General features: G+C 43.8%; 2 protein-coding genes across 2 annotated transcripts; both read right to left on the reverse strand.

Annotated features, from left to right (window-relative positions):
- Positions 1 to 3,469: 3,469 nt before the first annotated feature.
- LOC146782705 (vomeronasal type-2 receptor 26-like) lies at positions 3,470 to 4,399 on the reverse strand. Its single transcript, XM_085637194.1, has one exon. It carries the CDS (start codon positions 4,397 to 4,399, stop codon positions 3,470 to 3,472), a length of 930 nt encoding a protein of 309 aa, XP_085493320.1.
- Positions 4,400 to 8,747: 4,348 nt separating this feature from the next.
- On the reverse strand, positions 8,748 to 28,944 carry LOC146782706 (extracellular calcium-sensing receptor-like). The gene is made up of 6 exons (XM_085637195.1): positions 28,687 to 28,944; positions 16,811 to 17,629; positions 14,718 to 14,945; positions 12,021 to 12,046; positions 9,280 to 9,403; positions 8,748 to 8,945 (listed from the first exon to the last, which is right to left on the reverse strand). Exons 1-6 carry the CDS (start codon positions 28,942 to 28,944, stop codon positions 8,748 to 8,750), a joined length of 1,653 nt encoding a protein of 550 aa, XP_085493321.1.
- Positions 28,945 to 72,089: the final 43,145 nt, after the last annotated feature.

A 72,089-nucleotide genomic window follows, 5' to 3' on the forward strand; every position in this document is an offset into this window, starting at 1 on the left:
AGTTGTTCTTTAAGCATACCGAGATCATGCTCAATAACATCTGGGTATGTGCTCAAAGCTTGATCGGTCAGTTGCTGAGGAAATGCTTGATGGCATTTCGGCCATCTTCATGTCTGATGCTGGTGTACAATGTGGTCGCGCCAATTGTTACCAACAATAAATCATGCTCCCATGGGATATCATATATTTTTTTCAGAAAATCCCCTGTGTCCTGTATGTAGGAAGGGAGGGTTTTTTTGACTAGGGGACACAAAAAGGAATCTACAAATTGTGAGGTGTTCTCAAATGCTCCTTCAATGGCAGAGATAATTGGGCGCCCTGGTGGGTTTTCTAGACTTTTATGTACTTTTGGAATAAGGTGAAAGACTGGAACCACCGGCTTGTCTATTTTTAAGAACAAACGTTCTTCAGATGTAAGTAATCATTGGTTGTACCAGTCTTTTAACTGCTCATTGTACCTTGTAAAACTTGTTTGCATAATAGTCTCAGTAACCTTTGCGTAGTTGTTGCAGTTATTTAGTTGCTTATAAGCCTCATTCAAGTACCCTGTTCTGTCCCACAACACCACATTCCCACCCTTGTCAGCGTTGCGTACAATACAATTTCCCTGGAAGTAACTAATGCAGAGTACTCTTTTTCATGCTGTGAATATATTTTATGTTTCACACTTGTACATTTTGCTAAGTTTTTCAAATCATTAACCACTAATTCATTAAATATATCAACAGAATCTTTAGCGGTCATCAGAGTAAATCCGGAGGCTGGTCTGAAATTTGTCGGTGCACTTCCGCTAATGTCCACTTCCTGTTCCCTAGCAGCTTCAAGAGCTTGACTCATAGAGGTTTGGGGATTGTCTGCTTGATTAATTTGAAATGAGGTATTAGCATCATCCTGATTCAACATTGATGCATTTTGCTCGTTGACATTGTCCATTTCCCTCAAACCCAACATTAAATCCATATCGGCCAACAACAAACTCCCTGGATGGTTTATATTGTCCATGCTGACATTGGTTTCTCGTGGTCTTTGCAGCTGATTTTGCGCAAAATGTTTTTTCAATTTTAATGTTCTAACAAATTTAAAAACATCCACTCGCGTTGTTACACAAATCAGCTGGCGGGCAGTATGATCGTCCCAATTTGAGTATACTCTTCTCTTTATCTGATAGTGTGATGTCGGTTAAATTCACGATTGTGCTTTCCTCTTCCTGAGATATCGCTTCAACTACTTTGTCTTTTTGAAACTTGCGGCGTTGGCATTGTTTCGACCCCTTGTGTCTCTGTTGCCTCTGCCTTTTCCTCTTTGCGTTCCTTCGTAATTCACAGGTGGTCTTGGGCAGAGATTGAACATTCTCTCCTGCTCTAAAAAAACAAACTCTTTGAAAGATGGTGCAACTGGCGCTCCTTGTCTGCTGTGCCCTTCCTCTAAATCAGTATCCACTTCTGAACTCTGGATTCTACTCAATTCCGATTACCCATCTGTTCTGTTAGGCCCTTTCTGGTTCAGACGCTGTCTTCTTACACTTTCGAATTTCTTCGCAAAAGTGTAAGTTTGTCCCCGCTCATAGTCGTTTTTGTCTCTTAAGAATTTGTGCGCCTTTCTTTCTTTAATAGTTGCTTCCAATTTCTTCAGGCGTTCAAGCATGCCAGTCGAACTTCTCAATATGCTCTTTATTAGTTTCTTTGTCCAACATCTCTGTTATTTGGGCAATTTCTTCCACTATTTTCTGTCGATCTATCTCTGCGTATTTCACTAGGATTGCTAGCATTCTATGCGATTATTCTTGATTATTTTCTGCCGATTCACAAAGCATGTTTGGATTAGGGTCCTCATAAGTAGGTGCCATAAGAATACGAAGCCCTTGCGGTATTCTTTTCACTTCCAAATATCTCTGAAGGGACTTTGACTGCCACCATTTTGATAACTCACTGCGCTTTAATTTTTCCAAGCGTCTTAAGCGTGCTGTTACATCCGAGACTTTATCAGTACTCGCTGCTGTTCCTGTTGTCCTGCTACGGACAATGGTGTCATCAAAAATAGATAGCAAAAATTCCAAAGCAAAGCTCAGTAGCAAATCTTGAAGTCATCTAAGACTGTGATGTCTCAGTATCCACTCAGGAAAACAAGGACCATGGCCAATGTTAAGATACAAACCCTATAAAAGGAAGCACCAGTCTTCTTTGTTTCACACAAGACTTCTATTAGCTGCACCATCCTTCAGCACGTTAACTATCTCTATGTTGTCCTCCACAAATTGCCCAACGGCCACCTGGGGAAGATGTTGCCTGTGCCATCTTCAACTGATCATGGGAGTACATATGTTCCAGACTTAACTTTCTACACTAGCTTTCCATCAGTAACTTGTCATATTTCAAAATGTATATTTTTGGTGAATAGGCTCATCCATGTATATATCTTTTGCTACCCAACAAGCAGAAGGCTGCTCAACCATTTTAAGTGCACCCACAGGATTCATTTTAGACCAGCGCAAATCGACCATGAAGCTCTGATGTGTTTAAACATGCTCCCTTTAGCCTGTGTGCCATCCTCTGTCAATTTCATTGCGCCACTCACCTCAGTCATTGATTATGAGTACATGTTCAAGTGTGATCTTTCAATATCTATTGACGTTATTAAAATGTTGCTAATTATTAATATGCAAGTCCTGAATAAGCGCAGTCATGTTTTCGTTTTTTGAGAGAAGACCTCAGTCATAGGTTGTCAATCACCTCTATCTTGCCATCCATACATTGCTCAACAACTCCCCAGAGTAATCTACATTTGCTATCTTCAATTGCTATCCTCGATTGACTCAGCTGGGTGTCTTCTGGCTGGGGCCTCATCTATCCACTGCTTTTTCTTCTTCATCTTGCATGAATGCCCTGAACTGCCTTCCAAAGTGCATATTTCCAATACATAAATCCTTGAAACAAATGTATAAATAAATACATACATTAGACAACAAAAATTCGCATTTGGCTCGATTGGATGATGAGAAACATTTTAATCATTATTTATATAATTTTGATTTGTTTATTACTGAGGTTTGTTATTGAAATGGAAGCCTCAGGGTACAACAATTAAAGTTAGTTATTTACATATATTTTCAAAGCTTTATTAGCAGTCTCCTTAACTTGTCCTGTGTTTTACATCTGCCAGCCCTGTATTGAATGTATCAATGTGTTGTCATCATTGTCCAGTCTATTTATTTGCTGTGAATCTAGTGCATGTCTAATGATGCAGCGTACATTGCTTGAGACATTTGATAAGGATTTTCACTCCTACATTCCGATATCAAATAAAGCAATACATGGGAAACAGTCAGATTCTCTGGGGTACGAGCACCAGAATCAGAACAAGGGACATTAAGAGCCAGCACAAGGGCATGCATGACTCTCAGCAGACTGTGTTGGATTGTCTGTTACCACTGGTCAAAGAGTAAATGTTTTGTGAGAGAAAACCGGTCCTACTATCCTCTTCCCTTGACCAGGAGATGCCTTCTGGAATTTTTCTGTGGTTGAAAAAGGATGGTGTAGCACTTTGGCAAAAATATACAAGAGACTAGGGCACAACTAGAGCATAAGATAGAGAAGATTTCCATGGCCACCATGTACTTGCCCTTAGTACTGAGGTACGCTGGAACGAATGAGAGCCAAACGCTGAGGAAGGCAAGCATGCTGAAGGTGATTAACTTAGCTTCATTAAAGGTGTCAGGCAGTTTTCTGGCTAGGAAGGCAACAATGAAACTGATGGAGGCCAGCAGCCAAAGATATCCCAGCATGCACCAGAAAGCAATGTGAGACCCTTCATTACATTCAACTATTATGTATCCAGGCTGAGTGTGAAATATATATTCTGGAAAAGGTGGCATGAAAGCCAACCAAAAGGCACATACAAGTACCTGGATGAGTGTACAGATGCTAATGACACTATAAGAGAGCCCAGGCCCAGCCCATCTTCTTAGTTCACTGTTGGGTTTGGTGGCATTGAAAGCAATGACCACCATAATGGTTTTGGCCAAAATGCAGGAGATACAAAGAGCAAAAGTGATGCCAAAGGCTACCTGGCGCAAGAGGCACTTCTTGGCAGTGGGATAACCAATGAAAGCCAAAGAGGATAGAAAGCACACAGTGATGGACAGTAGCAGAAGGTAGCTCAGGGAGCGATTGTTTGCTTTGACAATGGGAGTCTCCCTGGAATGAACGAAGAGACTTAGTATGACCATTGTTATCAAAGAGAAGGAAACATTAAGAGCTGCCAAGGCGCCCCCTATGGGCTCATCATATGTGAGGAAGTCTATAGTCTTTGGAATGCACTGATCTTTCCAGGTAGTAGGCCAACTCCACACAGGGCACTTCAAGCATTCAATGGAATCTAGACAGGAGATAACATAAAACATATTTCAGATTTGAACACATATATTTTTTGACAACAAACATGGACACTTTAGTAATTCACACACCTCTGAAATGTACGGTGGATCTGTGCATAACACATTCTGACCTCCACTGTCAGAAATTATGTGTTAACTCGGGACCATTTCTTAATATTTTACAGGCAAATGCATGTTCCTGTAGGAAGTCTGGGAGGAATTCACGGGCAGAATATATATGCGAACAAGACTTGTTCACACTCCTTCTACAATACCACTTCCCATCCTATAAATTGCACAGCCCAAACTTACAGTGTATTTGTTTAGGAGATGCAGGAATGCAATATACAAACTAAAGGAGCACAAGGCAATGTAACAAGAACATGAAGACCAAAGCAAGGTTGGGATTCAAAAAGTAAACATCAATTACCGATTATGACAAATAAAAGTTGCAGGACCTTTGGTGTGGGTTGTAACAGAGACTCATGTAAGTCTAAAGAAGGGTGTAAAAATATAACAGTAATATCTGGTAAATATGTCCATCGATCTTTTCACTGGAACTAGAAAAATCCAACTAAATTGACAAGTCCTTGTTTTAGTCATACCTTGGAGTAATTGCTTTTTCATAACCTCTAAATAATACATATATGCAATATTATTCCACCAACATGAGGTAGAATCGTCCCATGATTCATAAGATCGGCATCAGTATAAGGCCCCTAACAGGGATTCAATAGACAATCTAAGTGAATGGCAAAAAGGTTGACAGAAGTGCTTAGATTAAAAGAGAACGGAAATACCCTGAAGGTGGTCAAAGGTACCAGGGCACAGCTTACCCTTGATGGAAGCATTCTATTGCCTTAATTCAGAAGGCTTTATGTCAATCATAAAGCCGAAAATTGATTTCCCTGACTGATGACTAATTAGCATTTTATAGCTACATTTTTGCTTCCCAAAGCTCATACCACACTGCCCTCTAATTGATAAGCAGTGGCAAAGCCAGTAGGTTTCAAATTCAGGCTATTGATGCTTACCTATTAGCTTTGATAATGCCTTTTTTGTCAATTTTGTTTGTTTAGCATTGTCAAAAATAAATGCCTTTTGCTGATGTTGTGTGGCATTGCCTTAAAAAATAAAGAAAAAGAACATAATGACATGGATGCATGCATTCATTTGTGCGCATAATGGTGCTAGGGAGCCACCTTTCATTATTATGTATGTCCGCATCCACCACCACACGTGAATGTGCATGCAGCTAGTCCCAGCCAAAATATTGTCCACATTTTTTATTTACCACTACAAGATGGCGGACACCAGTCTAGAAGCTGTACATAAAATAAATAACTTAATTGTGATTAAAATGGAGTTTGTATAGGCATGACAAGCAAACATAATTATGGAGCAGGTGATGTTACCATCGGGGTGCAAGGAATATCTGTGTGTCGAGATGGGATATTAAAAAGAAAAACAAAATAATAAATAGGCAGGGTGGGGTTTAGGGCAGGAATGTATGAGATAGAGGGTGGGGCTAGAAGCAACACAGAGTTTTTCAGAGAGTATTTGGGGGAGAGTCACACAAGGGTTCAAGCAGGAAAACAAATGCAGTCCCGGGGAGTGCTGAAAGTAGAGGCGAGGAAGTCATCAAACAAGAAGCAGACAATTGATCTAAAAAAAGGCAAACAAATCATAAACAGTGGACCTACCCAGAGCCCACACTAAGTTTTCTGTAGGCCACAAAATTCTCTACCTTGAAATGAATGTAACACTCCTTCCATTGATACTGCTTACCTGCCCACCCAACACTTGAGATGCTGAATAGATCTGCCTCTACACTATGACCCAATCTCCAACTCTTTCTGCCACACTTACTTTGGATTAGCCCTCTATTCACTCTCTCCAGCACACAAGTATCAGAACTGCCCGTGCATTGACAAGGAAACTTACAACATTTCTGATGTTTACAGGAATTTACATTAGATGATGACATTTTGAAGAAATAGGGACCTCTCTTGACGTTATTAAATGCAACAAATAGGAAAGTCATTGAATGGTACTACTTTACTGCTTTATACCTCCAATTCTGTAGACTGGATAATGATTTTCCTACATTGTAAGACTAACTCACATTTTGTTGGCCTAAGTTTGCGCTATAGACACACATGATAAAACTATTTAGAATGTTCAATTTTTTACAGTTTATCTCTGTTGATATTAGATAGGTTTGTTTCACTTACATTGCTAAATCTGTTTGCAAAGTGGTACATACATCTGATTTCTGCTTTTCCTATTTTCCCCTTTTCTTCTTCCCAATTTCCTCCATAGGTTTTGTTAATTATACATAAGATGACATGTATTCTTTGCACACCAATACCTGTAATCAGGCATGTATTTTGAAGTCCTGATAATGATCCTGCATTAATCAAGGATCGAAACACTGTTGACCTTAAACACTCTCACCGTGTAAATTTGTGTATATGACTTTTAGGTGCAGTAGTGTTCTCCTCGATATAAATAAGTAACCCCAATTTTGGATACAACTGATGGTCATTTGATGTCTAATGACTGTTATTTTCATGTTTTTAACACCGATTGAGGAGTATCCCTAAGGGGTTAATCATCCACACAAATATATGTTTGATTAAAAGTATACTACATATACATTTTGTATTACTCCTGGACATAATTCTTGTCTCCAGAGCATTTCTATCTATTCATTAACTGTAGGGACTTTTGTTCCTGAAAATAGTCTTAATTATTTAGCACATTTGAAACATTCATTTATATCAATAGAGCTAGTAATGGATTTTAAACTTTCTTCAGAGACTGACTTGACCATGGGCAACGTGAAATGCTGACAGAGGTATAGATAAAGAAGTTAAATAAAGAACAACAAAATTATCAGCATGTTGGCGCATATCCCGGTTTTACCACATGGCCGGCCTTATTCCATACCCTTCAGATTACATTGAAATCAAACTCTTCATACCCTAAATTGTTCTTTTGACTTAGGGTAAGGATAAATACATAATTACAAATGTATAAGTAAATCCATAGATGATTGATTGATACCCTTGCATTGGTACTGGAGAGAAGGCATGGAATTTAAAAAGCCATCACACACCAAGGAAACTGATCACCAGTGCAATCAAGTTCATTGAAGGTTTACACTCTATAAGAAGATATTAATTAGCATTACTCCTTTCCATATCGATAAAAACATCAACAGAACCGAATATATATTTGACCTACTGAGCCAGTAATCAACTTAAAGCCTTAGGAATAGGACCATGTATTAATATTATGTATTACATGATGAATTCTGATTTCAGATTTGTTCACAGCTTAATCACAATCTCTTAGAATCTCATAAGGGGAAATGTTTTAAGCCAGTAACCAAATGTCAACATTTATAATTTTGCTATAAGTTTTATAATTGTATTCATTGTTATTCTCTTCACAAGAGGACCAGTCACATTTAATTCTAAATGTCTGTCTGTTCTCATTTTTAGTGCATACCCAGGTGCAATAATGTTCTCTTCTTATTTGCATGTGAAAATAACTGTGTCATCTTGCTCTTTTTATAAATGTCATGGATTTCCTGTGCTTGTCGCACAGTGGTTTAATATCGTGGATCCCAATGGCGATGCTCCGGGTTGTTTTGCTGTCCAGCTGTAGAGTTCAGGATATGGTCGGTTGGGGCTAGACCAAAAGTGACTACGCTCCCCTCATAAATATATGGACAGTCTTAATGTTTGGTGAAGGAATTTTACTCAGATATGAGCAGTGTACTTTTTAAAACTGTTCAGCCCACTCCCCCATAATTGAATACATTCACTTTTTTTCTGAATGTGTTCTGAGACTAGATGTTGTATGTGGTATGTGTTATATGCGTGTGAATGATCTTCCAGTTGAAGGCATATTCCAAGATATAGAAGATGAGGTTCATTAGGTTTCATTTAAAGTTAAAATAACATTCTTATCCTTGGAACAGTAGCTCCTGGAGGTCTGTTTAGTAATTTCACAGTGACTGACACAGGGCTGCCACATCATTGATTACAGAAATCTCCCCGATAATGGGACTATGTTTAAAACAGGTTGGCCATCTGTTGAAACCAGACCACTGATTCGTCCAAAACAGACTCAAGCTCAGTTTGAGTGTCTATTCTATTACCTCCAATCTAAATTCCAGCCCCTAATTATCACTCCTACCTTCCCCAATGTAAGAAGTCTGGAAACATTACTGTAAATGTGTGCCCTGCTTTTGTTGTCTGATGACAGGAAATTCAAAGGTAAAAAGGGACGTCATTGGGCTCCACCCAAGGCCCCCAGTGTATTTTACATATTAGTATTCTACAACCAGTATCATGTGCAAGTTTTAGAAGTCAGACGGAAGCCCGTCAGCACCAGGGCAGAAGATAAAGTACCGAAAGTAGCACATGCTGCTGCCTCGAAGTCTAGGGCCAGGCCTGGGACTAGAGACGAAGGATGAAACTTCTGCCTCTGCTTCAAGGAAGGCACACTTGAATGGTGAAAAGGAGCTACTCTGATTAATGGAAATAGAGCCAGCCAAGACCTGCATAGAAAATATACAGAAGCAGGGAGCTTGACAGAGAGTAATGCAGTAGTTCAGAAGCCTTTGTAACCTCACTGTAAACTACTGTTACCCACAATAAACACTGTCCCCCAACGTGTTGCTGCACGATGATCTAGAGAAAGGGTCTTACATCATTCAAAGCAAGTTCAGTGACAGTAATGGTGTCGTTGCCTTTCAAAAGGAATTAGTGTCCTGTAAACTGGCCAGTTGTTTGTTTAGCACTGGTTTTGGCATTCTCAAATGTGAAAATTAAATCAAATAAAACTTTTGGATGAAGGAAACTGACCAACCTCTAATCTTCTGATGCACATACCAGTTTGGTTGGAAATCTCCCCAGGAGGACAGAGAATACACTGGAAGCAGCAAGCAGGTTGCCCTCTTCTAGCAACTTTTCTAAATCCAGGGGGACAGCTTGGACTGCACACCGAAAGAGGAACCTGAAGGTCAAGAAAATCAGAGCAAAGATCATATCTTAATCAGAAGTAATTCAATATTCTTTGCAGAATGAACCAAAATAACGTGCCCAAAATACACTCTATCTGTGCATTGGAATATGCTCTCCATAACTAATTAGTTGACTTGGACAAAATTATTGTTATGTAGATGAAATTCACATAATTCAAGAATTTTACATTACCAAAATCTGTGAAATTTCTTGAGTCTTTCCTCTTTGTCCGTTGTTGTTTTCCCATTCACTGACACCTTCCCTTAGTCCATCTCTTTAGTTTGACTACCCTCATGACTCTGCAAGCACAGCCCTACTTTTATAACCACCTTCATGCCTGGAGCAAGCGCACTTCTTCTCTATAGATGTGATTTTGGATTTTTTGGGATCGCCCCCGCTCCACCAGCGTCCTCTGCCAAAGCGGTGTTGGGAATTCATAGGAATTGTTTGAGCGTCACACCTCCTTGATTCCCCGGATAAAATAGGTATTGTTAATCATTTTGTTTCTTCAATTTTGCCATCTTTAACTATTATGCATTGTCCCTCAAGGGCTTGGTCCTCATTTCCTTTTTTATGTTTTTTACAGCTGGCCTGTGGACTACATACGACCTGGCTTTTCTCATTACCGGCTTCTAAGGTACTATACAACACAGTCTTTTTTTTGTGCTCCCTCCTTGTCCTGTTGCCATCTTTGCTGTGCTTATATACACTTTTTTATTTTTACACACGGATGCCACTGAATCCATGAGAATGGCACTGTGACATTCTCCTGCACCATGCCACTTTGGTAAGCTCCTAGTACCTCAATAGGTTATGCTTATTCTTTACTAGATAAAATCTGTTATATGTACGCTTGATAATATGTTCCTAGGGACTTGACTTTTGATTTGAACTTGTTTGTAACTTATTATTATTTTTGTCTTCTTCTTTTTTGTCTTTGTCTTTTATGAATGTTTATTTTTGTATTAAGCAGCATTTCAGATGCCTATTTTCAAATGTTCTGATGTTGATCCTAATATGTGTAAAAGATTGAAACACTGTCGATATTGTACGAAGATCCCTTTTCTGTATATATGTGTTAGACCTGTTAGCTTTAGGGTGGTTTACCACCATAGGATTTGCCTGCTTACCTCCTCTTTTTGCTGATTCCTTTTTTTGGCCTTTGGACTCTGAGCACTTTAACCCTGCTGTCCAGTGTGAAAGTGCATGTGCTTTTCTCCTATCCATGGGTACATTTGGTGTATCCACGATTGGGATATTTAATGTATCTGCAAATCCCTAATAGAGTGCACGACGTGTGCCCAGGACCTGTAAATTAAAAACTACTAGTGGGCCTGCAGCACTGATTTTGCCAACTACACAAGTGTCATTTAAACCTGTCTCAGGCCTCCCACTACACAACCTGTGTGTGCAGTTTGACCCCAACTTCAACTTGGTATTTAAAACCCTTTGCAGAGCCTTAAACTCCTCTTTTTTATTACACAGGTCACCCCTAAGGTAGGCCGTAGGTAGCCCATAGCACAGAATGCTGTGTAAGGAAAAGGCCACACATGTTCTTTTAAGCTTTGCAAGTCCTGCTAGTGAAAAACACCACTATTCATTTATCACTACTGTGAGGCCTACCCCTCTCATAGGTTAAGACCCTTCTTTGAAGTCATCCCCACTTCAAAGGCATTATACGTACTGGGTCTCTAGAGACCCTCTGTGAGTAGAACTGTTGTGATGCTACAAGGACTGTCATGATGCAGGACTATTGCCCTGAAAGAACTCCTTTTCTTCTGTGCTGCCCTGCTGCCTGCTGCTCCCTGACCCTGCTGAGGGAGAGCTGGACTTTTCCTTGAATTTGGAGTGATCTCCAAGGACTTGTTGGCCTGCCTCCTGTCCCTGAGACTCAGGTATAACAAAGTCTCACAACCTGCTTCTGTGCTTGGTCCATTGGAAGTGGAACCAGGTGCTTGCTCCAGTAAAATTGATGCATCTCCAGTCTGCGTTTAGCAGAACCGGCACATTGACTCTGTTGCAGAAGCAGAATTGAAGCATTGAAAACGAAAAAGCACATTACTTTAAAGAATCAGGTCATCAGAACCCGTGTGCAGTGTGGGAAGATCGATGCATTCCCTTGACTGCATGGAGAAACCCAGTGCATCATCTACGAAACCAATGCCTCTCGGCTCGGCCCATCGTCTTCGTAACCGGTGCTTCACGACCACTGTATGAAGTAAATAGACGAATCCCCTTGATTTGTGGATTGACACCAACACATTGCTCAAGTGTGCCCCGCATCTCGATGTTGCAACCAGGATCAAGGTACAGCATTCAGCTCGCGTGGCTGCTCTATGCAGGCCAAGCTGCATCAGAGCCAGACTCTTGACTTTGCCCCGGTCCAGCATGACCAGATAACTCCCATAAGAGCTTACTGCTTTTAGGCACTATTTTTACATTTAATATCTAAAAATTAATATCTCAACTTCTACTCAAAGGATCTTTCTCATTTTAGTCTTGTTAAAAATCATATATATTTAACTAAAGTGGTGTGGAGTCTTTTTGTGGCGTTTTCATTGATTTACTGTGTATTGTGCTACACAAATACTTTACACATTGCCTCTCACGTTAAACCTGCCTGATCTGTGCCAAGCTGTCAGAGGGTGAGCACTGTTTAAATTTTAGTGTGAATCTTACTTACCCTGATTGCGATTGTGGTTTCTGATAGGACAGGGTGCATACCTCTGCAACCAGAAACCCAATTTTTAACAAAATAAATATTAGAAATTGAGTGAGCTGTATTGCTTTTATTTAGATTGTGACATAAACAATACAGTCTTAAGTCACGTTTATCACTCTTGCTTGCCTGGTCACACTGTCACATCATGCTTGCCTCACTACCCACTATTATGGATATCAATGAACGTTTCTCTGTCATTTTGAATATTAATACATCGTTTTAAAAGCAAACTAATTTTTAGTTTCCAAGAATATTTCTTCACCACGTAGGAACACTTGGCTCCTGAAAGTATTATATACCCCAGGTCCCTATGTACCCATGGGTCTCCCTCGTTTCTTGAAACTTTGAACATTTTTGCATTCAGGTTGTCTTGGCCAGGGGCTTTCCCACTCTTGAGAGATCAGATGACAGTGACTATTTCTTCTTTCTGTAATGGGGTTGTATTCACATGCAAATCTGTCTCTGCTTCTTGGACTTCCACTTTGCTTGTTTGTACTGGCCAGTGTAAGACTTCTTTGCAGTGCTTGGCCCAATGTTCTTGCTACTCTTTCTGTGCTGTGAGTAGTCTTTCTTGTGTATAATAGGGATTTTGTAGTGTGTGAGAATGTAACTTTAAAGTCATAATCAGACCCTCATAGTTAGCCACCACAGCGTGGTTCATTTCAGAAATGAAAGCTGGAGGGGCCACCATGTCATAGTGGCCTGCTCTGCATTTTGTTTTGTTTTCATTTTCAGAAATAAACACACAGGGGCATATTATCAAGAACAGCGTTAAAATTATCGCTGCTTTAGCGGCAGGAAACTGCCGTTAAACCGGCAATAATGGGCTTGATAATATGCCCTTGAGAACTCCCATAGAAGCCCAGGTTCACACCAGAACATGGGCTTCTAGTGGAATTCTCAAGGGCATATTATCAAGACCATTATCGCCGCTTTAGTGGCAGTTTCCTGCCGCTAATGCTGCAATAAGTTTAACGCCGTTATTGATAATATGCCCCACAACGTGAGGACTTCTTTCTGAAAACAAAAAATAGCCTAGATGTGAAGGGAGATTTCTACATGGGGATGATGGCAGTGTTTATTTCCCCGACCAGATCTGCTGTGCCACACAGAGCTGACACATGCAGGAAGAATCGGCACAGGATAGACACATTTTGAAGTGTTGAACTCCTGATGGGCATGAGGCAGTGATCCTGGGGTGGATGGATAATGATAATGCTTGTGTTCATTCAGAATCAGCAAGGTCTTCACCTGCCTTCAATTAGCTATAGTGGTTAAAAAACATAGGGGCATATCAGCAAGGGCCGGCGATAGTTATGGCTCAGCGCTCTTAGCGTGAGGATAATTATCGCCGGCCAACTCTGAATTTTGTCGCGGAGATAGCGTGCTATTAGCAACGCTTATCTCCAAAGCGATAAAATTCAGAGCACAAGCTGCCAAATGTGCGATTATCGCTGGAAATCCAGCGATAATCACACAACTTTTGGCGATAGCTTGCTGATAGGGCCTCACATACTTAGCCATGATATCCACCTTCCATAGGATATCATGGCTGAGTCAGTTTCAAAACAGGCGTAAGGAAAGTAGCGATAACAGAGGTTATCGCTACTTTTCTTGTCGCTATGCTGCTTTGCGTGAGGCTTGATAATAGGAGAAATGTCGCTTAGTGACATTTCTCCCGTTATCCTGGGGAGGAACGCCCACTTAGCATCTCATTAGAGATGCAAAGATAGGCATTAAGGGAAATGGCGATAAGGCAAGGTTTCGCGCGATAATGTGACCTTGCTGATTTGAGACGAAAAGCGGCGATCATTTTTTAGCGCCTGCTTGCTGATATGCCCCATAATCTCTCTTTCCAGTTCACCACTTGACAAACTTCTGTGATCATAAGTAACTTTACTTCAACCGTAATTCTCAGGATTTTACATGACTGTTTCTACTTCTAGAAAATATTGTTTAAATCAGTACTGAAACCTTGCAGCCACAATAATAGATATATATATACATATATATAGCATCAACATAAAGCACTGGAATGTAAAAAGCAATCGCTATAATTTCACTCCACGTTCAATGACACGCTCTGTTTCTTGCGCACATGAGACTATTCTGATAACTGGAGAAGTGAAAGAAGAAACAGACCTTGGGAAAAGGAGAGGGGAAAATCTATGAAGTGTGGATATGAAAATATAAAGGGCACAGAGACACAGAAAGGGACAGAGATAATGGAGGAAGAAAGGAGGGATGAAGGAGACATGGAAGGGGGAGAGAAGAAGCAAAGGACAGATGGAAATGAAAAGTATGAACGATAGGATAAGCCTTCTCTTGATCTTAGATAAACCATATGTGTCTTTTATTCCAATGAAACCTCCCTAACTGAAAGTAATAATTTACATTTTACATAACATTTGTTACCTCGGATGTTACACTGTAAGTAACAGGTATTACTATTATCAAATTTAAAAGTACTTAAAGGTACTCTGTTTATTGAACTTAGAAAGATAACTATCTGAGTTGGCAATACCATGATCAATATCAGAAATCATTAAGTTACCTATAGATGTCCACGACAGGGTTATCTTACCTGCGTGCTGCCTAGAGGCCACAGGATGGCGCTGGCATTGAGGAGAAGGCTCTTTCCAGGAGGAGCCTGTGAATCAAAGCTTCCCACAGTCACATGCTGGAGAGTCCCATCAGAGCCCAGCTGCCAGTTGACAACATCATACCGAGCCAGAGGATTGCCATTGCTGTCAAAGAAATGATTTGAGCCATCTTCATCCTCAATCCTGATATTTTTAAGGTAGTGGAGGAGCTGTCAGAAAAAAAAACATTTACTTTTTTCATGTCCACTTTCACTTTCAGAACTTGGATTGGGCTCGATCAGGTTTTTAAATGCTTAAAGTAACTACACCCCATTAGCTTTTAGCAAATCAAGCTTTTTTATGTCTAGGGAGTGTACAAAAAAGATGACAAATATAAATATTACAACCATTATCAGAATGAATAGTTAGACGCAGAAAGTTCTTCATCAAGCTTTACGAATAAATACAGATATTCTCTTCATGAAAAGATATTTGATCAATGAAAGTTTCCCTATTATGTATCTGATTTCCAATGGAACCTATCATGGAGGAGCAAAGATAGTTTTTCCAACAATACACTCACCAGAAGACTCCACAAAATTGGCATCCAAGGACCCACACTAGGGCAACACAATCTACACCAGGCTTTCCAAGCAGCTCACACACATACTCCAACCATCCAGACGACACGCAAGACTCACCCACACCCTCCCACGCTGCAGGGACACCTCAGTCAGAGAGCTCCATTCGCTCCCCATTCACAAATGCAGTCAGTTTAAACGCCTAATACACACACACCAAGCCTTGTACAAAGCTGGGCCAGCATACCTGCACAGCTGCATTCACTTTCACCAGCCTGCCAAACATCTAGGCTCAGCCTCACTCTAACTCACACACACTCTTCATTCTCCTTCATAGCACCCAAAACATGGAACAACTTCCCACAACACATCAGAGCCTCTACCTCACTTATTGAGTTCCACAAGAAGTTGAAGGCCAGGCTCTTTGAATAACCAAAGGGGAAAAACACCCCTAAACTCCTGCTTAAAAACCTGGATACACGCGCTAGTGATTAGCAGTCTACAAATCAACATAATTTAACATAACATAAAGAAGATAATTTTTTCAACCACAAAACTGGGAGATATTGTAAGTTTCTATGGGCCCTATTCACAGAACTAACTTGAGACAAAATCCTAAACTTACTACCATTTTGGTATTCACAGAAGGCACTTACTCATTTCGGTATTCACAGAACTTGGGAGTCCTAACTTTAGGACTCCTAAATGCCTTCTGTGAATACCAAAATTCTTAAAATTAGGATTTTTCTCACTTTAGTAGTAGTATAGTTAGGACTCCTAACATTAGGACTCCTAAACTGAGAAAAATCCTAATTTTAAGACTTTCGGTATTCACAAAAGGCATTTAGGACTCCTAAAGTTAGGACTCCTAACTTCTGTGAATACCGAAGTGAGTAAGTGTCTTCTGTGAATACCAAACTGAGTAAGTGCCTTCTGTGAATACAAAAATGGTAGTAAGTTTAGGATGTTGTCTTAAGTTAGTTCTGTGAATCAGGCCCTATGATTTTTAAATATAGGTCTAGCAACAAACCTCAAGATAAATATTAGTTTGCCATCTCAATCTGCGACCACTTCCGCGATATAACTCAAATAGCCCAACAAGGAAATATTCAAATCCGCAAAAATTTGTATATCTATTATCTAACAGGCTCCCGCCAAAGCTGAAAATCCCATTGCACAATGCTGGAGCAAAACCACACTAAATGAAGCTAATTTCGAGCATCATTTTTAGGCCGCTAAAACATTTTGCTCAATATTATGTTTGGTTTTATCCACGGGTACAATAAATGATCCACTTTGTGGAAAACTGCATTCTCCTAAAATGTTCCCTTTTTGTAGTAGAAAAATTCAATTCATTTACAGTTTTCCAAATTACTTGATTTAGGGCCATATGCATGAACACATTTTCCCACAGACACAGAATGGGCAAAACCCTTTGATGCATCTGGCCCTTAATGTATTATCTGCATCATGTGCCAATTTCTTAGTAGAGGTACATATTCTTCGGTGCTCACCTGCCATGGTTGGAAATCCATGATGTTTCCACAGGACCCGTAGAGAAACGGGCCTTTCTGTGGCCTGCATAAAAAAAGATCCTGCAAGGCCCATGCAATGGCATACACTGCAGTGTAAACATTATAGCTAACTCTCCAGTCGGTGATGTCAAGGGAGACATTGTTAAGTCCATCTCTTTGCTTGAGCCCTGCGCAAGCTTTAGATTTGTTATCAAAGGGATTGAAGTCCTGCCATGTGCATCTAAAAGCTTGTTCCCCAAACGTTCTCAACAAGAGATCATCTGAAGGCCTTGAGAGGCTGCCACCCTGTAGGTACTCCTTAAAACCCGGCATTTCTCCACTATGGATGGCAAACCCAATGGTGCCTTTGAGAATCATTGAGTACTTGTCCATGGAGAGAACGGTTGATGTTGACCAAGCTTCGCTGGCAATCCATATCTTCCCCGTGACGTTTAGCCAGATGAGTTCATCCAGCACCGGGAGCAGGTATTCATCAAGAGAAAAGATGGCAATAGCATTGGCTGATGACATTTTGATCAAATGGGCAAGGTAAATTGCATTCTCTTTCAATTGACTGGTAAGAATGTTCTCAGAGAAAGCAATGCACACTCCGGCTTGGATAAGCTGCTCTTTCATGATTTGAATGCCATACTGTCCATAGTCACTGTCTTCAGCCAGGAGGCCAACCCAGGACCAACCAAAGTACATCACCAACTGAGCCAACCCACGTGACTGAAATTCATCATTCGGGATGGTCCGGAAAAAGGAAGGGAACTGTGACCTGTCACTCAGCACTGGACTTGATGAAAAATAGCTGACCTGGTAAAAAAGTAGAACCATTACATCATAGATTCTTGTCACAAATTTGTTACAGCGACTTATCTTGTTGTGTATGCTTGAGGGCCGTTCTTTGATTGAGATTGAAAGGGCTTTAATGTGGTTATTTAGAATGTCAGTAGATACCCCCTGTGCTTTCTCTAAAGTTAGATATATTTAAAAAAGTATTATAGAGGGGGTTTTATTTTCTACTTCTAATTTTAGGCTGTCAGCATCAGAGGTATTCACCAACAATTGCTGTAATGTTTGATGCGTAGCTGACAAATAGCACCCGCTGTTATCAGTAGGGTTTTGAAAAGGTTCTCCCTGGATCTTAAACATCAAGCCAAAACACCAAATCAGATGTCCCAACAATTGACAGATGTTCCCCTAAAATTACAAATAGCACCACAGAAGAGTACCCTTCAATCTGTGGTCATTCTTTTAGCAATGACGTTCAGTTCTCATTATACCCTCATGTGTTCTTAAGTTCCAGATCAAGCTTTCAGTTTATGAAATGGAGTGTAAGTAAAGCCTATTTATCCAGGCTTCTGGTTTGAAAGCTGCAATCAGCAACTGGCTCTATAAAATCTAAATAAAATCTCTCCTATAAAATTCAGAAACAGGGCAATTGCTTAAATAGGAAGCCAAAGTTACATATTTTTGGTGTACAGTTCCTCGTCATTCTAATGGCAAATGTGACTCTAAGTTTGTGTATTTTATGTTATATGTGTGTTCGTACAGAGCACAACTCACCCAAGACGGTATCCTGGAGCTCATGCAGGAGCTGTTGGGGTTGAGCCAGGGTTGGGGTTAGGTGAAGAGATAGGTTTTCAGTTTCTTGCAGAAATATAGAACCGATGAGGAGGCTCTGATGTCCAGGGGCAAGTCAAGCCAGGCTTTAGGAGTCAGCGATGCGACAAGCACAAGGTAAGTGGTTTTATTTATTTTGTATTTAATATTACCTATCCCATCAGCTGTTGACTTCCCCCCTGCCCTGCTCCCGCCCACCCCTCCGCTCTTACCTGTGGCTGCCGCGCCTGGTATCCATTCCTCAACATAAACAATCCTGCCCTAAATGCAGGCAGCCTTGTACTATGGTGCAAAGGGGACTGTGCTAGCGCTAGGCACAACACAGTGTGCCATGCAAGGAGAGAGAAGAATTGAGCCATATCATAATAGATGTGGCACATTTCTGTTCACTTCCTTTCAAGCAATGCAGTGCAGCAACTTCCGTTGCTGCTTTGCGTTGTGTGAAAGAAAAGAAAATGTGGACCTTAATGTGCTAAACTGCTTAAGATGTTTAAATACTAACTGATGTATGTAAATATTTACCAGGCAATGTATGTTTAGTAGACATTAATAAAAAAATATGACCCTTTGTTGTAAGTCGGTACTGCCAAGGCATTTTGGAATCTAGTGAAAACTGCTTCAAATGTGAGAGCTGCAAGCAAGCTTGTGACTTAAACAGTTGAAGCTGTATTGTTTTCTACAAGGAATAAAAGATTGTGGGGGGTTACAGTTTCCTGCAGTTATATCAAGAGTCTGTGACATGCCAAACCAAGCTCGAATTAATGGGCAAAAATAAATTCATATGACATAATGTATCCACCAGTAAATATTTCAGAAGCCTATCTTGTATTCGTGGGCTCATTACACACAATTTCTCTTTTCACTAATAGAAACCCCAGGATCCCCAGAATCCTCAAATAAGAAATAAGATTTGAGGTTTCCCACACCCCCATTACTACACCCCCATTACTATCAATGGGGCCCGGCTCTCCATAGGCACTCTAATAGCTTTGTCTAGACGCACTCTTATAATCTCCCAGCACATGCATATCTTGGGGCACTCCCACAACATATGTAAGAAGGACCTCCTCTGATCATAATCCTGCAGTCATGCCTCATCTGCCGCTCTACCAATCCTATGCAGGAGTGTCCTTGTATAGTATATCCTGTGGAGGATCTTAAACTGGACCAGATGGAACCTCACCAGCATGGCCACTTCCCTATGTAGCTGCAATGCTTCCTGTCATTCATTATTTTCTAACTCCCCCAAATGTATCTGCCAGTGTGCCCTTAGGATCGTTAGCACTCCCTGTGTATTGTTCATGAGCCTTTTATATATGAGGGAAATGGCCATCCAGGAGCCGACCCTCCAGGGGTTGCTCCTCCATTGTTTTCTCCTCTGGGTAATTCTCTCCCGCAGAGAATTCTATTTGAACTGATAGTATTTCAAACAAAATTTGTGCAATATGTCATACACCTCCTTGCGGTGAGCAAATAGCACCATACCATTTGCGTCCCAGCCATCCTGTCATGTAGTGAGGGAGATGAGGTCCCATTTCCTATATCCCTGTAGAGTTGAAAAGACATCCAATCTTGTGCACAGCACAGTGGGGTCTTGGGCATCAAACTCTTTTCACATCCCATTTCATTCTGGAGAGTTCCCCAAACCATGCATACCGTTCTGGATGCCACAAGATCATGTGGGTTAACTTTGCATCATATAGAATGTGAAGATAACCCCAGGTATCCAAGGCTTCTTTGTTATGTCAGTAGGCTGAGTCCTCCCATGCCACATATGCCCACTCGTTCACTATACTAACTTCCATAATATTTGCGAATGTCCGGCAGGTCTATTCCATCATTGTGAGTTTATTTGTGGAGGGTGTGGAGCTCCACACGCAGCAGTCCATTCACCCACAGTGAGGTCTACACACACCCTCAAAATGTATGTGAGTCTGGGGAGAAAAATAATTTTAAAGCATTCCACTCTACTCATCAATGACAATGTGAGCTCCTTCCAAGACGAGACATCCCCCTCCAATCTACTCAATAACGCTGCCAGGTTATTCGCATAGTGAGTCGGCAAATCTCTCGATATCCATACACCCAGGTAGCTAAAAAAGTCCCGCCCCACTCTGAGACGTATGGGCAGAGGGCCCCGGGCTTCCCATGTCCACATGGGGAATATGAGTGATTTCTCGAGTTAATATCCTATCTGAAAGATTCCACATATACTCTAAAGATCGCTTCCACCCAGGCCACTGACAACTCCGGCTCTGCCAGATACAAGACAACATCATAGGCATATAGCAAGATCCTCTCTTCCCACTAGTCCCGCCAGCCCCAAACCTGTGCTTCCACTCTAATCTAGTTCCAGCATCAGCCTCAGGTGGCAGCCCTGCCTGGTGCCCCTGCCTATTGGAAACTCCTTGGAAAGGACTCCATTTACCTTGACTCGGGCCTTGGGTGTCTCATCGCGAAATTCGACCTATTTCAAGTTCTTGGGCCCAGTGGTTGTTTTCTTCATAATTGTGAAAAGAAATGGCCACTCTACTGAGTCAAAAGCCTTTTTGGTGTCCAAAGACACAACCGCCAACAGGTACGCCGCTGCCACAGCTACATTGTAATGCAGGGGGCAGAGATTAAGTCTAGTTAGCCTATAGGGCATAAAACCATTCTGGTTGGGATGGACCAGTTCTAGGATCACTCCCCGCAGGCGAGTTGCCAGTGCTTTGGATAATACCTTAGCACACGAGTTAAGTAACGATATCAGCCGATATGAATCCCATCACTCCACTGGTTTCCTGGGATTTGGTATAAGTATGATCATTGACAGATTAATGACCCTGATGTTCTCACCCCATTCAAAGGCCTCCATGTACATCTTCGGTAGGTGTGTGGTCACTACAAATGCTAATTCCCTAAAGAATTCTGCAGGCAGCTCATTGGGGCCCCTGCGCTTTCCTGGATTGCAGCTGGGTCAATACTCGCTGTACCATCATTGAAGCTGGGTCAATACTCACTGCACCTCTTCAACAGTCAGGTCCCGCTCCAGCAACCCTTTATGACCCAGCTGTGGATGGGGCAGTCCATGCATATCCTCGTCAGTTGATCTTGCCTGGCTTCTATAGAAAGGTATGCCGCCATTGTCTCTGCAACAGCCTCAGAGCCTACCACTAGATTTCCATCAGGCCTTCAAATATCCGGTACATGATGTCCTCCCTGGCCTCTCCTGTTGAGCCATGCCAACAGTTTCTCTGCCTTATCCCCAACTTCGTAGAGGTGTTTTGCTTTTGCTATGTGGTCCAATTTGACCGCATCCATTACCAAGGCGCGGTACCCCTCCAATTTGCTAAGAAGGTGTGCCAGTCGAATATTATTGGTGGTTGAGTGGCTTTATGCATCCTACAACTGCTCCTGTAGACGGACCATCTCCTGCTCCATCCGATGTAGCCATGCAGACCACTTGGTCACTGTCAGCTGCGTCAGAGCTAGCTTGGATCCCGTCCCTGCCACACGGTCAACCAACTTCCAACTTCCTGTGCCCAGCCCCGAGATTCACATTCTGGGTCACTGTGTCTATTTTAAGTTTAAGGGCTATCTACGTGTCTTTGATCATTGCTAAAATACTAGGCATGCAGGACTCCAGGTTGCAGTCTAGTAAGCCATTCTGTGGTGCTATTTAATCCCCCATATGGTGTGGAGTATCCAGCTGGGGGTCTTGTCCCCTTTAGGCCTCACAATGGTCTTCCTGTCTGGCAGGGTCCTGTTGTATATATAGGCACCTTCCTGGTTTCGCTGACTGGTATCCAATACTGGGGTAACCACCACCAGCTGTACCTTGTAGAGTACCGGTTGTCTGCAGGATTGAACTGTCAACCCAGGCACCGCCTTCACAGGCAGACCCCAGGCATGAGCACACCCAGTTGCTGGTCCCCTTAGCTAAGGTCTGTCAACAAGGTAGCAGTCCACAGCCACCACTGTGAGTGGCCTCTCCTACTCAAGCACCACTGCAGAGCTTCATCCTCTCTGATTTGCCCATGCACCAAATGTCACCAGCCCCAGACAGGGAATAGTTGGCACCATATGGAGGAATCCTCTACCTCCATCCTCCCCCTCCAGCACTCAATGCACCATAGGATGGAGTGGGGTTCGCCTCCAAAAGGCACCACAGCTGTATTGAAGGATGTCAGTGAGAGACCATGATCCACTAGTCTCTCATCCAGTGGGAGGGAGGGGGGTCAAAAGTAGACTAGCCCCCTCCTCTTCCCCCTGTCACAGTGTGGAGTTATGGGCACAAGCACCCCTGCCTGGACCTCGTTCCTACGTTGGTTCTCCAAAGTTGATCCTGGCTGTCACTGCCAGTCAATTCTACTTGGTGTCAGGTGCTGCAGTTGGGGGACACACTTGCCCTCCTCCAAACTGATCTCCTCAATCAGTAACAGTCTGACTTTGAGGGGCACCGGCCTACTCTGCCTCCTATTGCCAGGATACCATGTCTAGGATCCATCCAAAAAGTCCCTTCTATGCAGTCAGAAGCCATCCCTCACATACTCCATTGTGAGGGTCTCTGACTCTTCAGCCCCTGAGTAGGCCCAATGTTTTACTTGTTGTCTTGAGGCTCCTCTCATCGACCATGTGTCACCTGTCAATATGCAGCACTCTCAAATCTAAAGATCTCCCCCAGGACTTCCAGCTTACCGATGTATGCAGGCTGCAGCTTGAGACATGATGCACGTCCTCCTTCCAGGAGAGGGCCGGACTGCCTTTCACTATTTTCAAGCCGCTCTGCTCCTGCCAAACGTGGGGCTTTTCAAACCCCCCTAAGTTTTCCTCTTGCAGGGGGGTGCATTGTTTCTGTGTTTCAAGGCAGTGAGTAATAATCCCAGGGCTGGCCCTGCAGTTCCGCAGCAGCCTCTCTAAGTTTAGGTGTATGGCCGCACTGTGGGGCATGCCTGATCTCCTTTGTCGAGTTGCTCTGTGGTCGCTCTCCAGCCCAGGGCGATATTGGGGTTGCAGTCTGCACGGGCCCCTTCTTTGCTTCAGACCCACAACCAACCTTTTCCCTATCAGGGAGGTCTTAGTATTACTTTCTGCACAGGGCACGGCCACTGGATCCGAGCTAACTCCATGCATGTCTTGGCCATGCCCCAGAAATGATTTTTATCTGCAACTTGCAGAGAGCAGATTACAAATTTGCTCACCTCTACAAAGATGTGTTTTTAGCAAAACAAAATATGTCTTTCCTTATATAACACTGCTACACTCCATAATGAATCTTTTTTCTCTCCAGGTTATCAGAGACATAAGAATAGTCCACTATTTTACTTAGTGTATGGAAAAAACAAATCTGTTTCTAAAGAAGGCCCAATAAATATGTAATATAAAAATAAAACATTACCAGTACCATGTGTAAAATGTAGGTATGGGCAAAATTTGAATTACATTGTTGTCATTGTAATATTTTGGGGAATTTTACGTTGCACATGCTCCATGAAATTCTATCAATATGCCACATTCATAATTACAAGTTAAGACCACCGTTTTAAATACTAGGAAGTCATGCATTTGTAGGCCTTGAAACCACAAGGCAGGCTACATGATATTTAAAAGTGAGACATACAGAAAATGAATGTTACCAGGCCCCTACTGTGATAAGGCCCTCAATTCTATTTTCAATGTGGGAGACCTGGCTGTCCTATATAGAGTGGACACTAAAATGGTATACTGCTATCTCCAGAATGGGATCAATTTAAAAATAAAGAAACCACTATTTGTAATAGTTATTAAAAAATCAAATTCAATGGTGAAGTCAGGTTTTGAATAAATATTAAAGGAAAGTACATTTTATAAAGTTATCCTTTCCTTGCCTAAGGCTTCAGGAGTTGGTATTAGCCTCTGACAGGAGGTCAGCTAGCTATTGGCCTGAATGACCAAGGTGTGAATTTTCTCCTAGGAGCTACACAATATGTCAGTTTGGTTGACAGGTCAACCTGAATGGGCAGAGGATGAGTCCTCTGAGCTCAGCAGATTATTCAGGGTAAAGGCTGAGGGCATCCTGTCAGCACAACCATGTCAAACTGTGCCTGCCATATCTGTCTGAGGCCATGTAAAACATTTAAAACATTTTTGCTTTTAAAAGAGATCAAACAGAAGCTGGTAACAATTATTGTGTATCTCCTATCTGGTCACCGAGAGATCCTTCTCTGTTTCACTAGATGTCTGTCTCTTGGTTTGTTGTGGGCCCAGAGGGCGCTTCAAAGTGGGTATTAGTGTTAGATGTGGGAGGACAATGATGATTTCCATATGACAGATCTGCACATATTCCCAGCCCTTTGTGGCTGAAAACTTTGGTTATCTTAGTCATTCTGGGGCTGTGTGTGGTAGGCAATGAGGAACTACTGAAAAAGTGGCTAGTTCAGAGCCTAGGAACATTTACTTCAGTGGTCAGAGGACTTGGAATGTTGTAGGCTGTCCCCCACTGAATGGATGGTGAACACTACAAAGTTAGCCACACACCCAGCATTCAAAATATTTTCTGTACCTACAGAAGCTCATAAGAGAACTGGACCTGCTATGTGTTACACGATAGGCACTCTAAAGGTTTGAACCTGCTTCCACTTGTACCCATGACAAAGAAGTGTACTCAAAGAATCAGTTGGCTGGCCAACTGTGTGGGTACAGGGACACAACAAGCCGTAAGAGGCCTTTTCCTGGAATTACCAAGCTGACCAGTAGTAACTGGATCTAGACTAGACTTTGCTATTGGCCTCAGCCTAACACTCTGATTGCCGTCCCCTGAGGTTCTGAAATCCAAAGTTTAGAAATGTTTGAAAACCTTTCCTGAAGAGTCTCAACAGGGTCTAATGAAAAAAAGGTATGTGACAGTCAGTTCCCCTATGCCAGATTAGGTTTCAGCATTGTCATGAAAAGGCTCCGATGACCTATTGGTCGTACTTCACTCATAAACGTTTTCTCTTATTTGTAAAAGCAGTTGTGAAGTTTTATTTTGTTGTGCATGTCTTTTTCTCTTGAATATTCTCTGCTTAAATGCTTTACACACTGCCTTGGTTTTAAGTCTGACTGCGTAGTGGCACGTTACAGCGTATCACCCCTCATTAGCCAGGCTAGCTTGAATCCAATGTCAAAGTGAGCAAGGGACTCACATCTGAGCATATGATGGCCACTTAGGGTGAACATAGCAAAGCCTATAAGATGATGGACGGAGTCCTAAATCTTTGGACTGGACTGTCCCATGAGGAGCAGGGTCAAGATTGATTTGCATATGGCTGGGTCCTAACTTGGGTGGCATAGTGTGCAAAAAGAATGATGGATTGAACCCTGATCTCTTGACTGCTGGATTTAAAATTCCGTTTCCTATGATGCCTCTGCCGTGCTGTTTTAGATTATCAGTGTGTGGCTAAATTACATGTATTGATGCTTGCATCCAGTAGCCCATCAAGTATCTCTCGCAGTATGCAGGCCCCATTAGCCAGTGTGACTCCATTTTGTATTTCGCAACTCTTATAAGACTGCCCGTGTCATGCTCATGTTATGCCTTAGAGTTCAGAATCGCTTGCCTCAGCAGAACATGCATTTCGTAATATTTTCTGTTCATTTTCAAGGCTGCAACTTGACTTGCTAACAGTATAATTATTTTGCTGTGCATTCCATTGTATACATTTAGTGTTGTTCCCTTATTAGGAGACGTCGAGACTCAGAACAATGGCCTTGGGCTGCTGATAGTATTCCTCTCTGGTAGGTGTTATCCCATGTGCCTTCTTTGTTCGTGTCTGGCTCAGGCCGGTACTTTTCCATTAGAGGCGTGGCCGAAGTCTCCTGAAGGATTTATCATCTATTAGCGAATGTTAGGTAGCCAGTTCCTCGGCATCCATCTCAGGTCTGACAGGGCTCATCTGCAGAGAACATATAATAACGTGAGTTTTCATTCTCTACTGTCTGATTGACTCTTCATTTTGGGAAGGCATAGCAGGTGGTCGTAAGTACCTGCGTGGCCCTAGAGCACCTCGTCCTTCATGACTGAGGGTGAATGTTTGAAAAGTTTCAGTACTCCATCCATCATCTTGTTGTATTTGTCATGTTCGCCCTGAGTGACCAAGGGTGTGCCAGATCCACGTCTCTTGCTCGCTCTGCCACTGAATTCAAGCTAGCCTGGCTGATGAGGAGTGATACCCCGAAACTGGACATAGGATGCTTGTTTCCGGTACGGTGAGGACCTGTCCTGGCAGTTCGGGCTGGACTGTTCACATGAGGAGTAGGGTCAAGAATGAGTTGAATATGGCGGGGTACGAATTGGGGTGACATAGAGAGCAAAAGAAAGATGGATATAATCCAGATCCCTTGACAGGGGGTAAGTGTTTCAAAAGTTTCAGCACTCTGTCCATCATCTTGTTGTGTTTGCGATGAACCACTATTACCATGTTTTAGGGCAGTTGTAAAGTGCTCATAGTCCTAAGCCAAGCAAAAACAAGCTCAGAAAAAGGGGAGGAAGAAGGCAAAAAGTTTGGGGGAAGACCACACTAAGACTGACAGGTCTAACAAAAAACTGACAATTAAATTGATTCTAATTTCATTTTGCAACACATATCTAACAGCTTTTTTGATGTGTTTATTTTACACTATATATTTTATTTGTATTCTTTATGTTTGCAAACATGCTCTCTCTTTCCTATAAAAAAAGAGCTGCACACCAAGGATTTAAGTATTTTTTAGGAAACGTGATGTGCAGCCATGTATTATAGGGAATAAAGTACCCCCTGCATACATGATTAGGGTAAAGTCCCATAACCCCTAAATAGTTGTGGAACTCCTCTGCAACTTGCAATATCCTTTTAATTTACAGCAATGGGTTCTTTATTCTGCACTGTGTCCATCAACTGTTGTTTTTGCATTTATCACCCCGAGTGGGAAGGGTATGCCCAGACGTGGGTCCCGTGCTCTCCATGCCACTGGAATCAAGCTATCCTGGCTAGGATGCTTGTTTCCAGTCCAGGGAGGACCTGGCTTGGCAGTTCCGGCTGAACTGTTCCCATGAGGCACAGGATCAAGACTGATTTGCATATGGCTGGGCTCAAACTGGAACGGCATGGTGAGCAAAAAAACGATGGATTTAGGCCCAGATCTCTGTACTGGGGTGAATGCATGACATTGTTCTGCATTCTGTCCATCAACTGTTGTTTTTGCATTTGTCACCCCGAGTGGGAAGGGTATGCCCAGACGTGGGTCCCGTGCTCTCCATGCCACTGGAATCAAGCTATCCTGGCTAGGATGCTTGTTTCCGGTCCAGGGAGGACCGGGCTTGGCAGTTCGGGCTGGACTGTTCCCATGAGGCACAGGGTCAAGACTGAGTTGCATATGGCCAGGTCTAAACTGGGGTGGCATGGTGAGCAAAAGAATTATGGATTTAACCCAGATCTCTTGACTGGGGTGAATGTTTTGATTTGTTCTGCATTCCGTACATCAATTGTGTGTCTTTTGAACCATATTAAGAAGCTGCATAGCACCAACACAGACACCCTTGCACCATAGTGCAAGGGTGCCTGCAATGATTTCCTGCAACACAGGCACACTTGCACCATATGGAATGATTGTTTATGCACCAGAAGGGACACTTTCTTGCACATAAACAATCTCTAAAGGCATTTTGCTCTTTCTAGGTGTTCTGCAGAATGCAAAACACATAGAAAGAGCAGAAACGAGGAGAAGTAAAGTATTTCTCCTTGTTGCACCAATCTAAGACCTGCTTTTTCATGGAGGTAGTTTTTGGCACAGCCTCAGATTTACTCATCCTTGTAAATCTGGGGCAGTGTCAAAAAGCTATGAGTGTTGCAGTGCAACACCCACAGAAACACCTATTGCACGCCCCTTTCATTCAGATATCTGTGTGAAAGGGTAACATATTTGCAAAGCGGTGTTAAGCGGTTTAACGTCACTTCATAAATATGATGCAGGTCATTGCGCCACTGAAACATCAGTAAAAGTGATGTTCCAGTGGTTCAATCTCCTTGTATATATGCCCAAATATTTCTTTTTCACTTTGAAAGAGCCTTTGGCAAATTAAATGTGTTCACAGCCACAGGTCAGAAACCTTAAATTTAATGTCCTATTTCCTCACTAAAAAAGATTATCTCTTTTTATTTTACTGTGCTGGTGGGAAGAGATAAAACAAAACATTTTGAATGCTGACATGCCTTCACCTACAAATAACCAACAGCTGCATTTTGTCTCCCATATATGGAATCACCTACCAGTGGGTATCTGTACAGGCCCAACAATCTTGCCAGAACAATGGAGAGTGTTGAGCTGGCTTCCCCCACAATCCCAGACAACAGTGGCTTATTCTGACACCGGTAGTTCACTACCAATTCATCTTTCCCTGAAAGGATCCACAGAGCTCCTTCCAGTGAGCGTCGCAGCATTACACAGGAGTCATAGATGTGGAAGCCCAAGGTGACGTTAGACAAAAAGTTGGGATTCATGTTGATCTCATCAATGGCAAACACCATGGCTTGGAGCCACTGCAAATGCTGATAGACAAACCTAAGACAAACAGTAGAAAATACATGAGCACACAGAAACTGAGCTTGCTGATAGATTTAGAATGCTGTTAAACAGAGCTTTTTTCACTAATTTGTTTTCTCTTCAACTGATATAATGCAATGGATTTCCTTAAGATCAAAAGATCCTTCTTAATGTATAGCATAAATAATATATCACAGCATATGGATGGATGATTACCAAAGTTGAGTTGATCATCTTTGACATTGGTTTGCTGAGCACCATTTTATTCCAATTCCTGCATGCATACATTTCTGCTTATAGAGCTGATTTGCAGCTGTAATGCAAGTGGTCCACTATACTCACTATTACAAATTAGGACTTCATTGGGTTTCCACAAGCAGTTCATAGAATTTGTAACAAACCTTCAAATGTCTTTAGATGACCCTTAATAGGATTTCTTATTGGGAGCACTGGGAAAGCTTAAGAATAATATAGTCATCCTAAGGTTATGTCATCCTATGCTAGGGCTACCACTTCATTCCAGGTCATCCCTAACACTGTCTCTAGCCCTGAACCTTTAACCTAAAAACATTGATTTCAGGTGTGTTAATCCAAGTAGTTCAATGGAAGCAAAACAAGACCACAATGCACGCAATATACTTGCTTGTCACACATAATTACAGAACTGGAAACAGTGTCTACAATGACCCTAAATGAGTTGGTCACTATATCTCATGGTATGTTTCCATTTTGTAAAAAATGCAGTACAGAAAGCATATTCCTCACACAGTGTCTTTCCTGTTTGTTCCAGGGAAGAGGGCCATGGGGTTGTGGTCCTTAAACTTTCAACCAAATTCATGAGTGGATTTCCTTGTCATTCAGGTGGTGTTTTATCACTATGGTTGCCCACTGAGCTCTCTTCTCAGTGCTCCTTGTTGGCCACATTATGACTGTGGGAAATCTGCCCTTTCTGCATGGTTACTCCAGATTTATCTGCTTTTTCTATGCCCTAGTTTTGCTGGTTTGTGAACTTTGTACCCCTGTTAAACAGAACTAAATTGCCTGTGATCTCCCTTTAAACATTGTTAATCTGGTTTATTCCTAATTGACACAATTGTATTGCCTATAAATTCCTAGTACATGGTGTGCAAAATGCATCCACAGCCTGGAAGTTAAATACCACCTGTGGAATGCATCACCAACTTTGCCATCCACAGAGTAGGCCTTCAGAACATGGCTCTAATTCTACCATGGTAGCCTGATTGCTGCAGTGTAAAGCCTGTGGGAAAAACCTGTCAAAATAACCCATTTTGACAAAGACCTCCCTTTTAAAAATGAATTTCTTCCCATTGTATGTCTTGTAGCCCATACGGTATGGTGCATATAACTTAAAAATGGGACATGTAGAAAATTGATGTCACCGTATTTCTACTGTTGCAAGCACCCAAATACTTTTTCACTGTCGTAGGACTTGCCATCCTATACAGAAAACCAGAGTGCGGAATAAAATATAAATTCTGTATCTCAGGGTTAGGACCAGCTAGAAAAATATTAGAATCACTCTTTTTTGATGTTTATTAAATGCCCAATTAAATAGTGATGTTGGATTTTTAATACATATTTAGGAAAAGTAACATGTAGAAAATTACCTTATCTGTGGCAGAAGTTGTTGGAGAGTAGTTTGCATTAACTCTCCAGCAACTGCCCACCCTGTACTTGGCCTGAATGAGGTATAGAAACTGCCCCCAGAGCATAGACAGTAGCCTGGATGTGGAGGTGTTTTACTTCCCCTTGCAGGAATACCAATTAGAGTGGGCCTAGTAAATCCATTAACCTGAAAGAGGACCTGCCCTTTCACAAGTAAATGTAAGGGGAGTCCTGGAGGAATCAGCCTTTGCCCCCAAGTCAGGTTCGCACCAATCCCAGTGGGAGGAATTGACACAGTGGGAGTGGACACAGTGGCTAGGGCTGCTTTTTTTCCTGGCAACACTTCTAGGTGGGCACAAAGGCTCTCTCCTTCTGGAGTTTTGTGGGATTGTTTGAACTAGGGCAAAGACGAACTGCTATAAAAGTGAATAGGGTAACCTTATTGGTTATGGAGTACCCAGTTTTCACCCACAGTCACTAGCCAGTGCCAACAATAAAGGCAACACCCATAGGCACCCACTTCAGGACACTTTCTGTGTACATGCAGAATATCAGAAGAAGACTGGACCTTCTTGTCTGTGACCTGAGAGATGCCCTGAAGCACTGGACCTGACCCCCCTGCACACAGGACAAAGAATATACAAGTTTCAATTGGCTGACCTCCTATGTGGCTACAGTTATACAACAAGCTGCAAGAGGCCTTTTCCCTGAAGTGCCCAGATGACCAGAGGAAAGTGAACATAGACCGGACTTTGATATTGGTCCAAGTCTGACTTGCTGAGGGTCTCTAAAGTCTTTCCTATTAGGTTCTGGGGGTCTTAGAAGAGAACTCCTGTGGCTGTTTCGGCACCAGAAAAAGGTTTGGAAACTTTTGAATACTTTTGTTCCACAGCTCTAGCAGGACCACCCGGTAAAGGTTTACGACCTGCAGTTGCACAGCATCAAGTTGAATTTCAGCTTTGTTCTGCTCAAACAACCCGGCACCTCAGAAAAAATTACTAAGAAACAACCTGCTTCAGATGTTTGCCTTTGGTCCCATGACAGCAGCTATAATTACTGTGACATCCAGTGCTGGGAGGATTTTTCTTCTCAAAAACATAAAATGTCCCTTTCTAAAGTGTAACTTAGAAACTTTAGCGAACTTTTTTCCTCCCGACTTTCATCGGGGCAAATTCACTTGACATATCAGACCAGAGCTTCATCATGGTTGGCCACAAATCGTGCCTAGGTCCCGGTCTCCAGCTCCTATAGACTATAATTAGTGCTTAGTGCTTTTAGCACTATTTTTTACTTAAAACTTTAAAAATTCATATCTCTGGTTCCCTTAATTTTTATTGTTGTCATTTTGATATCATTTTGTTTCTTAGATTGTATTCTCTCTTTCGAATTCATTTCGGGTTTTTATTACATGGTGTTTTGGCTTTATTACTTTTTTGGTACTAAACACAACTGAACAGGTTGCCCTAAATTAAGCATGTCTGCTCTGTTCCCTAGCTACCAGCTGTGGAACTCAGTTAAATTTAGTGACTTTCAAGGATTCCCCTGACAAGGAGTATTATTATTTCTTGAAGTGGGCAGTTTCCCACCCCAAATAATAATTCACTTTCTTACAATTAGTTATCTCAATGCTGGTCTCCTTAGAGGAATTGGGTCTCCCTATCTGCTAGGTTACACTGACTAAAGATATCAAAAAGGCAAATGTACACACTTTAGTGGTATTCTTAGCACTGTAAGTAATAGTATAAATGAGGCGACAACCCTGCAGGATGCATAGAAATCAAATTAAGTGAATTGCACTCCGGGCAGGACTGCGAAGCACTGGAAGACGCATCAACAATGCATATGATGGAAGAATACAGATGAGTACACACAATAGCCATTCACGCACCCACTTAGACACCAATTGACAGACACACATTCACACAACCAGTCACTCATTCATACATTAACAGAGACACCTAATCACAACTGACAGACATATGTTCACACAACCAGTAACTCATTCATACATTCACTGAGACACCTAATCACTCACTTATACAGTCAGTTACATACCCACTCAGTCATCCAAACAGCCACTCATACACCCACTGATCCACCAATACACCTAAGTATATATATTTAACATTCATGCACTTTAAAAAAAACTCACAGTCACTGGATGATGTCATCACTGATATCATCATCAGATGTCATGAGTGATGTCACTGACCATGTTATGAGTAATGTAATATGTTAGGTCATAAGCAGTGCATTGCAGGGGCACAAGTTATAGTTAACTCAGGTAACTATAATGGATGAATTTCTCTGATTTTGTATGAGTGAATTGTCAGCCTAACTCTAACGTCCTTTAAACCTTTGTTTTTTTATTGAATTTCCAAGGACGTCCGTACGGGCCAACTACCCCCTCTTATTAGCTCCAGTAAGTCCCACACAGCATGATTGCTGAGTTCTAATAGCAGGCCATGCCCCCTTCCTCCACCACTCTGCAAACACGCCTCGTGGTGTGCTCTTGGTTGGGAGATGAAGACCCCTTTGCTGCTGAGGGTCCTTAGGGGCCAAGTAGCCTACCTGTTACCTCCAGCAAGCCCCACACAGTGGGATTGCTGAGAGGTGGTCGCCGGCCACACCCCTTTTTCCTGGTGTACTGCTATTTATTGAAAGAATTTTTATTTTTTGAGGCATAACCCCTCTCCCACAGACCATTTTCGGCCCTAGGGGCCATATCCCCCGTGGTCAGGCCATTCCTTTTTTTAATATTTTATTTTATTTTAAGGGAGGGGGCCTAGGCTAGACCCACCCCATGCATTATAATAAAACACAGCTCCGGGGAGGTGGCCGTCCCTATTGCTGCAGGGGGACTCAGTGGGCCACACACTTCAAACAATTAGCCCCAGGGAGGTGGCAGCCCCCTGTTCTGCCCCCATATCTTTATTTTTAATTGCCCTTGGGACCTGGCCCACCCAGGGGCCTATACTAATTAAAGTGTAGGAGCCCACGGAAATCCCGCCGATTTTTTTTTTTTGAAACTGGGTTTTTTCCCCTGGGGGTTCCTGTGGGCTGTGTTGGCATCCATTTTGGGACTCAGACTCAGCTGAGCCCCCCCCAAAAAATAAGGTAAAACAGAAGGGGGCGGGGTAGGAATACCCTGAGCGCCTTGTCCTTGTGGAACCCGCCAGGGCTAAGAAGCATTTTATTTGACATTTTTCATGTGAAAATCATGGATGATCTGCGAATCTTGAGAAAAATTAAAAAAAGAAACAAGTATGGTCTCCCGTGCTTTTTTTCTAGTTGAGCCCCTCGGTGGACAGATCTGGGAGTATACAAAAATAAATATTTGGAGGAACGGGCACTACTCCCCATGGCCAATATTGGCCCCTTGGGACTGCCACCTCCCCTGAGCCAAGCCAACGCTAAATCAAGAGGAGTGTGTGGCCTCCTCTGTAAGCTGTTTACAGCCCAGGATACCATCACCTCCATGGGCAAGACAAATAAAACTGAAATCAAGGAAGGGGGGAGCGTGGACCCCCCTACAGACCCCTGTATGGCCCCATGGACCACCACCTCCCCTGGACATAGCAAAATATCAAAGGGGAGTCTTTTTCAGCCCCAGGGGACCATCACCTCCGTGGGGCAGGTCCTGTAATAACAAAAAAGGGGAGACCCGCGACCCCCTCCCGGAGGCAGTAATGGGACTGGGGACTGCCACCCCTAGGGCCTGCTCCCTATGTCCCGATGGCCCACCCTCCGGACATAGTTGTTTGCTTTTGAATGGGAGAGCTTTGACAGCTCTCATCAAGCAAGAGCAAACAGTAAGACGGCTCCCAGCATGAAATTTGCTATTGGCTGGGAGTGGACTTTTCATCTGTTTCTCTGTCCCCTGTCAAGCGGGCAGGACAATAAATGAAAGAATTGCTCCCACAGACAGCAAGCAGCCTTTTTTCCTGCTCTTTCTGTGTGGGAGCAATGCCAGCTCCTGATCGAGGCGTGGTGCCATCAGAGACTGCGGAGTCAATGAGGCTCCCCATGCGGTCTCCGACAGAGCACAATGGGTGTCCTGGGTGTGGCAAGGGCACCCAGCAACAAGTGACTGGACCCCGAGGGCTGGAGTCCTTGGGGCCAAGATTGGCCTTGGATGGGGGCCTAGTGGTTCCCTTCACTACCAGTAATTGGCCGGGCCCCGGGGATGGGGTCCCTTGGGCAAAAATTGGCCAGGGGGAGGGGGCCAGGAGGGCTGCCTCTCCTTCTAGTAATTGGCTGGGTCCCCAGGGATGGGGTGCCTGGGTTCAAATTCAGCCTGGGGATGGGGCCGGGTGGCCCCCCCTCTCCTTCTGTGTAGGAGAAATTATCCAAACTTCTTGGTCAAGTGTGTTTTCTCAGCAAATTACACATTGAAAAAAGAACTTACATGCTTGCTGGAGGTAAATGCATTGTTGATCTATGTGACAAGTGGGTTCTTTCTTGTCATCTCCTGGTGAGAGCAAAGTGCATGGTTCACCCTTTAAATTACTGAGAATATGCAAATGAGCAAAATCACTTGCAAACTCCGGTCATTTGGCACCGCCCCGTCCAATTAAAAAAAAATAATTAGAAATTCACTGAGAAAACCAAAGGTTACAGGGATGTTATAGTTAGGCTCCGATTTCACATGCACAACACAATATAAATTCAGCAGTGGTAGTTACCTGAGTTAACTATAACTTACGCCCCCACAGTGCACTGCTTATGACCTCATATATTACATCATTCATAACAGTGTCAGTGACATCACTAGTGACAACACTGATGCCATCTCAAATGACACCACTGATGACATCAACCACACAACCACTCACATGCCCTTTATCATACCCAGACAACCACTCACACACCCAACAAAACACCCATACAACTATTCGCATACCCACTCATATACTCACACACCCACTCACTGATCCATACAAACATGCACATACCCAGTCACACACCAATACAACTACTCACACACCTACTTACAGACCCATACACCCACTCACACACCCATACCATTACTCACATGCCCACTCACAGATCCATACAACCACTCACAGGCCCATAAAACCACTCACACACTCACTCACACACCCATACAACCATGCACAAACCCACCCAGCTACTCATATACCTTCTCACACACACATACAACCACTCACATACCCATACAACTACTCATATACCCACTCACACTCCCAAACAACCTATCACACAGCCACTCACACACTCAAAACACTACTCACAAGCCCATTCACAGACCCATTCAGCCACTCATATACCCACTGACAGACCTAAGCAGCCACTGACAAACCCACTAACAGAGGCATACAGCTGCTCACATACCCACATAGTCACTCAGACACCCACTCACACACTGATACAGAGTTATGCAGTGTTGGATGCTGACTCTTTAAATAGTGGACTAAAACGAGGTACACCGTGTAAAGAGTCCAGGCAAACCCCAGTTGGTTAACATAGGCTTTGATTTGGTAGAATCAAAGGAAATTAGGTTACAAAAATCAATGTTTGCTGTTTCTGACTTCCGCTCCCACCTTAGACCCCATTGTCTGTGTACTTCCTTCCCTGCTCCAACTTTGCCATGACGCTAATCCACTCCGTTATCACCGGGATCTAAGGTAATCAAGTGTTCACATTTGCATTAGCCATGTGTATTTTATTATTGCTCTAACATGCAATTTGTTTATGTGTCATGTACACACCTGTATTGACACTTAAAAATATTTATTTGGTGGTGGCAGTGGTTGTGGGTGCCATGTATGTAGTGCCTGTGGGTATACATTCAACAGTGTGTGCATGTTGTTGGTGTGCAATGCTACATATCAAAAATAGGCTTTACCTGGATATACATATTGACAGTTTCACAACCCATATGTGTAGTGAGATAATGACAAGTAGTAATTACCTCTCTCCACACCACCATGACCTCACTCTTTCAGGACACAACTGCCAGCACAACCGGAACATGCAAATATGTTCTGTGCAAACCCACAAGCATGACTTGACAAAGTAATGGAGCGGTTACCCAGTCGGTTGATGCCACATCCAAATACGGCAGACAGAACACTGTCAGCCTGACAGAGTACTTGGGACCACCGCAATGGTGTTATGACAGTAATACATTCAAGATCTAAATGAAGCCCCAGTTTAGAAAAATAACTCATATTTGTTGTTATCCAGTAAGTACTTTTTTAAATAAGAATTTTTACAAGATGCATCAGCAAAATGACAGAAAACCGCACCACAGGACCTCACTCAACCAGTACTACTGCCTACTGAAAGAAACTAAGAGGAACACCCTAGCAAACCATATTGAAGCAAGCACAAACCACAGCAAGGAACTCTTCACCATCATGAAGGAGTTCACCAATCCCGCAGCTACAGAGAATGACATTACTCTCTCCCAGGAACTGTGCGACAACCTTGCAGACTTTTTCCATGGCAATGTCTCAGCCAGCTACAAAAACCACGAACGCCAACCCTCTGCTGCCAACAGCATCAACCTAGTCACACCCATGAAAACAAACCCCGAATTACTGCTTACCCACTGGGACCTTCTCACCACGCACAACACTATCTCATCATGAACTCTGTGCACTCAGGAGCAACCACAGATCCCTGTCCCCACCATGTCTTCAACCTCAGAAGCAAGACAATAGAAGACAAGCTCGGGAAGGTACTGAACATCTACATAACTGTGGCCTCATTCCCTGAAGACAGAAACATGCTGAATTTAGGCCCATCCTGAAAAAAACATCCACTGATCCACTTGAAGCAAAGAACCACCAACCCATCTCTGCTCCTCTATCCAGCAAATGTCCTTGAGAAAGCTATCAATCAGAACTCACCCAAAAATTAGAATACCATAACCACTTGGATCCCTCCCAATCAGGAGGATTTTGAGCTAACCACAGCACAAGGACAGCCGAGATCACAGCCACTGATGACATTAGATCCCTCCTGGACCACAGAGAAATGGCAGCCCTCATCCTCCTGGACCTGTCCACCTCATTTGACACCGTCTCCCATCACATACTGATCAACAGACTCCACCACATTGGGATCTAAAGAAATGCCTTCAAATTGATCGACTTGTACCTCACTGGTAGATGCCAAATTATCTGTCTTCTACCATTCACCTCAAAACGCAAGGAGATCTTGTGCCGAATCCCCCAAGGCTCGTTCCTCAGCCTTAAACATCTACATGGTCCCCCTGGCTGACACCTTCAGATCGCACAAACTCAAGATCATCTCCTACATTGATGACGCACAGCTCATCCTCTCACTATGCGAAGACCCCTCCACCACCAAAGCTAACTTGCACAGATACTTGATGAACTTTGCAGTCTGGCTGAAGGACAGCTGTCTCAAACTCAACACGTGCAAGATGAAAGTACTCATCTTTGGGAAAAACACATCACCATGAAACAATATGTTGCAGGGATTCTGCTTATACACAGAACTATGCGAAGAACCCCAGGACCTCAGTGAATTGTGGTGTACCAGAAACTCACCTCAGAACCCAGAACCCAGTATCCGGCTAGCATAAGTGTCCCATTCGTTATCCGAGATTTGGCTCAGAGATCCCAATGAAAAGACAACCCAGAACAAGCTACTCAGTGTACTCTCAGGAATGGTGGGAATCGGAAATACCTGTTCGTATATTATTCTCACATCAGTCCACAACAAGAATCAACAGAGACACGGTGAAAATAAAAAGAGTTTATTTTTATAGACCACGTGTCCTAAGATGCAGTACTTTGGCTAATACAAGCAGACAAATGATTAAAATCAAAACCATCAGCATCGTTACAATACCATAGAATACAAAAGGGGTGATCATGTTATAATGACAGTGGATACTACCACCTTCCCTTTACTAAGAAGCTAATATTATTATTATGCTAATAGAAGGTCTCTTAGGCTTGAATAGGGGACCCCATACCTCAAAGATCAGCTTAGTGAAATCACATCACAGGAGCATCAGGAGTCTTCTCGCAGGAAGGCTCGTCTTCGGTCTGAATATTAATTATGATGTCTGCAATATTAAAAGCACCAACTTTCAGGTATTTGCAGCTGCTCGTGTGTTATGGCTAAATAGTGGGTCGATCAACCTAGAGTGGAAAACATGCATTGTGTAATAACCCAGACTGTTTGTCACACCCTGTACAGACCAAGGTCGCTGCGCAGAGCTCGGGATGATAACAACAGATTGCTCCCGTGTGAGGCAAGGCTCGAGTCAGCAGCTTGTTTAAAGAATAACATGTAAACGCAGTGTCGTGCGCAAAAGCAGCAAGATGGCTTTCTAACATCTACGAGGTTATGCTAACTTAACAATGTATGTACGTATTAAGGGAGTCCTCACTACATGCCCCCTTGATCGAAGCACTATTTAATAGGCAAGAAAAATAAAGAACGCAAAGTTCAGTTTCGACAGAGCAGAACAAGGCGTATCCAATTGAAACTTTCAGATCGGGCAAAGTCTGAAAAAATGAAAAATGAAAAAGGGGAAAAAAAATCAAAAAACCTCAAACGAAATAACGGGAATAGAAAAAAAAATAAAAAGACATGCTGCGCCGGGTAGCCGTCCAAAGGCACAGGTAAAGTGGACGACAGTAAACTCAATCCATGAACGTATATGCAGCATACGAGGCAACTGCTTCCAACAAGAAATCGTTTGCAGAGCCACTAAAAGTCTCAGCCATCCAATTAAGTAAAGAAAAGGAACATACATGTTCTTCAATAAGCGGAGCCTCTAGCACAATCAGAGGGCAACTGAACTGTTCCTCCAGATAGCTCATAGCTAAGAAGTCGCAGGCAGCCCTCGCGATGTCCCAATTTCCCAGGATACCATGTGCCGCACCACAGGCCATAATCCGAACACCAGAACAGGCAAACTCGTGAGACACTAAGGGCCTCATCAGTCGATCGAAATCCGGCACCGGAGACACCGTGTTGGTTAAGCACAAATCCATAGGCCATTCAAAGGGACAATCCAGGCAGTGAAAGACAGGTTGCACGCAGGTGAAGTAGGAATACCTGAAGGATAATCCATATGCCAGGCTCAAAGTCGCCAATGGCAGAGTACCATAAAAGTCAAGCATCCTGTCACGAAGAAGATGCAGACGGGACAGGCGGTCGTGTGGCACAGAAAGAGCAGCCATTCCTTAGTATGAAAAGTAAAAGCAGCACACCTGCCACCAGCGCCAGAATCAGCGGAACACCTCCAAAGACGCTTGAGAAAATAGAATGGAAAAATGCCGGTATTACACCAAAAATAGTTTGGAAAGAGGTCACGAGGCCTGAGCCCACGAGTTTAAAAAAATGAGCCAGGCCGGTTGTAGACGAGGCATTGAAAATTGTTTGGATCAAAGCTCCAAAATGCAGGGGGAGGTCAGTATTCAAAAGCGCCTGTACCTCAGTGCGCGTATTTGCAACGTGAAGGACAAATGTTTCACGGGAGGAAGTCAATGGCACCTCTTTTTGGGACAATAGAGCTCTTATTCTGCTCATCTTGTTGAACTCTGCTTTCAAGGTCGGAATCGAAGGCCAGATGGAAACATCCAGCCGCCCATGCGGGGGTGGAAAGAGAACATTATTGCAGCAGACAACCCTCTGCGATACAGTTACTATATATGGGATTCCCACTAACATCCCGCAGCAAGCCTCATTATTCAAAATTAAATAACTACCGTTTGCAAGCAGCGTGAAAGAAGGCGTAATCACAGGCACTGGGACACCTTTTAGGACGCAGGCCAAATTCGGGGCTTGTACATTGCATGCGCCGTGTAACTGAATGTGCCTACACACGACAGAATGATCAGGTGTCGTTGTACATTCCTCGCCCTTCAGATAAACCTCAGTACCGTCCCTTGTACATCGATACGTAAAAGGGAGGGACCAAACCTCATGTATGAAAGCGGTGCCCAGTTGTTCATATCTACCCAGAGGATAGTGTTTCATACAGGACGTAAACTTAAAAAGCGGGAACGGGAGAGTGATCAACCCGTGGATTAACCACGTGGCCGAATTGAGTTCCGCCACAGAGAAAGGTAATGGCTCCAATTTTTCAATATGTAACAAGGAATATGTAGCATCTTTCATGGACATGAACCGCTGCTTCTCAGTAAGGTTAAAGGGAAGGAATAAAGATGTCGTATTCAAATAGTCCCAAGGGACCCTCCCTGCCTTTAACGTTTGCAATGTCCATGCAAACTGCATAACAGAACGCAACTGGTTTTGACCATGATACAATACAGACATATCATCATGCACAATATCAACAACTGAAGAAACAATATTATCTAACGTATAAATTTGTGAAGAGAGAGTGTTAATGCTGTTATCTATAACGGCCAAGACTTTTTCCATATTCGCTTGGTCAATAGCTCTCAATCTGGAAGCCGCCTCAATTTGCGACAATTTCCAAACTTCGTTGTAAATAGCATACGCCCACCTTTTGGTTCTGCCACCCACAGGACCTTTAACAAAATCATTCAAATCTATTTTGTCATGTAATTTTGATAAATGAACTTTGACAGATGCCAAGGTGGAATGTCGCAGCCAGGACTGACATAGTTTCCCTACAGAGTATGTAGTTACTGTATGTGACGACTCAAACCTAGGGTCTACGCGTTCTTGAGTATACCCTGGTTTTAGCCCTAGAAAACGACGTTGACAGGTATCAGAACTGCTTTGCCAAATTAACCACCCCTCACTACTAAATTGCGAAATATTGAAAGATGTATTAGCAACCAATGACTGCAAAGCAGGAAGGGACAGATCTGTGTGGTTATCCCAATTGGGGTAAGCGCCCAGATCCGGCACAGAAGGTGAATTTAGTTTTTTAGAAGTAGCCAATCCGAAACAGGTGGTTTGGAAGATGGTTGAATTCAAAAACAACATATGATTTGGTACGAGACAGGCACGGTGTAAAGCTTCAGTTCCCTGAACCTGCCACGGTTTGGAACCCCAAACCGACTTAAGATCAATAGTAGCCTTCCATAGATCATAACCTTTGATTGACAACTCATCCATAAAGGACTTAGAATAGAGTAATTTGGTGTGTGTCAGTCTAACCTTAGAGGCAGACTCAGGCATAACCTTAAAATAAAAGGACGCTGGGCTGGAAACACTGAAATCAGTAAAGTAAGTATACTTATCAACTAATGTAGGTGAACTACCGAGAGAGGGGGTGGGACAGTGTTCCCATTGGGTAAAATTTACAAAATTCCTAAATGTATTCGCTTTATGCAGGAAGTGACTTCCATAATGCTGAAAACAATACTGTTCTGCATAGTTAGCCGCATTTTCATATAAATCTTCAGCATCAAATGCGGCATAATATTTCAAATCTGAAAACAGTGCTTCAATGGCGTGAACATCCCAATCATCAGAACGTATTTTCTGCTTAACCACATCACCCATAGAAACACGAAATACATTAGGTACATTAATGACCTCTGTAGGCCCATGGATTTGAAATTTAACAGCATCCCACGCGATTCCATCCAAGACGGGCCAGGCAGTAATATTCACAAAAGTCTGGTCCCTTTTCATGACGTGTGACGAGGAGTGGGGGGCCAAAGTTCCATTGATAAGTCTAATAGTCGATCTTTCTTTGAGATAGTGGCCATCCACAAGACGGAAAAAAACTATTACGAATCCAATGGGCATAAACAAAAAAATACTGAAAAGCAACAGCCAGATGTATGTCCAAGGGGCAACCAAAAAATGTCTTTTAAACCAACTTGCAAAAACAGCAATGTTCGAGGGAGGAGTGGCGGGCAATGAGTTATTGTCAAAGGAGAAACTGGACCGGTCAAGCACTGTAGATTGTAAAACGGGTGAGTAACCATTTGTAGGATAAGCATACTCAGTCTCGTCTGGCAGACCACCAACCGGTGGTGTTAACAGGGGATCAGTAACTGACTGCATCTCGATGGCAACATCAGACAAGGTGTTAGAAGCAGGAACCAACATTGAATTTCTTTGCATCGTCTGGCATGAAACTGCAGGAGTCAGACTAAGAAGTATCGGCCATTCGCTGAAGTTTGACATTGTCAATAGAGATGTACCTGTTGTCCTTTCGACCAGGAAGTGGAGGCAAAATGACTGTTCTTGTACCCTGCACTCCAAGCACTGGAACTGGTGCACGATAAGAGGGGCCGAACTCCTTCTTGTTCTCCACCTTCTCACGGACCAGGTCACCAACTCGGGGTAGCCAGCCGACTACCGGAATCTGAACCTCAGCTTCAGATGTGGAGGGAAAGTGTTCCTTCGAAAGAGTGTCTCTGGCTTCTTGTAGAGTCTGCAAAACAGCACAGTGATCATCTACGTCAAAGGGTGCGGTCGACGCCGCCATGTCTAGACCATCAAGGTCTGGAACAAACATTCTGATTCCGAAGAGCATCATGTATGGGGTCCGCCCACCCAGAGACCTTCTAGGGAGATTATTAAGTGCACGTTGGACGTTATACAAATGGGCTAGCCAGTTCCGGCCCATGCCTAAAACACGTGCTGTCAATGATTGCTTTAAGTCACGGTTCATTCGCTCCACCATACTATTACCCTCAGGTCGGTAGGGGGACGAAAATTTGACTAGGACCCCCAAATTTCTCATAGCCTCCTTGTAAGCCTTAGAGGCGAACACAGGGCCCTGATCAGAATGGAAGGTACCACACGCAAAAGTTCCCACAAAGACACGCAAATCCCTGATGACAGTTCGCGAGTCAGCACTCCTTTGTGGCCATACCCAGAGAAAACGTGTGCACGAATCCACTGCAACCAAGATATACTTGTACGCAGTATCAGAAGAAAAAGGACCGCAGTGATCTAAATAAACACAACCAAATGGTTTATTAGATATGTACAACTGTGTCTGTGGTGGACGCGCAACAGAGGAAGGTTTAATCTGCTGGCAAATGTCACAATCAAGTACATAAGCACGCGCCTGTTTATATAAACCAAACCACCAGTAACGTTGTTGTAACAGAGATATAGTAGCGGACACACCGGCGTGGGCTGACGCCAACCCCTCGTGCGCTGCCAAAATCAGAGATGGTCTGCAGTCCGCGTTGGGAATAATTCTGTCACCAACGTCGTTAATCCTCACTAATGGGACATTATCAGGACTTAAATGATAAAAATAACGAGAAGGAAAACCCTTCGGGTAATCACTTCCCTTCTCTGTAGCAGCAATAGCTGCCAAGATGTCATCATTAATCTTACTTTTGGATCTTGTAACTGCTGCCACTAAGTATGTAGCCACTGCGGTTTTTGCTGCCTCGTCAGCCAAGCTGTTACCGACAGCATGGACACCAAGTCGTTGGTGACCAAGAGTGTGAACAACATTCACAAGAGGGAGACGTTCTTTAAAGTCTGCCACTCGAACCCAAAGCAATTTATGCTTAATTGTGCTACCTTTGGTATCTCGGTAATCGTTTTGAGACCAGAAGTGTAAGTTGTCATTGTAGGACTGGACACAATAAAAGGAGTCACTCACTATAAGAGTCGTGACTCGGGGATCAGCAAACTCCAGCGCAAGCACTAGAGCCCGGAGCTCCGCCAATTGCGCGGTACAATCACCCAATGACTGCGTATGCACTGCATCAGATTGGAATTCACCATTTACGAATGTACCTACGACAATTGCGCAAGCCGCAGAATAAGCGTGCTTTGATCCAATCGCGGGCTGCGCCGAGCCGTCAGTGTATATGACACAATGGTATTCTTCGAGCGGGCGCAAAGACAGAGGAGCCGGATGAACGAATTCATACTGCAAGTACTCTTGAGTCTGTAATGAGGCGTCAAAGATATAAGTGACATCTGGCGACGTCAGAGTTGTGGCCCATTGTATCCACCGTGGATGCAAAGCTTTAGAATTAGGTACACTTGCTTTAGTCACTGCCTCCAGGGCAGGATACGGTGTTACAACCAGAATCTGTTTCCCATGCGACAGTGCGCGTTCCTTAAGGATCGCCATCTGTACAGCAGTCAGAACTTTCTCGACTGTGGAAAAACGTAATTCAGCAGAGGTGTACAAGTGGGATTTGTACGCAATGGGGACTGTATCGCCCTCATTAAACGTCAAATACGTGAAACCCACGGCGCCTGGTACTATTCTTATTACCAGGTTAGTGCGGTTATCACGCGTCAACAAGTACTGTGAAGCAAGAAGATCAGCCTGTAAAGACTGTAAAATAGCAGAGTGTTCTAGCTGCCAGCTAGACTTCGAAAAAGAAGGTTGTACCAAGGCGTATAACGGCTTGATACGCTGGGCATAATCAGGAATGTACGTACGGCCGAAATTCAGAAAGCCCAGCAGGGATTGTAATTTCTTCAGCGTTGTAGGAGCACGCAAGCATGCGCACTTCTCCAGAAAGTGGGGAGCCAGTCCCTTACCTTCATTGTTGAGCTCGTAGCCCAAAAACAACACCGTATATTCCGCGATGTGAGACTTCGCAAAATTGAATTTGTAGCCATAGTCAGCAAAACTCACTATAATATTGTCGACTCGAGACAGATGTGGCATCAGCTCATCATCCGTGAGGTAGATATCGTCAACATAGGAGTATGCGTCGGGGTCTATTCTTTCTAAGAGCGAGACCACGCGAGCGGAGAAGACGCCAGGGCTATTTTTGTAGCCCATGGCCAATCTCGTAAACTGTTTTTGTTTGCCGCCCGAAGTAAACGCCGTCCACTGGCTACTCAGTGTGGACAGGTTGTGGCTAAAAAAGCCATTGGAAATGTCAAGTGTCGTCTTAAATCGTTTACGCACGAGACTGTCGACAAGAGCCGAGCTGTGTGTATTTTGTACCGCGCAGGTCCGGCAATGGGAGTTTAGGTGCCGGTAATCCAAAACTAAACGGTACGAGCCGTCAGGCTTCGTTACAGTGAATAAAGGGTTATTCATAGGGGACAGACAAGTTTCAATAACACCCTTATATTCCAATTGTTCAAGGATTGCCGCGATGTGGGGTCTAGCTTCACGACGCATGGGATATTGGGGTTGAGGCTGTGGCATAGACCGTAATGGAATCTCATGGCAGGGGGACAACCGGTCCCATCCCACCTGAGTACGATACACCGCTGGCGCAAGCGCCAGCGCCCACTCCTCAGCGTACAGTTCAGCCCGGTCCTTAGGCACTGTGTGCGCAAAGGACGGGAGGATTACCTCCTCCCCTCTAGGAGCTTCTAAAATGAAAGCTGGGGGCCAATCTGCCTCCGCTAGGAGGATATCATAGGTGGTAGTCAGATTATCCCAAAAAATCCCCTTAATTGTACGTTGTATGTCACCCTCAATTAGTAAGACTATTTCATGAAGTCTGTCAGGGGGAGCCACTCTGGTGTCAGCTGTTTCAACAGTAACCATTACATCAGTTGCAGTCGCCGCCAGAAATGGACGCAGAGCTTGACGGACTATGGTAATTTCCGCCGCGCTGTCCAGTAGCGTCAGCGCCCATGTCCGGTTCCGAAGCTGTGTCCGCACTATCTGAGGCATACCTCGCCATCAGAGCAGCCACTTTCTTCTTCTGAAACGGGGGTCTTTGTCGTGCAAATTCGTCCTGCTTGCCTTTACCCTCAGTCTGTCGGGGCTGTTCACGTGTTTGTGGAGCACCCCGACCTTTGCCACCGCCTCCGCCACCGGATTGTGAAGCCGATGTTTCCTGTGAAGAACGAGGAGAACGTTGTTCAGAAACCTGAAATCTATCAGGAGACTTAATAGTAGCACGATCACGTAGATCATAAGTGCGTTCACTACTTGACTGAACGGGAGAGGCAGGCCGAGAGCCCTGTTTCTGCTGCTGCTTTCCCTGTTGTTTCGACCGCCAATTCTGTTTCTGAAAGATTGGACGGTCATCCTTACCAGAGGCTTCCGCCTTACCCATCTGCTTAATATCGGGAACTTTGACCACAGGCTTAACTCCTAAAGAGCTACGACCCAAATCTCTGTACGCACACGAGATGATTTTTGCAAATTCCCGCGGCTTATCCTCTTCAACAACTTTCTTCAGTTCATTACGAACTTGGAACTGCAACGCATCACCTTTAAGGTTACCCATTATCATGGTAGCCACCAGGTCAAACTGTCCGGGGAGCCGCATTCCTAATTCTATCGCAGACTCCGCACCGTGGTTCTCTTGAACACGTTTAATAACGGAGGGCAGCATCATCATAGACGGAGTGCCAAAGCACTGCGCGTACGTCGCTGCAAAGACCTTGCCCCAGTTTACACAATCATCTACATCGGGGACCAAGTCTTTAGGCAAACTAATGGTAAGGATCCTGTGTTTCTCCACAGGAGATGTATTCGGATATACCGCTTCTATTTGGTCAAATTTTTCAGCAAGCCAAAAGGGGAAATCATCCCTAGTTTGGGGCCGCTTGCCCATAACAGAATTAACCATAACAGGACTAATGACCACCGCGTGGTGGTCAGTAGGCTGTCCCGCAACAGCAGGTGCTCCCGCCTGCATATTGCGCGACACGTACTGCACCAATGCCCTATATACCGTAATAAGGGCAGTGTGCAGTACACGCAACTCAGCCACCGTCACCGTGAGGTAACGGGGATGAGGCGTAAATCCGGCTAGTACCGGCCAAGTGGCCCCTGCAATTGATAAAGGGCCCATTCTCGGTGGTATAACCACATGGGGAAGGGCGCCATTAAACCAAATAAGATGCTGCCAAGCAGATATTGGTATTTCTTGTGTCCTATACGGTACATAGCTCGCTGGCGGGGCAGTGGCAGTGTACGAATGAAAGGTATTATCATCCTCACTCACCGCCGGAATCGTCACCCAAGAGTAGAACAACTCAAATGGATAAGCCGCATCGGCTCCTACCACGAAGATGACGTTCTTACCAGTGTCCGGCACCCCATACTGCGTCAAATGATGTTTCAGAGCTGCACGGCTATGCGCCGCTATATCTACCGACATTAGGACAAGCTACACTCGAAGTATTCAGTAGCACAAGGGTTCAATAACCTTTTTAATGATCAAGCTTGAAGGAACCTATATCAAAAGAACTAGGTAGGTTTAAATCCGTCAGGCTCGTTATCTGGAAACAAGAATGAGGGTGATGTGGACTAATGTAAGCACTACTAAGGCGTTTCAACTCATAGACCAAACGTTAGGTGCGCCATGTTGCAGGGATTCTGCTTATACACAGAACTATGCGAAGAACCCCAGGACCTCAGTGAATTGTGGTGTACCAGAAACTCACCTCAGAACCCAGAACCCAGTATCCGGCTAGCATAAGTGTCCCATTCGTTATCCGAGATTTGGCTCAGAGATCCCAATGAAAAGACAACCCAGAACAAGCTACTCAGTGTACTCTCAGGAATGGTGGGAATCGGAAATACCTGTTCGTATATTATTCTCACATCCGTCCACAACAAAAATCAACAGAGACACGGTGAAAATAAAAAGAGTTTATTTTTATAGACCACGTGTCCTAAGATGCAGTACTTTGGCTAATATAAGCAGACAAATGATTAAAATCAAAACCATCAGCATCGTTACAATACCATAGAATACAAAAGGGGTGATCATGTTATAATGACAGTGGATACTACCACCTTCCCTTTACTAAGAAGCTAATATTATTATTATGCTAATAGAAGGTCTCTTAGGCTTGAATAGGGGACCCCATACCTTAAAGATCAGCTTAGTGAAATCACATCACAGGAGCATCAGGAGTCTTCTCGCAGGAAGGCTCGTCTTCGGTCTGAATATTAATTATGATGTCTGCAATATTAAAAGCACCAACTTTCAGGTATTTGCAGCTGCTCGTGTGTTATGGCTAAATAGTGGGTCGATCAACCTAGAGTGGAAAACATGCTTTGTGTAATAACCCAGACTGTTTGTCACACCCTGTACAGACCAAGGTCGCTGCGCAGAGCTCGGGATGGTAACAACAGATTGCTCCCGTGTGAGGCAAGGCTCGAGTCAGCAGCTTGTTTAAAGAATAACATGTAAACGCAGTGTCGTGCGCAAAAGCAGCAAGATGGCTTTCTAACATCTACGAGGTTATGCTAACTTAACAATGTATGTACGTATTAAGGGAGTCCTCACTACAAATACATGGTGGCCCGTGGAACTTAACCAACCCCCTGCCTCAACTGACAATGCCTGTAACCATGGCATCATCCTGGATAGTAAGAACAAATCAAAGCAGTCTCATCCGCCTGCATCTGCACCCTTCACATGCTCCCCAAGATCTTCAGGTGGCTCCCGGTAAACACCCGAAAGGCCATCACACAAACCCTCATCACAAGCAGACTGGACTATGGAAACAAACTCTATGTATGAATCACTTCACACCTCCTGAAGAGACTCCAGACAATACAAAACTCAGCTGCAAGACTCATACTCATCCTTCACAGAAGGACCCACATCACACCCTATCTCAAGAAACTATACTGGTCCCAATTCAGAAGAGATGCCAGTTCAATATGCTGACCCATGGTTACAAAGCCTTGCACAATGAAGGGCCAGCCTTCATCAACAATTGCCTGACCTTCCACCAACCAGACACCTCCGATCAGCTTCCTTCTGCCTCACAGACACCCCAAGGATCTGCTGAGTCAACAATGGAGGAAACTTCTTCTTGCACTTGGCGATCAAGGCTTGGAACAACCTCCCCCGCACCTTAGGACTGCACCATCTCTCTAGCAAATCAGGAAAGAATTAAAGATCTGAATGTTTGAATGACAAAACCACCACGCAGACGTCAAAATCTCCAGCATCTCGAGACCCTCGCTTTATAAATGTTTAAATTGATTAATTGATTTACCTCTGGCCAGAGCAGGCATTAGTTCTACCCTCAAAGAGTGCAGGTTTTCTCCTGCAGAGGGTCAGAAACCTGACTGTGGTGGCAGGCTGGTCTACACCAGTCAGCCAGCACACTAGAAGTTGGTAGGTTTTCAGTGGGCGCCTCTAAGGTGCCCTCTGGGTTCATGTAATAATTAATCCATCACTGGAATCAATGTGGGTTTATTGATATGAGATGTTTGACACCAAATAACTCTAATTTCAGTGAAGCATTCATGTAGCTGAGACACTCGTAGACACCAGTCTCCTGCACATGTTCTTAAAATGGCTTCCCTGGTCACATATAATAGACAAGCATTTACTTAAATATCACAGTAGCATATCTGTTCATGAAGATATGTCCACACATGTAGTATAGTGCACCCTGCCTTAGGGCCTTTATGCTTGCTGTAGAGCCGACTTACCTATATTACATGCAGTGCGAACCGCTGAACGGAATGACACCAAATTTGGCAAAGAGGTAGTCCTCAGTTCGGACTCGTGCCTTTTGCATATATGGTGTGAATCTGTTCAGTAGTTCCTGAGAAAATTAGGGTAAAAAAGTTAGTGATATCTATGGCCGCAGAGGATCCGCGGACCGTACCCGCACCGTAAGCGCACCCTCCCCGAACCGAGCGCGCACCCTCCCGATCACGCGCCGAATGCTAATTGGCTGTCGAGTGTCTCTCTACATTCGAAACCAGGAACTGTTGGCGGCCATTTTCTGCCTCGGTAGAAGCGAGGCTGATTAAGTAAGGGGAATAAGTGTGTAAAACATATAAAGGGGGCAGAGTGGAAATACTTTGACCCTCTAGGGGTGCTTAGGGGGTCCCAGAAGGACCCCCAGGGGCCCCCCTTTTTAAAAAACAAAAATGGCGAAATGCGCGCACGGTGCACGCATCCTATCGCGTTGGATGCACGGATCCTCTCGCGGTGGGTTCGCGGATCCAAGGGAAAAAAAATTAAATTGTTGGGAGATAAAGATTAAGCTTAAGTGTTTTGTTCTTGAGTGGCTCTAAAAAGAGCCGTTGTGTTCATTGAGAGTTTTTTGTACTTATAAGTAAGTACCTATACAGAGTCTAAAGTTGTTGAGGAAGACTCTGTTTCCTTCATCAGTAAAGTGTACTCCATCTCTCCTATACATTTCTTGCATATGAAAGCGCAGATTGTTATTGTAAATGGACCCCATTCTGTAGTCTCAAAGAAAAGCAGAAACAGATTTATTCACATGTTTCCTAGCTTTCTCAATCTGTGGACAAAAATGATCAGACCAGTTCCATTTCTGCCTTTGGCATATGTTAGAGTACACAAAGGCAGTTTTAGGGAAAAGTGAAATCAGTTGTGCAAAGGTGTCCTTCATAAGCATTTCCAGACCTACCCCAGTCAAAGTGCCTAGGTCATTGCCACCACAGTGCACTATTATGAGGTCAGGGTGTTGGATTTGCATGAAGGATTTCACCAATGGCATCAATTGGTGCCACTTTAACCCTCTCTGTCCAATCCATTTAATGTTTACATTTGGCAAACGTAGGTCTTTGTGAATGCCTTTGTTTTCTGCATACCTTTGGCTCCAGAAAATTTAGCTGTGTCTCACAATCCACACTGTAAGCATCTTGTAAGGAGTTCTGGATGCACTCAGATGGTCTCTGAAAATGAAAGGGCAGTTTGGAAAGTAAGATGTTTCTAAAATGGTGGCTAAGATGCAATTTTGAAAAAAGACAAGAAATTATTGGTTGTTCAACAACCTTCTACACTGAAAGGTAGGGTGCATGTTTCTGTTTTTTAAACGCATGATTCTTATTGGTTAACAAAAAGTGCGTGAAAGGAACATTATCTATGATAAGCTGATAGTTGTGAAGTCAAGCACACTTGCTGTTTTGATTAGCAACATTGCGTGTGTGGAACTTGTGACCTGTGTGCTCAGTACAGTGTTCCATGACCTGTTTCTATGGTAACGGGCAGAAGGCAGATGGGGGAAGGGTTGAAATTTATGTCATTTGGATAGTGTTGAAATGTTTAACCAATAGAAATGTGTGTTTGTTTTTGAATTTATGTGGGAAGGAATGTGATTTGATGTTTACATGTATATGTGTGGAAAATGAGAGGGAAACTTTGCCATTCTTTGGTTCTGCTGCCAGGTGCACAGTGCAGAGATTCTGTATAAGAAATTCTGGTGTGTGACTGATATCTGGTGTGTGACTGATATACTTCTTAATCCACAAAACATCTTGAAAGGTGAGGTATTTAATTGTGAGGGGATGTATGTAGACTATTTCTATTTTAATCAGACTACTGTATTTCTTCTGCTAAAGTGTAGGGAGTACTTTTTTTCTCTACAATCTTATTGACAGTGTGTGTGCATGTAGAAACCATTTTGTGATAAGGATTTGTTTTTTTCATGTGTTTGTAGACAGATAACTATGGAGTTTTTATATTTTGGTAGAATTAGAAACCAGTCATTGTTTATGAATTTGTGAAATGAGTTATGTTTCTGCAGTAAAATGTAGTACTCTTTGTAGATGAAGAAATGTGTTTTGGTATAGTGCAAGGGATAGTGTTGTTTGTCTAGAATCACACAGAGAGCCTGTGTGCATTTGGGAACCACTGTGAGAGACACATTTAGTAATATCTTGTATTTGCTGACAGATAACTCTTTTAAAACCTGTTATGTTGTCAAGTTTTAGTAGCATGAGAAGCCAGTGTTTGCTTATGCGTTAATTAAATGAGTCAGGCAATGATACAAATTGCACTTCTGAAATATGCACATTGTGTGCAGTTCTCTTACCACTTCCATAGTAGTAAATAAGGTTTGGTAAACTCGTAGGGATAGTGGTTGATGTCTAGAATCACACTGTGAGTCTGTGTGCATTTGGGAACCAATGTGAGAGAAGCATATGGTAACATTGTTTATTTGCTGACAGATAACTATTTTAAATCCTGTCATGTTGTCAAGTTTTAGTAGCATTAGAAGCCATTCATTGCTTATGCGTTGATTAAATGAGTTAGGCATTGACACTAAAGTGTAGTCGTGAAATATGTAGATTGTGTGCAGTTCCCTTACCACTTGCACTCTAGTGAATGAGTTTTGGTAAACTCCTAGGGATAGTGGTGCTTGTGTAGAATCACACTGTTAGTCTGTGTGCATTTGGGAACCACTGTGAGAGAAGCGTTTGGGAACATTGTGTATTTGCTGACAGATAACTGTTTTAAAATCTGTCATGTTGTCAAGTTTTAGTAGCATTAGAAGCCAGTCATTGCTTATGCGTTGATTAAAAGAGTTAGGCATTGACACTAAAGTGCAGTAGTGAAATATGTAGATTGTGTGCAGTTCCCTTACCTCTTCCACTGTAGTGAATGCGTTTTGGTAAACTCCTAGGGATAGTGGTGCTTGTCTAGAATCACACTGTGAGTCTGTGTACATTTGGGAACCACTGTGAGAGAAGCGTTTGATAACATCGTGTATTTGCTGATAGATAACTGTTTTAAAACATGTCATGTTGTGAAGTTTTAGTAGCATTAGAAGACAGTTATGGCTTATGCTTTCATTAAATGAGTTAGGTATTTACAGTAAAGTGTAGTCGTGAAATATGTAGATTGTGTGCAGTTCCCTTATCACTTCCAGTGTAGTGAATGAGTTTTGGTAAACTCCTAGGATAGTGGTGCTTGTCTAGAATCACACTGTGAGTCTGTGTGCATTTGGGAACCACTGTGAGAGAAGCGTTTGGTAACATTGTGTATTTACTGACAGATAACTGTTTTAAAACATGTCATGTTGTCAAGTTTTAGTAGCATTAGAAGCCAGTCTTTGCTTATGCGTTGATTAAATTCGTCAGGCATTGACATTAAAGTGCAGTCGTGAAATATGTAGATTGTGTGCAGTTCCTTTACCACTTCCACTGTAGTGAATGAGTTTTGGTAAAGTCCTAGGGATAGTGGTGCTTGTCTAGAATCACACTGTGAGTCTGTTTGCATTTGGGAACCACTGTGAGAGAAGCGTTTGGTAACATCATTTATTTGCTGACAGATAACTGTTTTAAAACCTGTCATGTTGTCAAGTTTTAGTAGCATTAGAAGCCAGTCTTTGCTTATGTGTTGATTAAATGAGTCAGGCATTGACACTAAAGTGCAGTCATGAAATATGTAGATTGTGTGCAGTTCCCTTATCTCTTCCACTGTAGTGAATGAGTTTTGGTAAACTCCTAGGGATAGTGGTGCTTGTCTAGAATCACACTGTGAGTCTGTGTACATTTGGGAACCACTGTGAGAGAAGCGTTTGGTAACATCGTGTATTTGCTGACAGATAACTGTTTTAAAACCTGTCATGTTGTCAACTTTTAGTAGCATTAGAAGCCAGTCTTTGCTTATGTGTTGATTACATGAGTCAGGCATTGACACTAAAGTGCAGTCGCGAAATATGTAGATTGTGTGCACTTCCCTTACCTCTTCCACTGTAGTGAATGAGTTTTGGTAAACTCCTAGGGATAGTGGTGCTTGTCTAGAATCACACTGTGAGTCTGTGTACATTTGGGAACCACTGTGAGAGAAGCGTTTGGTAACATCGTGTATTTGCTGATAGATAACTGTTTTAAAACATGTCATGTTGTGAAGTTTTAGTAGCATTAGAAGACAGTTATGGCTTATGCTTTCATTAAATGAGTTAGGTATTGACAGTAAAGTGTAGTCGTGAAATATGTAGATTGTGTGCAGTTCCCTCACCACTTCCAGTGTAGTGAATGAGTTTTGGTAAACTCCTAGGGATAGTGCTGCTTGTCTAGAATCACACTGTGAGTCAGTGTGCATTTGGGAACCACTGTGAGAGAAGCGTTTGGTAACATCGTGTATTTGCTGACAGATAACTGTTATAAAACATGTCATGTTGTCAAGTTTTAGTAACATTAGAAGCCAGTGTTTGCTTATGCATTGATAAAATGAGTCATGATTTGACACTAAAGTGCAGTACCATGTAGTATTGCCTTCACTGCACCAGAGCTGAAAATTTAAAATTTTTACCCAGGCACTGTCCTAGAAGTAGTCTGATGATTTAGTCAGTTTCTAAGTACTTATGTTGTGAACCATTCATTACCAAATAGACTGCTTCAAATGTCTATGCAGTATGCATGTAGTTCTCTAACCACCTACACAGTTGTTTTCACACCTTCAATTCCCTAGTCAGTATCCATACACTTCTAGGAAACACCCTGTCAGTCCCTTTGTAGTCTTCCAGTGACCAATTCAGGACCATGTAGTAATCCATTCACTGTGCCAAAACCCAAACAGTTATAAATTCACTAAGACACTCTCTTTACAGTACTCTAATGATTCAGTCACTGTCTAAGTATTCATGCACTGAGCCAGGCCTTAGCACATGGACTGCTTCAAACCCCTATGCACTATGCATGCAGTTTTCTAACCACCTACAGACTTGTCTTTTACACTTTCAATTCCCTAGTCAGTATCCATATAGTCCAGCAAACATACTGTCACTCCCTTTGCACTCTTCTAGTGACCCATTCAGTACCAAGTACTAATCCATTCCCTGTGCGAAAAGCCTACCACTTATAAATTAATCCAGGTAGTCTCCTTGCTGTAGGATAATCATTCAGTCAGTACCCAAGTACTTATGCAGTGAGCCGGGCCTTAGCACATGGACTGCTTTAAATGCCTATCCAGTATGCATTCAGTTCTCTAACCACCTACACACTTGTCTTTCGCACCTTCAATTCCCCAGTTAGTATTCATATACTTCTAGCAAACACCCTGGTACTCACCTAGTGTGTCTCCTTTTAGTAGTGTAATCATTCAGTCACTTAGCATGTAGTCTTTTAGTGAGGTAGGCTATAGGGCATGAACTGCTTCAAAGTAGTATGCACTATGTATGTAGTGTTTTAATGATCGTCACACTTGTGGTTCAGGGCTATAGTTTCTTAGTCTGTTTTTATATAAAATGTGTTTGTACAGTAATGGAATACTGTAAATTTGAAAGTTATTAATATACATTTATTTGTGATTCTTTTTTGCAGAACAGAACAGAGACAGGAGGATTATTTGAAGAAATATCAACCACAAGTATTGAATGAACAAGATAATGTGGCTAAAAGGAAAAAAAAAAGAATCTGGTAAGATCACGAAGCAATTTATTAAAAATGTTTGTAGGAGCAAACAGAATGTAGAGAATGCTGCAACTTTAGAAAAATGTTTAAGTAAGAAAATAAATCAAAATAAGAGGAAAAGTAAAAAAGCAAATGTTCAGTCAAAGGAGATAAAGTATGGTAAAAGAAGACAGAATCAGTATAAGGAATTACGCAAAAAAATATTTTACAAGAGAGTAGTGCATAATTTGCTGAAAGATGTGAAGAAATATAAAAAGCGAGCTTTATTTTATAAAAAGAAGAAGCATATTGAAAGCATTGTGGAAAAGGCTTTTAAAGTAAAAAGGAAACTGTTTATTTTACTGTTAAACAGAATTCGATCACTAGATAAACCAATATATGTAATGAAGGCCAAAAGTAGGAGGAAAAGATTTATTAATAAAAAAAAAATATCTGTGATGTTTTTTGGGAGAATGGAAACACAGTTCTAGTTCAGAGCCTTTTTTAATGAAGAGAGTTATTCACTAAGTGAAAAATTATTGTATGCAGTTGACACCAGTGGTAGAGGTTATGAGGTTAGTGATGGTTGTCCAATGGAGAAAGAGAAAATGGTTGAAAGAAATGCAGAAGAAGTGATAGCTGATGAAGTTTTAGGGAGATGTGCTAAAAACCCTGTGTACACTTGGGATTGCAGTAGTGTTTGTAGTGTACGACAGGAATCTATTGAAAAATTATGTCGTTTTTACGAGTCTATACTAAAAAAAGTGTAAAACAAAAGATTAAGCTGTTGCAAGGACTAGACCCTTGCAGAGTGAGAAAACATACTGGTTTGCAAGGTCATTCTCTGGCTTGTCTTTCTAGGAAAGTATGTGAAAGTGTTTTCCACCATTTCAGAATGCTGGCAGTACATCATACTCAAATCCGGAAGTTAGTGAGAAGGTTGTATTATGCAAAAAGTCCAGATCTAAAGTTAAGTGAGTTGAACAGCGCTCTTTTACGTGGGTCAGTTTCAGATGTGAAGCAGGTCTGTGAGGATATTGAGTTTTGTTACTTTGGGCCTCAGCAAGAGAGTGAAGAAACTAACACGTTAGTAGAACAAACTGTTGAAGACAATGTAGAACCTGTAATTACAGAAAAATTTGAGGATGAAATCACAAAGTTTAAGGTAATTTCAGGTGAAAGACCAAATGATTCTTGTATTTGTTGTCGGCGAAATCACTATAAAAATCAGACTAGGGGTGTCAATCTGTATTTAAAAAGTGAAATAGAAGATAATGATAAGTGGATGGAATTTGCAACTTATTTCTTGGTAGAGGATTGTTTTGATTTGGGATGTGAGCAGCGTATTTGCAAATATTGTTATAATAAATTAGATGAGAATAAAATGCCTGCTAGAGCTGTTCATAATAATCTAGAGTTGGTTGCTATTCCTCCAGAGCTGATTGATTGAAATACGTATGAGTCTATTCTGATACAATGTGTTCACCCGTTTCAGGCTATTGTTCGTATGGAGCCCAAAACAAGTAAATTACATCCATCAGAGTTGCAAAGAGGATTGAAAGGAAGAGTTGTGTATTTACCATTAGATTTAAGGAAAAATGTTGAAACTATTGGTGTAGATCATGCAGAAAATGAGCCACTAGTCATTTTAGTTAATGGTGTTCCTACTAAGAATAAGAAAATCTGGCAAGAGTTAGTGGATGCTAGAAAAGTGCAAAAGGCATCATTGTATCTGTTAAAAAATAATGAGTACTATAGAAATGTGTTTGTTGGAGAAGAAGAGATAGATTTAGCAGAAGATAGTGAAACATCAAGGTGCCGATTCCGAACCGTTAAAAATAATTTGCGTATGACCCGTATCCGTATTTTTCTTCGTACGAGTCGTACAAGTACCGTACAAACGGCCAAGTACGATAGCTACGTTAAAAATAACTACGAGGGGGAGGAGCCTAGCGCTTGACCAAGATGGCCGCGTGAGCTTTGAGCTCCCGGGACCCACGCGCCCTCCGTCGATTATCCTGTCTTAAATCCTGTTTTACATGCACGGCATCCTGCAGATGACTCATTGCTGAGGCGATTGATGCTGCCCGGGTTCGGATCGCCTACCGGTACCCGGAGTTGTGCACGGCGGAAGATTGAGGCCTATCTCCGAGAGATGCCAGGGGCTGGCGTTGGCAGGATGCCCGGCCACTAATTGAACAACAGCGGCCTGGCGAGGTGTGAACTGGCGGACGGAAAACGCCGTACTTTCACTTTCACTTTCTCGCCCTTTGTTTGCCTAGGCCCGGGAGTGCCGCCTGATGCTTCACTATCCTCTGGATGCCTTGCACCCTACTCTGACTGGTTATTGCAGATCTGGCTTCTCCTGTTCCCTCTGACTGAGAGAGGGTCGTCTCTTTGCACCGGATTGCTCTGTGCCAGAAATGTCGGGTAAAGCAGAGGTGGATAGGCTGAAACCCAAGGCTACCAGGCGGGGAGCCTATACCCAATCCAACAATATGGATCGCTATGCCCAGCAGAAGGGATCGCCTGGTGGATCGGGCCAGTCACTGGACGTACAGAAAGCTGCCTCATCCCTGACCTCGGAGCTCTCGTTGCAGGATGTCATGGGTGCGCTCGAGGGGATGCAGGCCTCGATTGGGAGACAGTTTGATGCCCTGGCGCATAAAGTGGATACTATCTTGGTGGATGTCAACCTGATCCGCGCGGATTTGGGCAAAACCAATGAGCAGGTTAAGTCCCTTGATCTCAAGACCACAGGCCTCGCTGATGATGTCTCGGAACTTCAGACCGAAGTTCGTAAGCTGCGGGCCGAGAACGACCTCTCCGCCCGCCGGCTGGAGGACTTTGAGGGCCGGGCCAGGCGCAACAACGTTCGCATTATTGGGGTCCCGGAATCCTCGGACGAGATCTCCGTAGATCTGCTCGTGGAGGACTTGGTGCTTAACCATCTGAAGCCTAAGGGCCTTGGGAAGTTTTTTGCAGTCAAGCGGGCTCACAGAGTTCCTGGCGGGAGGCCCAGGGCGGGAGCCCCTCCGAGACCGATTGTCGCCCGGCTCTTTCACTTCCGAGATCGGGACGCTATCCTGCAAGCATCGCGGGTGACGGGCCCGGTCCCTTTTCAGAACGCCTCAGTGAGTTTCTATCCTGACTTCACCCAGTTGGTGCAAAAGCAAAGGCAGAGTTTCCTGGGGGTGAAGAGACGTATTCGGGAGAGGGACCTGAAGTACGCTATGCTTTTCCCTGCCAGATTACGTGTGGTGTATGAGGACCGGACTTTCTTCTTCGAGTCGCCTGCCATGGCCGGAGACTGGTTGGATGCTTTGCCCCGGCGACGGACTGGCGGGGATGCTGCCACAGACGTGGAGGGTGACCGGGATGGGCAGGGTTGATGCCTTTGGAGCCAGACTGACTTGTTTTGGTCCCGGACAATGACTTGCGCTGATAGCAGTAATACGGAGGGTTGCGGGAGGAAGATGGGAGTTCTTTCCTCCCTCAGGGTACTTTTTGTAGTTTTGTGTTTTGGTAGGGCGACAGGCACACTGCAAGTTGGGGGGGCTTTGTAAGCTGCAGCAGGGGTGCAGGGTGGGGGGGAGAGTTGGGATGTTGGGGTTGTTGTTGAGGGGTTTGTTTTTGCAAGGCGTAGTAATGGTTGTCAGGGGTGTTCAATGGTGGCTCTTCGGGTGGGGGGTGGGCCTCTTTGTTTGTGGGGATGGGGGGTAGGGGCTTAAATATTATTAGCTGGAATGTTAATGGCTTGGGAGATCGTATTAAGCGGGGGATAGTCTTGCAGTTCTTGAAACGGTCTTTGCCGGATGTGGCCCTACTGCAGGAGACACACCTTATAGGTAATACTTGCTATGCTCTTAATAGAAAAGGTTACAAATTCATCGCTCACTCGGGATTCTCCTCAGGCTCCAGGGGTGTGGGCATCCTTGTTAGAGCTTCACTACCTTTCGAGGTGGACTCCACCATTGTTGATGATAGGGGGAGGTTTGTGGCGGTGGCGGGGAGGTGGGAGGGAAGAACGTTGGTGTTGGTTTCGGTTTATGTCCCTCCTGCCCTGCAGGCCTCCACGTTTGCACATCTGAGTAGGGCCTTGTTGGACCTCCCGGAGGGTATGCTAGTGGTGGGGGGAGACTTTAATGCTGTCGGCTCTGGGTTGCTGGATAGGTACCCGCCCAGGGACACTGGGGGGGCACAGAAGTGGCTTCCAGACTTTATAGATACTCTCGGCTTGGTAGACTGCTGGAGGCTCCGGCACCCCACACTGAGCCAATATACCTTTCACTCCGGGGCGCATGGTAGTCTCTCTCGGATTGATTACCTGCTCACTCTGGCTGCGCATGCCTCATTGGTATCGGAGGCTAGGCATATGGCGCGGGGCATATCTGATCATTCGCCAGTGTGGGTCCGGCTGGATGTCGGCCACGAGGGAGGGGGTAGGGTTGTTCCTATGAACCCCTGGTACTTTCGTGATCCCAAGATGCACAGTGCGCTGCTGAAGACAGTTGATCACTATTTTAAGGACAATCAGGGTTCCGTTGACTCGGCTGTGTCGTTGTGGGAAGCATTTAAGACCGTGTTGAAAGGGGAGGCCCTCTCCTTGGTAGTGGCCGCCAAGCGACGGAGAGATGGCGAGGTTATGCAGGTTGAGGATGAGATCGCGGCTTTAGAGGTGGCCCTGGAGGGGGAGGTTACAGCGGCCTCACTGCATGATCTGAGCTTGAAGCAAGCGGAATATAGGGACCTGGTGGCGAATGCTGCCAAGACCCTCAGTAGGGAACAGCAGGGTCGCTTGTACGATGTTGGCGATAAGGCCGGGAAACTCCTAGCGTGGCTGGATAAAAAAGAACGTGTTAATAGAGTGGTGCCGGAGCTGACGAGAGAGGGGGGAGAGGTGGTTGTTGATCCCGAGGGTATAGTACAGTGTTTTTCGGATTATTTCCGTATGGTTTACGCCTCGGTTTCGGATAGGCCAACTGAGGATTCGTGTGACCTCCTGCGTGACATCGCTCTGCCCTGCCTTTCTGACGTAGATAGAGATGACCTCGATGGAGATATAACGGTTGATGAGGTGGCGGGTGCTATCCGCGAGCTGAACTCGGGCAAGGCCTCAGGCCCAAATGGTTTGCCGATTGACTTGTATAAGCTGTTTCCGGATAGGGTTGCTCCTCACCTGCGCGCCATGTTCGTGGAGGCGCGGGGGAGTGGGTCCCTTCCGTTGGACCAGCGACTGGCGACGATTGTTGTGATACATAAGGACGGTAAACCTCGGGACAAGTGTGCCTCCTATCGGCCAATATCACTCCTTAATGCTGAGCCGAAAATTCTGGCTAAAATCCTGGCGGGCCGCTTGGTCCGGGTACTTGGAGACCTGATCCACCCGGATCAATCGGGTTTTATCCCGCACCGTAACACTGCGTTAAACCTTAGGCGTCTTCATGGAGTGATTGCCAGGGCGAGCACGCTGCGAGAACCAGCTATTGTGGCGTCTCCTGATGCCACGATGGCTTTTGATACGGTGGAATGGGCATATCTGTGGGCTGTGCTTGCCAAGTTCGGCTTTGGCCCTGGTTTTGTGAGCTGGGTGAGGTTGCTTTATGAGGGTCCCCTTGCGAGTGTTGTGGTAAACGGGCGGGCGTCGACTCCGTTCCAGCTTGGGAGGGGCACCCGGCAGGGTTGCCCCCTGTCGCCTTTGTTGTTCGCCCTTGCTCTCGAGCCGCTGGCGGCGTGGATACGCTGGCACTCGGATATACGTGGACTTAGATGGTCGCCCGATCACGAGGACCGTATTTCGCTCTATGCCGATGATATCCTGTTATATCTCGCCTCGCCCAAGAACTCGCTTATAGTGGTTTGTGACGTTCTGACATCTTTTGGTAAGAACTCTGGTCTTGTCATCAATTGGAGTAAGTCATATCTGTATGTTCTGAGTGGCGATGTTCCACCTGTCCCGCGAACTTGTTCGATCCAGATCGCCCAGCAGGGTTTCTTGTACCTGGGGATTTTTATCTCCACTGATTCCACTTTGCGGTATGAGAGGAACCTGCTCCCTCCCCTGGCGCGTTTGCGGCGGGATGTTGCGGGCTGGCGGAGGATGCCGATCTCCCTCCTCGGACGCGCCGCCTTGTTCAAAATGATGTCTCTTCCCCGTTTCCTCTACGCCTTGCAGAATACTCTTGACTGGGTCCCGGCCAGTTACTTTCGGGAGGTCGAAAGCCTCCAACGATCGTTGTTGTGGGATGGGCGGCCGCGCATAGCGATTGCTAAGTTGACACTTCCGTGGTACGACGGGGGTATTGCGCTTCCGGACATTCGGCGTTATTACTGGGCCACCCAGTTGAGCGCGATTAATCATGGTTTCTATGGTCCGGCTCTAAGCCCCGGCTACGCCATGGACCGATGGTTGTTGCGCGGCGGTAATTATCACAGAGCGTTGTACTCGAGGTCGCTGGACTCGTCCCTCACAGGGCCCACTGGGGTGGTGGTGCGGGTGTGGAAGTTGGCGACTGACTCGCTGGGCTGGAAGGATAGGCTCACCCTTGCTACCCCGTTGTTTGACTCTGAAAAATTGGGGAAGCTTTGGCATACAAAAGGCTTTGAGAAATGGGACTTGATCGGTATCTCCAGGGTTGGAGATTTGTTGATTAAGGGCAGGGTGAAGTCCTTTGAAGAGCTGCAGAAGGAGTATGAGTTGGGGAACTCCGAGTTTTTCCGCTATGTTCAGGTGCGTCATGCCCTGCGGTCAGTTCTCGTAGAAGGTGAGAAGGTGCCTGAGTCCTCTCCATTGGAGGACCGGATCCTCGATGGCCATATGCCAGAGAGTATGATCTCTCTTATTTATAAGAAATTGATTAATGTTCGGGCTGACCTGCTATTGGGGTTGCGGGATCAATGGACTAGGGACGGTCTTGAGCTGGATGATGAGGACTGGCAGTCTGCTGTTTCCTCTCCTAAGGAGGTCGCGATTCCGTCGCGCCTGCGGCTGGTGCAGCTCAAAATACTCCACAGAGTCTATGTTACGGGGCCAAGGCTGGTTCGTATGGGATTTTCTGAGGAGGGCTTATGTAGGAGGGGCTGTGGTATGGTGGGTACCTTCCTGCATATCATTTGGGAATGTGGCGTCATCATGGAATTTTGGAGGAGAGTCCATGCGGTAATGGGGGAGGTGACGGGCATTGTTATGCAGCCGGAGGCGCGGTGTTGTCTCCTGAATGTTTGGGGGCCTACTGATCATGATGAGGCACAGACCCAGTGGGTGACTCTGGGTAACATGGTGGCTAAGCGAGACATCGCGCGCCTGTGGGGCTCCGCGGGACCCCCCACATTGGCTGAGTAGAATGAAAACATGGACTGGAGTATGTTTAGGGAAAAGACAGTATATTGCGCTAGAGGGCGCCCTCGGAAGTGGCATGCCATTTGGGGGCGGTGGAACCAATATAGGGGGGGCATATGTCTTGCCCCTGATCTGGATCCCCCCGAGGAGCAGCTCTCTCCTTAGCATTCTTTCCAGCTCTGTACATATTTTTGATTGTTAATTGACTTATTGGGTCTCTGCTTTTCCCCTTTTCCTCTTATCACAGCACTGTGACTGATAGACGAGTGGGGTCCGGTCTCCCCTGAGGGGCAATCACCAGGTGTATTCAGTGTTTTTCGCCTTGCTTGGGTTTGGTTTGTGTTTGTGTTTATTTAAAATAGAACCTTTTTGCTTCTCCTTTCTGTGCACTGTGGACGCTCATTTGTACTGCTCTCTTGAAGCTGCCGAACCTCCGGGTTGTCGGCTGAATAGATGTGTCCCTGATTTTTGATGAATAAAGGTTTTTAAAAAAATAAATAAATAAATAAATAAATAACTACGAATAGCATTGGGAAAAGTCTACGAGAGTGCGTCGGAAAGTTTTTACGTCCGAATATCGTCGGGAAAAGTGTACGAGAGTGAGCCGGACATTGTTACGTGCAAATCGTGAAACACAAGTCCGAGCGTGCAAGTACGATCCCGACCGTCTGTCCGAATACACAATCGCACGTAAAATGGCCCGTACGGAGCCAACGCAGTAGCACACATGTACACGGGTAAACTTATGCCCGTGTACGAGCCGTACAGCCCCCCCACCCCCAAATATGTCAGCACCGTACACCACCCTGTCCGCACTGTACCCCAGCCCCATAACTGTATGCGCCGTACCCCCATGTACGTGCCGTACCCCCCCATGTACGCGCCTTACCCCCCCTGTCCGCACTGTACCCCAGCCCCGCAACTGTATGCGCCGTACCCCCCCATGTACTCGCTGTACCCCCATGTACACGCCTTACCCCCCCATGTACGCGCCATACCTCCGCATGTACGCGCCGTACCCCTGGCCCGCACGTGTACGCACCGTATCCCCCACCGCATGTACGCGCCTTACCCCCCATGTACGTGCCGTACCTCCGCATGTACGCACCGTACCCCAGGGTCGCACGTGTACGCACCGTACCCCCACCACATGTACGTGCCTTACCCCCCCACATGTACGCGCCGTACCTCCGCATGTACGTGCCGTACCCCAGGGCCGCACATGTACGTACCGTACCCCCACCGCATGTACGCGACGCACTCCAACACCGTACCCCAGCACCCTCACCCAGCATCGCGTATGTACGGATCGTACCTACGCGAAAAAGACTCTTACAGAACCAGGACACTGTAAAACAGCACAAGGAGGCTCAATTCGACTCGCACAACACCACAAAACACGTCTACATGACATAATACATCTCAATGACTGACCTGGCACATCCAAACAGGCAAACAGAGGCCCCAAATCACAACCACCTCTTATAACACACCCACCAAAATTCAAACACAGCCACACCCAAAAATTGACCAATAAAAAGGGCCCACACACACAACCCATGAGCCTTTGCAACAGACCCACTGCTGCCAGACCCCACTCATACCTTCACTACACCTTCACTCACACACCTTCACACAACCTCCTCCACAAACATCCCCCTCTTCACATTCACACACACACACCGTCACATTCACACCCACACACCCACAACCATCCACACCCACACCCACACCCCACACCATGCCCACAGACAAGAATCCAAAGTTCACAACGGCAGAGCTGGACCTCCTTGTCAACAAAGTCATCAGAGTCGAGCCACAGCTGTTTGGAACATTGGTCAGACAGACCAGCATAGCTGAAAAATCTGCCATGTGGCAGAGGATTGTCGATAAGGTGAATGCTGTTGCGCCCAGCCGAAGGACCAGGCATGAATGCCAAGCCAGGTGGTACGATCTGCGCAGGGCGGTCAAGAGGAAAATGAATGAAGAATATGCCCAGACTAACATCACTGGAGGTGGGCCGCCCCGCAGACCCGTACACTACCATCCCTGGGAGGAGAAGGTGATGACCCTGCTACCGCCGGTGGGAGTACACGGAGTCGAAGGAGTCGCAGAGCCTGGTGAGTACACAAACAACTTACGTAACATGGGGGCAATGGGGTCCACAGGTTTCCTGCTCTCGCTTACAAAATCCAAACAAGTGTTTGCTATGACACGGTGGGAGCCACACAGCTCCCTCCCTGCCACAGCAAACAGCAGTGTACCGGGGGTAGGACCCCCGGGACACTGCAGGAGCTAGCCCTGGGGGGGTGGCGGTCCCCAGGGCCATGAAGGGCTCCAGGAGGGGGGCTGCATGGCCCTCCTCCCACCTAGTGCACTGCTCTGGGGAGGTGGTGGTCCCCGGGGCTCGGGGGTCCGTAACAGACCACCACATTTGCATATTAGTACCCCAGGGATGTGTCAGTCTCCAGGCATGTGGGGGGGGGCTCGCAGGTTCCTTAATTTATAAAAATTGAAGCCCAGGGGTGGCGGTCCCCGAGGCAGCGGAGGGGCCATGTGCCCCCGCGAATAATCTATAAAAGCCCCAGGGGTGGCGGTCCCTGATGCTGCGGGAGGGCCGACTGGCCTCCCGCACATAATTTAAAGCAAGCCACAGGGGGTGACGGGCCCCTTGGTGCCCCCACATATATTTCTTGGCAATGCCTCCGGGACCTGGCCCACCCTGGGGCCTCAATTAAATGAAGCGCGGTAGTCCGCGCTTCATTTAAAAAAAAAACAACAGCCAAATAGAACAAAGCTTGTGGCCGGGTGGGTTTACAAAGCCATCGCGGCCATAGATATCAAAACTTTTATTTTTTGAATTTCTCAGCAACTTCTGAATGGATATACACCATTTAAAAAAAAAGGTCGCTTTCTGAATCAAGCACTACCTTTTTTCCAAATTTGGGGTAATTCCGTTCAGCAGTTCAGGCTGTAGCCTTGCCTAAAGTTTCCTATTTGAAATAGATTTTTTGACTCTTATTTTTTTAATTTCTCAGCAACTACTGAACGGATTTACACCATTTTAAAGAAGGTTGCGTTCCGAACCAAGCACTACTTTTTTTCCGAAATCCGGGCTGTAGCCTGTCTCAAAATTACCTTTGGAAATTAACACACGAAAAACGCATTTTGGAACCCCCCTTTTTTCTCAGCACTCGCTTGACGAATCACCCCCAAACTTTCAGAATTGGAGCTGACCTGTGTAGCCTTTTTTTTGGGAGAATTTCACGAAGATTCGTCAAACGACGCCAACGTTATTAGCAAATCAAAAAACACTTTTCCTATGGAAACTAGGTTCTAAGTATAACTACCTACTGGCGAGCACCAGTAGGTAAGATATATATATAGGGGGGAATGTAGTGCTTTGGCCAAAGAATCTCTATTTAGAAGAGGCACTCATGCAACTCAATGATCGGTCGTGCTACAAACTTAGTAATAAATTAACAATCTTAGCGGCACAGAATGAACTCTTCAAAAGACTATTAGCATGGAAAAGTGCTGGACTTATAAATTTAGATGAATATAAGTTTTTAAAAAAAGAATACCCAGTTACGCCTGTGATTTATTTTATCCCGAAGATTCATAAGGACATTAACAAACCTCCGGGAAGACCTATTATCTCGGCCAAACAAAGCTTGTTGGAAAATGTATTTATCTATATTGACTCATTTTTGCAGGAGCATGTGAGAGCCTTACCCTCTTTTATACAAGACATTACAGACTTTTTAAGGAAAATCCATGAATGTCATTGGTGTAGTGATTATCTATTAATAACCATAGATGTTTCAAATTTATATACTAGTATACACCACAAAGATGGTATGCAAGCTCTAAAACACTTCCTCGACAAGCGACCCATTCACTTTTTTAATCACAACAAAATGTTAATTAGTTTAACTGAATTTTGCCTAAATAACAATTATTTCCTCTTCCAGAATCACATCTACCACCAAATACGTGGAGTAGCTATGGGAGCAAGCTTTTCGCCTAGTTATGCTTGCCTCCATATGGGTTGGTGGGAGGAGGAAATAGTAAATGCTCATTACGGCAACACTCTAAAAAAGCATGTGATTAAATGGGTCAGATATATAGATGACTTATTTTTGATATGGCAAGGTAACAGAGAAAGTGCAGAAGCTTTTATTACTAACCTCAATGACAATGACATAAACCTACATCTCACATACACTATTAGTGAGCAATCAGTCTGCTTTTTAGATGTTGAAGTATTTGTAATCAATAACAAGCTGGAAACAAGATTGTATCGAAAACCCACGGCGGACAACACCCTCCTACACGCATTCAGCTTTCACCCAAAGCACACAATACACACCATCCCGTATGGGGAAATGCTGCGGATACGTAGATTATGTAGTAGAGAAGAGGATCTTGTCCTCGCTCAACAGGAGTGTAGAGAATGTTTCCTAGCAAGGGGCTATTCCAGTTATTCGATAGCAGCAGCAATAAGTAAAACTAACCAACTATGTAGGGATGATCTGTTGTTGTTAAGACCCAACAGTGAACCAAATCGTAATCCTAGAAAACAAATATTGGAATCATTCAATCCGAGACTAATCCTGACGTACAACCAACAAAGAGATGAAATCTGTCGCGCAATAAGGAAAAACTGGCATATTGTACGCAATGACCCGACAATTGGAGAACATCTTTCCATAAGTCCAGTCATCACGTACAGAAGATCTCCATCTTCCAGCGATTATCTAGTAAAAAGCAGTCCAGAAATCTCTTTGAACAGGAATTGGCTAGCTGGATCTAGAGGGTTCAAGAAATGTTCCTCTTGCAAAGCGTGTAAATTAGGCATTAATAAAAGCTCATTCACTACTCCCTTTAAATCAGCCCCAACTACAATATCCAAATCGCTAACCTGTAAATCTGAATATGCAATTTATGTGTTGGAATGTTCTTGTGGACTAAAGTACATTGGCAGCACGAAGCTGCAAGTCCACAAGCGAATCCTTCAATACACAAGAGCTATCTCCAATTCGGATCCAAGCTATCCGGTGGCCCGCCATTTCAAAGAAGTCCACAACAGCCAATTACAAGATCTTAAATATTTTGTTGTGGACTCTATACCACCCTTGAGGAGAGGTGGTAACAGAGAGGCCAACCTGAGAAAACTTGAGACCAAATATATTTTAGAGTTTGATAGCAAGAATCCGAATGGTCTTAACACAACGGAAGACTTGTATACTTGGCTTTAATAATATGTGAACCCATAAAGTATAGTATTAATTAGTACTTATTAAGAAATGGGGTATTACAGATTATAAGTAGCCAATTAAGAAAAGTAATAGCTGACTTTGAACACAAATACAATTTTGAACAAGGTGATTTTTACATCCCAGCAGATTCCTTGTATTCTACTTTTTCTTTCTTTTAAGGAATACATTTTTAATCACTACATGTTTTATAACTGTTGTTTCTATTTTTAAACAGTTTTATGCACTGATGCACTTTATTCACACTGGTGATGCACTTTGAACACTCAACAAATAGAACGACTTAACATCAATGCCATTTGTTTCATTTGTATGGGTATATTAGAGAAGAGAAGAGAGAAGAAAGAGAAAGAAAAAATAGGAAGAAAAACATAACTGTTCTTAACCAGTGTGTTTTAATTATAGTATTTATTTGACCTTTCTTTTTACAATTGGATCTAAATATTTATTTAATACACAATGCGTTTATATTTTATATATGTATAATGAGGTTTTTAACTATCGTTATATCTAATTCTTAAGGTGAAATTCGCATTTTGAAATAGATATTGTATTGTTGAGATAATGAACATGACAAATATATTGTATTTACACAGTTATTAACCATGTTCATAATTTTACAATGGTGCATAAACCTACATGATGTTTTTGCATTATGCTGTTAGAGGGCAAATTAGAAGACAGCTGGATAGTCTGTCTTCACAGTCGTTTACTTGCACTGTCACTTTAAAAAGGGAGAAATGGTGGATGTCATGTCATGTGATCAAGGGCGGTTGAGCCCGAAACGCTTCATGGCGGCATTTGCACTGAATAAACAAAAATAGCACCAATGAACGGGTGTCCGTTTCCTGCTTGAAAGTTTCGCGCAACTAGAGGCTTTCACAAAGTTGGAGATTTGCTTTCATATATATATTATCTACTGGCGGTCGCCAGTAGATAGTTATAGTTAGGACCGTGTTTCCATAGGAAATCCGCAACATTCTATTTGGAATAACTTTGGCGCCGAATGACGAATCCTCACGAAATTTTAAAAATAGGTGGGGCGCTCCGCTCCGCTCCTACCCTGAAAGTCTCGGGGGGATTCGTCAAGCGGGGGCTGAGAAAAAAGGGGGGTCCCAAAACGCGTTTTCCCCATGCAATTTTCCATAGGGACCTTTAGTCCAAGGTACAGCCCGAACGGCTGAACAGAATAACTTTAAATTTGGCAAAGAGGTAGTCCTCAGGTCAGGGATGTGCCTTTTGCAGGTCTGGTGTCAATCTGTTCAGTAGTTCCTGAGAAAATCAAAAGTAAAATCATATATATATGTGGGCGGAGCCTAACCACACATCTCATCCTGAGATCTGATTGGCTGTCAGCACTTCATCCAAGAAGTGTTGGCAGCCATCTTGGGACCAATATACATGATAGCACCTCATTAAAAAGCATTGCAGTTAATAGAAGGTTTTAAGCCTTTAGTTACATTATAAATCATTTGTTGATGGTACCATACTCATTTTAGGAATTGTGGTGTGTTCTAAGGGGATTTCACCATGTGAAAAAGCCTTCTGCTGAGATATCATGATTGAGAGAAAAATATTTTCTCATGCTTTTCCCACAGAGGTTTGGAAGGTGATCTATAAGCTAAACTGAGAGCTTATTTTCTGTAAATTCACATTATCTTTCTCAGTCATGTGAGAATGAAGTCTGACATTCTCAGTAAAACATGTACATCCAACAAGGGCAGAGACTGTCAGTTGACTCCTTTGTGTTCTACTGCAGCTTCCCAGAGTGTTCCAAAGAACAACTAGAGCGCTAACAGTCCTACTTATGATAAACGTATGGCACACCTGAAGCCATCTTGCTTGGATTAAAATGGTAACTCTTAAAACATTTAATTGTCAGTCAGTCAGAAAGCTTTATTTCGATAAAATATTGTATCATAAAAGCGTAAACATACAAACATAAAAGGTACAATTCATCGAAATAGCAGCATTTGTGTCAAGTAACAGTAAATGTAAGAACGCTCACCTGAAGCCATCTTGCTTGGATTAAAGTGGTAACTCTTAAAACATTTAATTTAAAAAGGAACAAAATGAGGGGGTTCATTTTTCCATAAAAAGTATGATTAGTGCTGCAGAAAGAAAAACTAGGGCACATTTTGAGTGACTTCTCAAATCCTCTTCTATTTCATTAAAACATTCTGACATGCAGACTGAAACATGCACTTTCAATACCAGCAGCAGTTTTCCCTGGTGAGCAGTAGCTTTACTACAGTGATCTAATGAGCAAAAAGAGTGCTAACATTCTGAATTTATGGCAAATGTCTGACACATCTGAATGCCTTTGGAATCAAAGTAAAAAACTGAAAGTATTTCCTACTGAGGAGACTGCAGTAAATGAGGAAATTAGGAAACTTCATAACAAATAAATCTCCCAAGATGGCCACCAGAGACAAAAGAGCCCAAATGTAGCCCAAATATCACCCAGATGTAGCCCAAGTATAGCCCAATGACAGAATGTCCCAGAGTGTTCTTCAGAACAACTAGAGCGCTTACTGTCTTCATTATGACAAAAGTATGGCACACCTGAAGCCATCTTGATTGGAATAAACTGGTAACACTTAAAACATTTAATTTAAAAAGGAACACAATGAGGGGGTTCATTTTGCCCTAGAAATTATGATTAATGCCGAAGAAAGAAAATGAGGGCACATTTTGAGTGACTTCTGAAATCCTCTTCTATTTCATTAAAAAATTCTGACATGCAGACTGAAACATGCACTTTTAATACCAGGAGCAGACTTCCATGGTGAACAGTAGTTTTACTACAGTGATCTAATGATCAACTGGAGTGCTAACTTTCAGAATTTATGGCAAATGTGTGACATATCTGAATACCTTCATGAGGGAATCAAAGTAAAAAACTGAAAGCATTTCCTACTGAGGAGACTGCAGTACATGAGGAAATTAGGAAACTTCATAACAAATAAATCTCCCAAGATGGCCACCGGAGACAAAAGAGCCCAAACGTAGCCCAAAATCACCCAGATGTAGCCCAAATATAGCCCAATGACAGAAGTGTGCAAAACACCTATTATTTTGTGTTTTTGCAGTGATATATAGTGCAGACTTGTCAGGTATTGGAGTGCTTTACATCAGCATTGGTTACATCACACAAGAACAAATTCATTTTGGTTGTAGACATGGGGAGACTAAGTGATTTGACCAGAATCACAGAATGTCGAGCTGAAGCAGAAACTCCAACCTGGTTCCCCAGTTGCAAAGTCTGCAGTTCTGGAAGTAACACCACATCCTCTCCTCTAAGTGCAACATTTAATCAAGTGGTCAACTGGATAAAAAAACATAAAGATAACAAATAATTTAAAAGTGCTTTGTAGCTATTTGAAAACTCAGAAAAGATGTCCTTATTTTAGTCTTTTAGAGCACTAACCATAATTTTGATGCCAATAAGACCCTCTCATATATGTAATTTCTAAAGGAAATGCTCTAGGTATTACAGTTTTGATTACATCAAGATGACGTCAGGCGTTCCACACTTTTGTAATAAATATAGAATGTTAGCAATCTAGTTGTTCATTAGGATACTGTTGAGAGGCAGAGGCCAGGGGCACGGACTCTGAAAATTGAAGGCAGGTAGGAGAGTGCAAAGGCAACAATTTAACCACACTGAGCAGGCAGGAATGGCCGTGGCAGCACAACAGACTATGGAGGGCAGTGGAAAGGGGGGCAGGGGCAACAAACCAACAATACAGGAATTGCAAGAGAGGCTGTGACAATGTAATAGACCATTGTGGGCAGAAGGAAGAGGCAATGGTAGTACAACCATACATGCCAACAGACCCGATTCAGCCAGGAAACGTCCAATGTTTTTAAGCTCAAATGGGCTTTATTTGATCTGTCTCCTGTCTACAATCTCCTCTTTTTCAATGTAACTCAAAGGGGAAAATC

Source organism: Triturus cristatus, chromosome 12 (genome assembly GCF_964204655.1).
Source record: "Triturus cristatus chromosome 12, aTriCri1.1, whole genome shotgun sequence".
Classification (NCBI taxonomy): Eukaryota; Metazoa; Chordata; class Amphibia; order Caudata; family Salamandridae; genus Triturus; species Triturus cristatus.

What these genes read in the sequence shown, in the direction of transcription:
- LOC146782706 (XM_085637195.1), bottom strand. Translation starts at nt 28,944, where the DNA reads ATGGTGTTTGCCATTGATGAGATCAACATGAATCCCAACTTTTTGTCT. An exon ending in GCCTGTACAGATACCCACTG is followed by an intron (nt 17,630 to 28,686) that starts GTAGGTGATTCC and finishes CTTTTTTACCAG; the next exon opens with GTCAGCTATTTTTCATCAAG. An exon ending in GGAGATTTCCAACCAAACTG is followed by an intron (nt 8,946 to 9,279) that starts GTATGTGCATCA and finishes TTTTCTATGCAG; the next exon opens with GTCTTGGCTGGCTCTATTTC.
- LOC146782705 (XM_085637194.1), bottom strand. Translation starts at nt 4,399, where the DNA reads ATGTTTTATGTTATCTCCTGTCTAGATTCCATTGAATGCTTGAAGTGC.